Source organism: Hippocampus zosterae, chromosome 2 (genome assembly GCF_025434085.1).
Source record: "Hippocampus zosterae strain Florida chromosome 2, ASM2543408v3, whole genome shotgun sequence".
In the NCBI taxonomy this organism is placed as follows: domain Eukaryota; kingdom Metazoa; phylum Chordata; class Actinopteri; order Syngnathiformes; family Syngnathidae; genus Hippocampus; species Hippocampus zosterae.
This window is the reverse complement of record NC_067452.1, coordinates 17213478-17285105: the sequence shown is the minus strand read 5'-3', so window position 1 is coordinate 17285105 and position 71628 is coordinate 17213478. Positions and strand designations below refer to the sequence as shown.

Below are 71628 nucleotides of genomic sequence, written 5' to 3'. Positions count from 1 at the left end.
GGCTTGTGTTGGTGGCGTAGAAGGCAGCTCTCACTTGATTCATAGGCTTTAGGTTCACTCAAAGATTCTTCTACTTGACGTGCCGATGGTGTCGATGAGGTTTTTTGAATTGGAGAAAACCATGGTGATCGGTAGCGCTATGATGTTCATCTTGTCTTCCTATTAGTTGATATAGGTTTAAGGTTTGTTTTTTATTAGACAATGGTATTTTTTATTGAAAGAAACAACTCTTTCAGAGCTGACAGTTTCGGCTGTCATTTCAGCCTTCATCTGAGCTGTCACTGCTTCCTTGTGATGTGTCTAAAAAACAGTTGACACCTCAAAACGTGTCGTACCGTTGAAGGAAACCTTCAACAGTTTCCAAGCTGCGAACCAACCCCCAACTGCTGCCGTTGAAGCAGTGTACCGCTTCTTTTGTGAACATTTCCATGGGGGGGGATAAGCTTTCCCACAGCCAAGACGTGTGGCCCAATGGTCCAGTGGAAAGCACTCCGGCCTATGTGGAGTTTGCTTGTTCTCCCCGGGCCTGCGTGGGTTTTCTCCAGGGTTCAGCGGTCTTCTCCCACATTCCAAAAACATGCATGGCAGGCTGATTGAATTGTCTAGGTGTGAACCTAAGGCCTGTGAATTACGGTAAGTGAGAGGTGCCTTCTACGCCACCAACACAAACCTCTGCCTCTCTGAGAAGGGAATGATGATGAATGTTAAATACTGCATAATGTTTGACAATCAAAGATTTAAGTAAATGTATGCACTGTTGTAATTCTTGTCTCAAATATGTAAAGTAGAAATACTGTTTATACAGTATATTTTAAACATGGTGGTACCCACAAACACATACACAAAACCTCTTGGTGGTTGGGGGGTGGGGGGGAATGCTACCTCGTGGTTTTCACCTCCCGTTCTGTTACCCATTAACGGTGAAAAACGAGTGATTACTGTTTATCGTTATTGGGATATTCATTCATTCATTCATTCATCTTCCGAGCCGCTTGATCCTCACTAGGGTCACGGTGGGTGCTGGACCCTATCCCAGCTGTCTTCGGGCAGTAGGCGGGGGACATCCTAAATCGGTTGCCAGCCAATCGCAGGGCACACAGAAACGAACAACCATTCGCACTCACACTCCCACCTAGGGACAATTTAGAGCGTCCAATCAGCCTGCCACGCATGTTTTTGGAATGTGGGAGGAAACCGGAGCACCCGGAGAAAACCCACGCAGGCCCGGGGAGAACATGCAAACTCCACACAGGGAGGCCGGAGCTGGAATCGAACCCGGTACCTCTGCACTGTGAAGCCGACGTGCTAACCACTGGACTACCGGGCCGCCCGTTATTGGGATATAAAATTGCTTATATTGTAACTGAGGATTTTTTTTTCCATATCGCTCACCACTACTACGATGTATTCATTTCCTAATTCCAAGCTAAAAGTGAGAACTTCCGCTAAAATATACAGCAGCACAGAGCAAGAAAATCAAGTGAGTCAATCTCTGCAGAACTAACCGGAGAAACAGCAGTACAATATCTGCAACAGTTTAGAGAACAATGGCTCACAAGTGTCGAATCAAAATGCATGTTTTAAGGTGGATAGAACATTCAGCAACAGCAAATCTGAGAGTACTTCAGGATTATTGAAATGTTCCACATCGGGTTATTTGTCACTTCATCAAAATGTGTCGTACTGTAGAATTTTGTATTCTACTACAACTGTTTGGAGCCCATCTCATTCTGATGCAGCAGAGAAGCAAACTTGTGTCAATCAGAATAGCCAGCGTATAATGTATAATTAGAATGCATAAAGCCTGCAAGAAGACCAAGAGGGGAGGGAGCGTTTAAAGAGTCACTGATCATCTCATTCCTGCCTTGATTGTCAGGGCAGGCTGTGTGCATAAATGCGCAGGAGCCTGCACAAGTGGCTTTGCCACTTTCGAGGAAAAAATGTATATTTTCTTTCCTGTTACCTCGCGAGAGATTCACTACAACGAAGTTTAATCCAACAGCGACCTCTCCTGCTTCGTTCGGAAATGGCAAACGCAACAACCACACTGGTTTAAACAGTTCCGAGTTTCCTGAACGCAACATACTCATAGTTGCTTTTGCCATTGGCTTACCGAGCATCATCCTGGCCTCCGATTGGCCAAGAGGGACCTCACTATCTCTGTGTGTAGATACTGTAGCTAGATCCGTGGAAGATAGAGTGGAATGCATCCGATTAGCTGCTCACAGTAAATTGCTTGTGGCTCGACGGACAGTCAAATAAATAATTGTTTCCTGGAATGCTTTACTTGTTATCATGCTAAAAAGCTTATGCTAACTGGAGCGCTAATTAGAGACAAGGCGAGTTTCATCGCGCTAACTATGGCCATCGAGGACTACGAAGCGTCCCGTGGCTGGCTTTAAAAGTTCATTGCATGACATCAGCTGAGCAACGCTGTCTTGGGTGGCGATCGAGGGGAAGTTGAGTTAGAGACAGTGAGATAGTGGAAAGAAAAGCCACCGCATCCAGGAGGTGTTTGTTTTTGTTAGATTCAGACGCAGCGTAAATGTTGCATTGCTAAAATGTCTACAAAACGGACATTTGGACGTCAAGCAGCTAAGACAAGAAGCGCTCTGATGCTGGAAGAGAGGGTAAAAGTGATCAAAATTAAAGACGGAGGAAGCAAAATAAAATACATTATCCAAAAAATTGATGTAAGTGAAAGTGAATGCTGATCGTAAATTTTGCAGTTTCCCCTTTTTTTTCTTACTACACTCAATTCAACTGGATTTATAGAGCACTTTCAAACAGCCATCGCTGCATACAAAGTGCTGTACATGGAGCAACTAACATATACAACAGTACACTGACTATATGAAGTGTCAAATAAGTGTGTGCTCATACCTATGCACGATTGGAATAAAAATAAAGAGTACACATACGTTTTTGTTTGTGTGTGTGTGTGTGTGTGTGTGTGTAGCGATCAAATTTGCTACAGTGAAAACCCCCCTGTTGTGAAAAATCTCTTGCGGCAAACATGATTTCGTTGTAGAGGAGTTTCACTGTAGTCAAGACTCAATAGGTCTAAATTATGTTTTAAGACTCACGTCGAGGCGAAGATAAGCTGCAATTGTGATCTTTGCACTGAGGTGAACGTTGCCATGGGTGTAGCTGACCAAGAGCGTAGTATAGCCTGGGGTCAGGGCTTTGGCCATCACCCCACTGCAGTGGCCTTCGCCGGGAGACAGACGACCTGCAAGGCAGAAACAGAGGTTTTTGGGGGAGGGAGGAATGCAAATATCCGTCAGTGTTCACCAAAAAACAAAAGAAAACAACAAAAAAATATTACTTTTTTTTCCGAATGTGCTTTTTCAATGAGCAATTGGAGATTTAATTAAATCTGAAGTGGAAATTTGAAGAGATTCATTGTTTCAATGTTCAACAAGCCCCATAAATGGGTCCCACCCAAAACATTGACGTAGAATTAATGTATCGCTGGCCTTACTGCTTCAACCGACAAATGAATGTAAGAAGAAGCAAAATAGACGGCACATTTATCCTCAAACACATGAAATACTTAAGTGGTCTGTTCCAGTAAAATAGCTTGTGACCAGTAGTAGATTGCACTGACAAACTATCTAAAACAGGATGATCAACGAATGAGCATCTACAGTATTAGTGAGTGACCTTCTCTTGATGGCAATTCTCAGAAGAGTCAGGAAACTGACAACATGAGAAGGAATTTATATTTTAAGCACTTAAGCAGCTGCTACACATCAGAATCCAGACTCACCTTCAAGCTGCTGAAAGACGCCTGGGTTTTCCTCATCAGCCTGCAGTTCAAAGTGGGAGCAGTCACTCAACATGACAAGCTCCATCCCCTCTTCCTCCAATACGCCAAAAATTCTGAGCGGTAGTTCGAGAATCGTGCTCACTCGGGCCTCCACCCGGCAGGGAGCAAAGTCCATTGCCACAGGTTCAACGACGTATACCTACGGGAATGCATTGATCAAAAATTATCACTGTCAAAGTTGGGGATCAAGTTTGTGTGAATGAATCTCTCACGTCAAGAAGTAATTGTTCTGACAACCTCGAGAACCCCCAAAATGGATATGGCTTGTCTTTTCTTTAAGATAAAGAAAAAAATCCTGGACATTTTTAATGAATGTGAAACTGGACATGTCAGATTAATACATAAAAAATTGCTGTCGGCAAAAACGCAGAGTCCAGTGAAGTGAGTTAGTGCATTGTTAAAACTGGATGTTAACCTCCAAACTTTTGCTTTCAACTGTAATAAAAATAAACAATCCGAATAATATCTGCATGAAGATGACTCTTTTGCATTTGTTTTTAAAACGCAGTTACTTTAAAACGCAGTTACTTTGCATATACTTCATATTGCTTGGGTCATTTTTGGATCTTGAAAAGGATTTTTCATTCCCATTAAATTTCAGTGTTAAATACATTGACAAAATCCTAAAAACTTAGAAACTGTCACTTGATTCATTGGAATTGGATTGATTTGGGATGTAATCTCAGTGCTCGAATGTGTGCCAAATCAAGTGATTTTTTTGCGAAAAGAAGGCAGCATCACAATCCGTCGTTTCAAACTACCGGTAAGTGTTATACAGACCTGACCCAGATTGAACGGTCTGCAGCTGGATCGATATAAGGCTTGAGGAGCCAACGATGAGAAGAAAGGAGGGTTAGCGCGGAGCGCCGTGGCGCCGCGAGAGTGGCTGCCTTTCCAGCAGCTCCTATATTTTGTTGTTCTACTTCTTTCCCTTTTGTAACTTTGCTGCTGTGAATTGGGAATTTCTCCATTGCGAGACTAATAAAGGTTTTCTTATCTTATCTTTTCTTATGCATTGAGATACATTCACTGTTTGGCATCATATCCAATGGTACTGAGCAGCAAACAACAAACATATTGCACATCAATGCACGCTTGCCATTTTCATATTTTTTGTGCATACTCAATTGTTCTTGTTTGTCTTGTTCCAGTGCCTGCCTCCCTGCCCAGACTGGCTCCACATCCTCCTCCCTGGACCCACTTGACTCTGCACCCATCCTTCCCCATCTCCTTCGCTTTTGGATCCTCTGCTGCCATTACCCTTGCTACCCATAACGTATCAAGTTGATAACAGGCTGGAGGCTGGCCCTTTTCATGAAGACAGCTGATGCAAACAATAGTAGAAAATGCGAATGAAAAAGGACCGGTTCAAGACAAAGCAGAAAAGGGCACTCTGATTCCCACTGCACTATGTTCTTAAACAATAATTTAAATATTCAAGATGGAGAACAGCTTTTGAGTTGTAATATTGTTAACTTGCTGTACTGCATTACATTATATTAGCATTTTATACAAGTTGCCCCAACGCCCCGCCAAAAAATGCATGTGATAACTGCTGCAAAAAATTTGCAAAAATAAGTCGTTGAGAGCTGATCTACGCCAAGGTTGTGTGTGGCAAAAAAACAAAAAAACTATTTGAAAAGGTAATGAATCACCTGCCTCATATTGTTTGATCATTTCACAACTATATATTGATAATTCTGAATTAAATTTGCTGAGGAGTAAATGACAGGCATTATCAATGATGCTGTCAGAGTCACCATACCTTCATCTTTCCGAAGTGGCGTGGTTTGTGCATATCGTGTGCAAACACGACGCTGACACCAATGTCACTGACGGTCGTCATCACGCCTTTGACAGTCACTGTGGCCACATTTGGGTTGGACGAGGACCATCTGAAATTTCCACTGCCACCTGTTGCCTATCCAAAGCAAAGAGCAAAAAAAACATTGAATGGAACAGTATGAGAGATGATTGCAAAAAAAAATATAATAAAAATACCTTGCTAACAACTCAGTCATCGTCTTGCTCATCCTAATGAATTATACCTTAATTGTGTACTGATGAGGGCCGACGTTGGGTTGCCATGGGAGTATGAGAATACTTGGACTGAGAACAATCGGTTGATAGATTTCTACCTTCTGTTCATTGTGGACTGGGTTCGCGAGTGGATGGACCCCATCCTACGAGAAGCAGAACAGAGGGCACAGTCACTGATCAACTTGCCGACATTTTTTTAGGGATAAACTAAAGATTATTGTCATTTTGAAATGTGAACAAGTATAAATCAAACTTACTTCATCCTCAACAGCTGTCAAAGTAGCATCAAAGACACCAAGGCCATCTTTGATCGCTTTGACCCGATGGTAAGATCCATTCAGAGAAGAGTGCAAAATGACAAAGAATTCCAGAGGGAAAACAGGCTCGATTCGGATATTCTGCCAAAAGAGGAGGTAGAAAAGCAACATCAATAACTTTGCCTGATGTAGCATTGTATGAAAGGTGGTCACAGTAGAGCTGTGAGTTTAAATAGAAGGTGTGTCCATGTATGAGCCAAAACAATCGCTATAACATAGCTGGCATCCCGGTGTGAAATATGGCAATCAGTTTCGTGACGTACTTCCGATCTCGTTTGTGAATTTAAAATGTTGAGTTTCCGCATTCACTTTTTGCCCCTTCGTAACAAAGGGAAGATGAACATATGGAAGAAAAACGAGCCCTTGGATGATAAGATAACCTTTATTTGTCCCCCAGTGTGGGATAAATAAAGGTTATCTTATCATTATGTTATTCATTCCTTTGTTGTGTGTTCACAAACGCCCCCATAGAATTTATTTTGTGATTTCCTCACTTGATTTTCTGTTTTGATGCAATTTTTTCACTTTTTAGTGTCATTGAAGTGATCATTAATTTCCGTTTTTCAGAGGCTGTCTTTGAACACCTCTCCAGTCGAACGAGAGGAGAGAACTGACTTGTTGGCGGGGAGCGTAGGATCGGTTCCGACTCGGTGACAGTGTGCGTGTGGGTGTGAATAGTCGCTTCATGTGCCCTGCGACTGACTGGCGACCACTTCAGAGTGCAGTCTGCTTTCCGCCCGAAGTCAGTTCGGAGAGATTCCAGCAAGTCCCGGCGAAACCGTTCAGGATAAGCAGTGTTGAAAATGGATGGATGGATCGCAATTTACTCTTTTTTTCAGTCCATTATTTTTCCCGCTGTTGCGGATGGAGCCGGAAGTTATGGACGGAAATAGTTCTTCATAACTTCATTCAACATATTTACACAGAGATAAAGAACTTAGCGCCAGGGTCAAGGCAGATTCAAGGCAAGTCAATTACACATTTGACTTTCGCTCAGCCCCCCCGCCCCTCCTGCAAAACCAAAATGTGGATTCTTCCAAAATTAACCAAAGGTTTTTTTTCAATAAAACTTGTCATAAAAATACATAGGTCACACCAGAAAGATTTTACTGACGTACAATGCCAGAATAGAATACCGCTGCCCCACCAGTGTCTTTCGTGAATCTTTTTTGCATATATGATCAGGTGAAAGGACATTTCTTTACTCCTATTCGTAATTAACGAACGATTGTGGAAAAGCCAGCCTTTCTTCCAAGCAGCAGGATGTCGCCCATAGAGACAGGTCAAATTGTAACCATGTGAGATGGTGAGGTAATCTCTTTCTGAAAAATCACTAGTTTTGTTCTTTCAATAAGATTTGACATTGGGAACAAATTTTCCAATCACTCAACTCAACTCAACTGTATTTATAGAGCACTTTCAAACAGCCATCGCTGCATACAAAGTGCTGTACATGGAGCAATTTAACATATACAATTAACATTAAAACAAATCGATAATAAAGACGGTAGAAAGCACCAAACAGTGAAACCAAGAACAAATCTAAGTCATGCTGAGTCGAATGCCAAAGAATACAAGTGAGATCACGGCCCTGTCATCAACAGCATTCATTTTACATATCGATAACGTAAAAAGAAAAATACCCAAAACCGCGGGTATCCTCTACAAAACCAAGGAAATGCTAAATTAGAGATCTTAGTACACATTATATTCTTCATTATTATTACCATATATGACCTACTGTGTCGAAATATTTGGAAATGCCTGTCCCTATTCTAAAACTATAAAAAAAAGTATTTCGAATTATTAATCGATCAAAATATACGGAACCCACAAATCCACTATTTATCAAATTATATACGATGAAATTTTACGACCCGGTTGACTTTAAAATCGCCCAATTAATGTACAAAGCACACAATAACCTGCTCTGCCAAAATATTCTGAACTTTTTCGAAATTCGACAAAGCAGCTATGATTTAAGAGGCACCAACTTGTTCAAAAAACTCAAAACAAGAACAAACATCAAGCAAAGAAGTGAATCTATCAAAGGTGTTAATCTGTGGAATAATTTCGAAACGGACATGCGTGCCCATCTCACAGCAGCGGTGAAAAACCAAGTCAAGCAAATGAACTCTGAGCTTGCCATCATTCCCGGAGGCTTGACTAAAGAACTCCAACCGCCGGCATCAAGTGGGCGTTCAAAGTAAAGTTGCGAGCGGCATGGGAACAATGGATGATCGATGGCAAAAACAACTTTACAAAGAGTGAGAGGCAGTGCCGGGCGAGTTACGCCACAATTTGCGAATGGATTGTGGCTGCTTGGACAAACGTGTTTGCTTGCACTGTTTTTCGAGCTTTTGGCAAAGCCGGCATAATTTCTGTGGAGCCACATGGCAATGAGAGTGACTCTGACAAGAGGGAACCCGGCGTTTTTGATGGATTATCGGTACTTGCACAATTGTTCAATTCTGATACAGAAGATGAGGACTTTGATGGATTTCTGGGTGATGGTTGATCGAAAAACGTGAGTTTTTGATCAACTCAGTTTTGCTTCCGTTGCTTTTTTGAAAACATGTTTTTAGCGTGTATCCGTATGTCTTGGCATGCTACCGTATGCTTCATGCTAACGTGTTTTTAGCGTGCGCGCATGCATGCCGTATGTTTAAGCCGGCGTATGTTTTACCACTGTAAAACTGCGCCCAATAATACAGTGCGTTTTGTCTATGTGTCAAATACAGAAATAGTACCCGTTAATGAGACTGCGCCCAACAATACGGTGCGCCGAATGGTCGTGAAAATACGGTAATCTCAATACAAACCAAAAAATTGTAAAAATATCACGGTTAAGGGTAAATTTAGTATGAGCTTTAATGGAGACTCCTTTCTTCTTACTTTCTTTCTTTTCTGATTGATATAAAAATGATTTATTAGATATAAACACATAACACGGGGTAGGACGAGATAAGTTTTTTACTTCATCCTACTCCCTTGAACATAATAACTGTGTTGAATGATGACTGATTTCTCTTTCCTTTATACTATTTTATTTACTTTATTTTCTGTCAAATTATTACTGTATATGTTTTATGTTCAATAAACAAACAAACAAACAATACTGTGACAGTGTCATCGACGGGTGCTCTTTGACTGAGCTTTACTTATATCAGACAAGTAGAGCTTGTTGCCAGATTTATCGAGTACTTCAATCAGGATATCATAGTCTCGACCCATTTCCAGAACCCAATTGCTTCCAGGATGAATTTTAAAGCCTAAATCAAACACACAGGTTTGAAAAAGACTTTTTGCACTCACCTTTCTCTTTCAAAACAAAAGTAAGCAGCAGTGACTGAACTAACCTAAGGAGGCCGGTTGCACCACAAACAAAGTGCTGTCGGTAAGATGAAACACATCTTGCATCCGAAGACCTAAACAATATTTGTAAGGAAAATTGAACCAAACCGTGTACAGCTGGGAAATGCAGAACCTTTGGAGGGGCGGGCCACTCAAAATTAAAAGGGGTCACACGGAAGAAGATGCCAAACAGAAACATATTTTATAATGAAACTCACTGTACTATATTTTTGTGTAGAATGGAACTGAAATGGCTCGGTTACTGCCCTGACATGACGAAAAATAAACACTGGTCACAATGTAAATATAACGTGCAAAATATTTGTGGCCAACAAATGCAAATTTGTAGCCAAGAAGGAGCCCTTGCTCCATACTGGATGCTAGTTAGGTCAAAAAATTGAGAGGTCCTCTTGTGTAAAAATTAGTTACTCATCAATGACAACACAATTGCTGACCTAATCCAATTGACTTCTTGAAGATATTATGATCAAACCATAAAAATGAGACTTCTTGATGAAACATTAGCAATGCTATACACCCCTCTTCCTCAACTGGCGGACCGCGATCCACGACCGGACCGCCGACCTCCTCTGTCCGACCTCCTCTGTCCGGTCCCTCTGCAAATTGTATAAAATAATTTATAAATTGATTTTTACGTTATACATTTTATATTTGTGGACTATAATCTGCGCATTACCGCGATCGCTTGTTAAAATTATCCGTTGTATTCTTTGCTAACAGATGTAATTCGGAGGACCGCGGCAGCGCGACTTTGTGTGTATAATGTTTGACTCACTCGAGACCCTGCCAGAGCAGGGCATGTCGGCGATAACGATGCGCTGATTCGCTCCTCTGAACTTAAGGTGTGTCCATACATAAGCGTAAGCATATACGATGCGCTGATTGGTTCCTCTGAACTTAAGGTGTGTCCATACATAAGCGTCAGCACGCATTCAAAATGGATGATAGTGTCAGGAAACAGACGCATGCGCGACGCCACAGTGTGCTCACAGCTTCAGCCCAGGAGAGCCGCACACAGAGAATTAGACAAAACGAATCGCGGGAGGTTTCGATTGTGTGCAGTTCTGCTGCCGTCTACTTTGCAGCTGTTTAATAGCAGAACACCGCAACATGGTAAATGAACATCTCAATGGCGTCCTCAAATAATATTTGCATGGCTCAGACATGGCATTCACCTATTGTGGAAGAAAAGCACTCCACATTCCTGTGCTCCCTTGTGTCAGTATTTAAAATGGTTCTTAACTCCTCTTCTGATATATTTTTTAAGTGATTTCAGAAGGGATGTGAAAAGGGGAATTGTACAAATGAAAATGATATTTTTGTTTTTATGTTTAGTATTTATTTTGGTAAAATTAGTATTTTGTTTTGTTTTTGTTAAATTCATGGGAAAATTACAACTACTGTTTAACAAAGTTAAAATAAAAATGTCTTATTTCCCAAAAAGGGCTATTTCTATTATTATTATTTCTATTATTTTTGACTGACATGACTGGAGTGATGTATTTAAAAACATGGCACTACTCTGCAAGCAGCTTACTCGAGCTATGAGCGTAAAACCCAAACAGGTCCATCAATCAGTGCAGCCTAAAAATACTGTCCATGTGCAATGGGTTGTCATGGTCCAACACAGCGCAACAACGCCTTGTGAAGTCTCCCAACAGAGTGGCAGGTGAAAATGTTTCAGAAGGATACTTTTCTGGTAGAGCACAACATTGATGTGTCCCAGTTGAATGGCTGTCACTGTGGAGGTTCTTTGATCCAGACGTGCGACAGCAACATCTGGATTCCCATTTGTGTTGACCACGCTGTTCTCAAGGTGCAGTTCATATTCATCACATGGCATTGAAAGCTCTTGAGAAACGGTTTGGGAAACGGCAACATTCTATCTCAGACGTACTCAAGACACTCAAATACGAGCTCCACGAATTAGTCTTACCGGTTGTCAAGCCCTTCAGGACTTGGTATCGGATTGATGTTCCAACCATCAGGTAGATGTTATGCGCAGGGCTCAGCAAGATGTGCTCTAAAATCTGTATTTCCACCTCAACTGCATCCAGACCCTGCAGGACAGATATCACAGCAACATAGGAAGAGCTTCATCTTCATGACCAGTGATTTGAAAACAAGCGACACAAGGGAGTTTGTCTGAAAAGGGAACACGGAGTCGAGGTGACTTGTTGAATCGACTGTATGCAAATATTTGGGTCTCTGGACTGGAAACAACTTTAGCTACTGTACCTCTCTATTGGTGAAAATGCATTTTTTTACAAGCATTACCACTCCACTGTAACAGAAACAGTGAGGCTTCAAACATATCTATCTGGGCGCCAACAACGAGTCATGAAGCATTATTTGTTTGTCACAGTTTGTTAGGCCACATGCAACTTCTTGATGCAATATATCCATATTTAGTCTCTTGGTCGGAAAAGGTGACAAATAGTATAGCAGTCGGTCCTCATGGCAATCAAAGCTATGCTCTGCTTTTATTGCCTCCTCTACCCCAAAACCAAGTGAAAAAAAATTGTCACATGTGGATGTCACGTGTCCTGTAACTTACTATCATTTGTGTACTTTGACACAAGTATACAAAAGGCCTTTTACTCAGACACTTAAGAAATTGAAAAAAGAACTGGTTGCCAGCCAATTTCAGGGCACACACTGATCAACAATCTCACACCTAGGGGCAATTTAGTGTGTTCTCTTAACCTGCCATGCATGTTTTGGAAATGTGGCAGAAAACCGAAGTACCCAGAGAAAACCCACGCAGGCACGGGGAGAACATGCAAACTTCAAACAGAAAGGCCGATCTCATGACTTTCTTGATTGTGTTCTAGCTCTAGTTGGAGTGGAGGGTGTTCCCTCTTGCAGGTGCACCTTTGCCTCGGTACCCCATCAAGCTTGGGTGGACTCCGACTTCTACTTCTCCTTGTCAGATTATTGACCTCGCTGGATGTTACGTTTCAGTATTATTTTCATGGCCGCTCTCACTCGTTCTCATATTCTCATTTATATACTGTATATACAGTATATATATATATATATATATATATATATATATATATAATTTTTTTTAATCCTCGTCTAACCCCCCCTTGGGTGGTGTCCATCCCTCATTCAGCTCGGGTCCTCTACCAGAGGCCAGGAAGCTTGAGGGTTCTGTGCAGTATCCTTGCTGTTCCCAGCACTGCACATTTCTGGACTGAGATGTCCGATGTTGTTCCCCAGATCTGTTGCAACCACTCATCTAGTTTGGGGGTCACTGCCCCAAGTGCTCCGACCACCACAATCACGACTGTCACCTTTACCTTCCAGGCTCTCTCCGGCTCCTCTCTGAGCCCTTGGTATTTCTCGAGTTTCTCGTGTTCCTTCTTTCTGATGTTTCCATCATTTGGGGCCGCTACATCCACTACCACGGCTTTCCTCTGCCCTTTATCTATGATCACGATATCTGGTTGGTTCGCCATTACCATTAAGAATACATTAAGAATACCTTTATTAGTCTCGCAATGGAGAAATTCCAGATTCACAGCAGCAAAGTTATGAAAGGAAGAAGTAGAACAACAAAAAAATAGGAGCTGCTGGAAAGGCAGCCACTCTCGCGGCGCCATTTTGAAGTCAAAATAACAAAAAATAACACAAGACAACACATAGGACAGAGACAGTCGCGCAATCTTCACCACTTTTCTGCATACACTTTGTTGTCTGAAGCAGTTATAGATGAAAGAGGAGAGGATCAAAGTGTCCTTTCACCAGTGGATCAGAGACATCATGCTGAAAAATGTGCACACGTCTGCTACAAGCAAAGTCAAGTCAAGTCAACAGTATTTATAGAGCACTTTCAAACAGCCATCGCTGCATACAAAGTGCTGTACATGGAGCGATTTAACATATACAATAAACAGTAAGACGAATCAGTAATAAGTAATAAGTAATAAGGCGGTAGAAAGCACCAAGCAGTAAAATCAAGAGCAAATCTAAGTCATGCTGAGTCAAACGCCAAAGAATACAAGTGAGTTTTGAGGAGGGCTTTAAAGATGGGCAGCGAGGAGGCTTGCCGAATGTTCAGTGGGAGGTCATTCCAGAGAGATGGACCAGCAACAGAAAAGGCTCGATCCCCTCTGAGCCTCAGTTTAGTTCTTGGTACGCCTAGCAAAGACTGGTCCACAGACCTGAGGCGCCGGGCAGGGGTGTAGGGGCGTATGAGCTCAGAGAGGTAAGGTGGCGCGAGATTATTCAGAGATTTGAAAACAAAGAGGAGGATCTTAAAAATAATTCTAAAATGAATGGGGAGCCAGTGAAGGGATGCCAAAGTAGGAGTTATATGCTCCCTCTTACGAGTACCAGTCAAGAGGCGAGCAGCGGCATTCTGTACCAGCTGAAGGCGCTTGATGGAGGACTGGCTGACTCCAAAGTACAGGGCGTTGCAGTAATCGAGCCGGGATGTGACAAAGGCATGAATTACTGTCTCAAAGTGTTCATGTGAGAGGAAAGGTTTTATTTTGGCCAGCTGTCTAAGGTGAAAGAAGCTGGATTTAACAACGGCACCAATTTGCCGATCGAGTTTGAAATCACTGTCCAGTTTAAGTCCCAAGTTTGAGACCGTTGATTTCAGATAAGGAGATAGGGGGCCCAAGTCTACAGGATGGAATGTACAAGGTCCACTGGGGCCAAACAATATCACCTCTGTCTTCTTTTCGTTGAACTTCAAGAAATTTTGTGCCATCCAGGTTTTGATTTCTTCCAGACAGGATAGGAGTGGCCTTAATGAGAAGGTGTCTTTCTTGCTCAGTGGGACATAGATCTGGCAGTCATCTGCATAGCAGTGGAAAGGAATACCATGTTTCCTTAAGATGGAACCCAATGGGAGCAGATACAGCGAGAACAGCAGAGGCCCCAGAATTGAGCCCTGTGGAACACCACATGACAGGGGAGCAGTGTGTGATTCAGAGCAGCCAAGGCTGACACAAAAGGTCCTGTCAGCTAGATAGGACCTAAACCAATCAAGAGCACTCCCGCCAATGCCCACCAAGTGCTGCAAACGAGTCAGCAGAATACTGTGATCCACTGTATCAAATGCTGCAGTTAAGTCCAATAAAACCAGACACACGTGGTCTCCAGAGTCATTTGCCAGGAGGATGTCATTAGAAACGCGTAACAGGGCTGACTCCGTGCTATGCATCGTCTTGAAACCTGACTGGAAGACCTCCAAGATGTTATGTTCATCCAAGAAAAGATTCAACTGCATGTGCACCACTTTTTCCAGAATTTTGGAAATGAAAGGCAGTTTGGAAATGGGTCTGTAACTTGACAGCTCATCTGGATCAAGACCAGGTTTCTTGATCAAGGGTTGGACCACAGCATGTTTAAACTGTTGGGGAACTACACCAGAAGAAAGGCTGCTGTTGATGATATCCAAGACCGATGCACCAACACTCGGGAGAACCTCCTGAAAGAAGCGTGGGGGAAGAGAGTCGCAAGGGGAGCCAGATGGCTTCGTCTGGCGAACTACATCCTCCAAAAGCGCCAAGGACACAGTATCAAAAGAATTTAGGACAGCTGAACATGGAACATGGACAGAGGGGTCAGATGCGGTATTTGGGACCGGAATCCTAGCTGTAGAGACCTTATCAATAAAGAACTGAAGGAATCTGTTGCACATCTCGGCTGAAGAATCCGAGCAAGTAGGCAGAGGGGGTTTGAGTACAGAATCTATCGTTTTAAATAGTGCACGAGGGTTGTGACGGTTGGCTAGAATAAGGTCCGACAGATATTCTCTTTTGGCCTCTTTTACTGTGAGCTGGTAGTTACGCCAGCTGTCTTTCCAAATTTGAGAAGAGACATGCAATTTGTCTCTTTTCCACTTGCGTTCAGCTTTGCGACACTCCTGTCTAGCTGCGCGGGTAATGTCGTTAAACCATGGCTCGGGTTTAGGCTTTGGCAGCACAATTTTTGAAGGAGCCACCAAATCCAGGATGGCCCGGCATGACGAGTCGAACCAAGAGGTGAGTTCCTCTGTGTTAGACGAGGGTACGCAAAGGTTATTAAAGGCATCAGAGAAACGACTAGCAGTGTGAGGGTTAAAAATTCGGCGTTTACAACTAGGAGCGCCAGATTTCACAGCAGCATGCGATAAGACTACGTCAAATAAAACTGCCATGTGATCAGAAATTCCATTTTCAAGGACTTCCAGATTTGACACCGTTATACCATGAGCAAGGACAAGGTCTAAAATATGTCCTTGTTCGTGTGTCGGGCTGGTCACATACTGCACAAAATTAAAAGAGTCGATAAGTCTTAAGAAGTCTTTTGCTAGCGTTTTTTCCGGACAACATACATGGATATTAAAATTCCCCATTAGGAGAATACGATCATATCTCAGCCTGATTTCCGCAAGAAAAGTCAAGCTTGAAAAGTCGCTTAAAAAGTCTTTGTTGTATTTAGGAGGACGGTAAATGACAGCACAAAGCACCGGGAAAACACGACCAACTTCAAAGAAGGTTGCTTCTTGCTTGGCAGATGTGGTGAATGTGCACCGTTTACATTTGAAATTGTTCTTAAAAATGCTTACCGTACCTCCACCACGTCCTGATGTCCTCGGGGTATCGAGGAAATCACAGTCAGGTGGTAACAATTCAATCAAAGCTTTGTACTCACCGGTACCTGCCCAAGTCTCCATCAGACACAGAAAATCCAAGTCATTGGAAAGAAAATACTCCCTCAGAATATGGGTCTTGTTCGTCAGCGACCGGGCGTTTAACAACGCGATCCTTGTGGAAGTAGCAATGGGAGGGCTTCCCTCTGTCAATCGCCGAGCCCGGGGGAATTCCCTCAAAAGGTTTCGCTGAATTCCTCCCCGAGAAATGCGCGCAGGGTAGAAATGCCGTGGCACGATGGGAGAGCCAACGACTGTTAGCAAGCACGAGGCGACGGGGTCGAGGGCACACCACGCCGGAGCGATCGAAGTGTGTCTCAGATCCCGTTTCAGTTTCACGAGCTGACCACTGCGTTTGCCACGGCGGCGGCGGCGCTTTCGTGAAGGGAGCGAGCGAACGCGGAAGAGATCAGCCGGCAGGTTAGCCAAGAACGGAGGTAGCGTCTTTCCACCACAATCTTGCCAAAACGCGGCCGAATCTCCGACGTGTTGTTGAATCAATAACAACGATCGGCGATCATAAACCAACCGAGACGCTGTTAGGGAGGTAACAAGCATTGCGAAAAGTAAAAAAACCCGAAATGGCAGGAGCGTCGCCGAACACACTGGCGCACAAGCGGCCATCTTGGAAGTTTTGAAAGCAAACACGAAGCTGTAGCATCCATTGACGAAAAGAGATTAGTTCACTTCTCCTGTCCCACATAATCCGCTTCAAACTCCAAGCCGCGACTCCCAGCTCCAAATCCGCATCGGCACTCCGCGCCAACGCTCCTTTCTTCTCATCGTCGGCTCCTCAAGACCTCCATCCAGCCGCACACCGTTCAACAGCACCGATCTCTCAGCTGAACAAAGCGGGGCTGTGAAAAATGCTGCCCATTACAGGCGCAAGACACAAGCGCCCCGGGACTGTCCAGCAACGACATTCAAATGGCGCCGACATTCCTCCAGTCAAAAACAGTGCTGGTATACCCATGCTGCCGAGAAGGCGCAACCACCAAGCACAGAGTCTCCTCCTTGATGAATGTCGTGGCCAAAAATGCTGAAAAAGGTCCACATCAAGTCCACACGACGTAACAACAAACACAAAGTGACAAAAGAAACACAAGAACAACAAAAAAAAAGCAAGGCTCATGAGAGCACTTGCTGACGGCTGCCTACTCGGGCGCATTCTTGACTTCAAAGTCCATCTTGTCAGTCTGGATCTGGAAGTCCCACAGGATCTTCGCTCTGTCATTCTCCGCCACCTTCGGAGGTGTTTCCGTTTTTGACCTTGGGGTTTCCACTCCATACTCCGCACAGATGTTTCGGTTGACTATGCCAGACACCTGGTTATGCCGTTCCATGTAGGCTTTCCCTCTTCCAGCGCCTCATCTTCTGTTCCCCATTGTCTGAGACATTCTCTGAGTATGTCATCCCTTGGAGCCTTCTCCTTGATGTATTCATGGAGCTTGGATGTTTCATCCTGGACAGTGGCTCTCACACTCACTAGTCCCCGGCCTCCTTCCTTTCGGCTTGCGTACAGTCTCAGAGTGCTGGATTTGGGATGGAACTCCCCATGCATGGTTAGGAGCTTTCGGGTCTTAACATCCATGGTCTGAATCTCTTCCTTTGGCCACCTTATTATTCCTGCAGAGTATCTGATCACTGGCAGGGCATAGCTGTTTATTGCCCGGGTCTTATTTTCGCCATTGAGCTGGCTTCTTAGGACTTGCCTCACTCGCTGGAGGTATTTGGCCGTAGCCGCTTTCCTTGTTGCCAGTTTGAGTTTGCTATTGGCTTGTGGTATACCGAGGTACTTGAAACTGTCCTCAATGTCTGCTATTGTTCCTTCAGGGAGTGAGAGCCCTTCAGTGCGGACTACTTTTCCTCTCTTAGTCACTATCCGACTACATTTCTCAAGCCCGAAAGACATCCCGATGTCGCTGCTGTAGATCCAGTTGTGTGGATCAGGGAGTCTATGTCCTTGTCGCTCTTAGCATACAGCTTTATGTCATCCATGTAGAGGAGGTGACTGATTGTAGCTCCATTTCTGAGGCGGTATACATAGCCTGTCTTGGTGATTACTTGGCCTTAGGGGGTTCAGTCCTATGCAGAACAGCAGTGGGGAGAGTGCATCACCTTGGTATATGCCACATTTGATGGACACTTGGGTAAGTGGCTTGCCATTGGCTTCAAGTGTGGTTTTCCTCATCGAGTTCGCAACGAAGACTCTTAGGGTCCTGTTCACCTTATACAACTCCAAGCATTCAGTGATCCATGTATGTGGCATCGAGTCATAGGCTTTCTTGTAATCAATCCAGGCTGTGCACAGGTTGGTACGTAGGGACCTGCAGTCTTGTGCGACTGTTCTATCAACCAGGAGCTGATGTTTGGCTCCTCTGGTATCTCTACCAATGCCTTTCTGTGCTTCGCTCATGTATTGATCCATGCGTCCACTTATCTTAGCCGCAATGATGCCTGACATGAGCTTCCATGTTGTGCAGAGACAGGTTATTGGCCGATAGTTGGATGGGACCGCACAACTTTGAGGGATCCTTCATGATCAGGATCGTTCGCCCTTCGGTTAGCCATCCTGGGTGAGTCCCATCCCTCAGCAGCTGGTTCATTTGTGCTGCTTGGCGCTCATGGATTTTTAAACTTACCGTATTTTCACGACTATAAGGCGCCATTAAAAGTCTTAAATTTTCTCCAAAATGGACAGGACGCCTTATGGTGCGGAGCGTCCTTTATATGCGCTGAGTTCCAAAATCTGACTGACAGCCGACACGCTGTTTATATAGAGAAAAGGCGGAAGTGACTGTGGCCAGGCATGCGGGAAGAAGTTGGCCAATCAGGGAAGGGTGGGCGTGTATATATACATATATGGAGAGGGAGAGAGAGAAAGAGAGGGAGAGAGAGGACAGCCAAGCTAGTCCGCCAATGGTGAAGGGTGGGCGTGTTGGACGCTAAAGGGACGCCTCAAGCCAGGACCAACACTTGTATAGAGTGTGGCAATGTGCATTGTTGCAAAACAACTCCGGTTTTGGTTTCGAAGAACCCCTGAAAATAAATTCGACAAAAAGACACGCCTACGAAGCTCAGTTCAAACTTAAAGCCACCGGTTATGCTTTTGGCATGCGTGCCCATCTCACAGCAGCGGTGAAAAAAACAAGTCAAGCAAATGAACTCTGAGCTTGCCGTTATTCCCGGAGGCTTGACTAAAGAACTCCAACCGCTGGACATTGGCATCAACCGGGCGTTCAAAGTAAACTTGCAAACGGCATGGGAACAATGGATGATCGGTGGCAAACACAACTTTACAAAGAGTGAGAGGCAGCGCTTGGCGAGTTACGCCACAATACGCAACAACGAGAGGGAACGCAGCGTTTTTGATGGATTACGGTACTTGCACAATTGTTCAATTCTTTCTACACACACGCGCGCTGCCACCATGTTTCGCTCTCTTCTTTACTTTCAAATGTGGGAAAGCTTCACACGAGAGAAATGTTGACTTTGCTGTTGCTACTCCTTCTTTCCGCTCGGCAATGCGTAGCAACTCACACTAGCATGTGATGCATTCATTGACAACTGAGATGTGCAGTCCTCTGCTTCTGATACAGAGGATGAGGGCTTTGATGGATTTCTGGGTGATGATTGATCGATAAACGTGAGAACATTGTACGATGGCTAAATAAAATACACCCGAACTCAGTTCTGCTTTCGTTGCCTTTTTAAAAACGTGTTTTTAGCTTATCTGTATATCTTGGCATGCTACCGTATGCTTCAAGTGTTAGAGTGCGCGCATGCATGCCGTATGTTTAAGCTGGCGTATGTTTTACCACTGTAAAACTGCGGCTATTCGTACGATGCGTCCTGTGTATGTGTAAAATACAGAAATGTCACGCATTAATGAGACTGCGGCCATTAGTACGATGCGTCGAATAGTCGTGAAAATACGGTACTCTTAATTACTCTTGATTGTTTTTGTGTTATTGGGCTTTTGACATTTTATTTTTTTCATTTACTCTGTGTTCTATTTAACCTTGCCTTTGCAAGCGCTTTTGGTTTCATGCTTTTTTTTATGCCTGTCTCCTTGTGACCAGTGATTTCAGTTTATACTTTGTGCATTATTAAGTTTGGTGTGAACCTAACAGTCGGAATTGAACCCTGCACCTCTACACTGTGAGGCAGAGGTGCTGACCAGTCATCCACGGTGGCGCCCTTTTTTAGGCCACAGCTATTTTTTTCATTTTAAAGCATGCAAAAAAATAATAATAATTTAAAACATTTAAAAAAAATGAATAGAATTGACAAATTTCAAAAAGAATCAATTCTCATACCATCACTCCCTCCATTTTCACCTTCATCTTTAATGGTGTCTTTTCCCATTCGTACAGAAAGGGGGAGTCATTAATGATGTTAACTTTTATTTTACGATTGCCGCATAGAGGCCATAAACCTGTGAAATTACAACACAGGTTGGGACCAATGATTATCCCATCTTGCTATTTTTAGATCGAAACATCAGTGGAGGTTTGTGGTCACACAGAGGCCACAATTTAAATTCTTCTCATTTTCAAACACCAGGAAATCCTGGAGGCTGTCGAACACTCAGGCAAACCATTTGGATAGTTGTGCCAGAAAAGTATTTTTATCTTACTTGATACATGGAGTCTTGAATTCTGGCCTTCACTTTTGCATGCCCTGTTTTCAGGCGTGACACCAAAATGAAATCGCCTTGTTTTCCGACACGCTCCATTTCAGAGATGTTTTCAGGAGTTTTGTTTGTAAACTCGGAGAACTTCGGAAACCTTGAGAAGGGACAGAGAGAGCAATGTTAACTTTGTGACACTTTGGACTTTACCCAAAACAACATATTCGTCGAATATCAGGTGGAGTTTTGTGGTGCCCAGCATTAAAACCTAAATTTGTTTCATGACTAGACTCATATCTCAACCAACTTTGCTCTTTGAGTTAAATGTAAACACAGTTAATCCTTTCCAGCCCCCCAAAACACTCAAAATGCAACTTTAACTGTCTTTCATTCTAAGATTTAAACATGGAATCTGTGAGCGCACAACATTGGGGTCTACTGGCAGCTTTATGGCATCTTAATTACTGCTACCGACTGGTGAACCGGTGGTGGCCGGATGTCGAGAAGTTGGCCACCGTCATCTAGTGGAGGAAGACTGAAGGGCACGTTCATCTCAAATTTGGATTGTCTATGAAAAAAAAAACTGGTCGAGTGACAACTAGAATCTCAAAAATTCACACAGTGAATCGGGACACTTGTATCTCAAGGCACCACTGTATTTATTCGCCATATTCTTACTCAAAATTAATTTAAAAAATTTAATGTGTAATTTTGTTGCCTCTAAATAATGCAGATAAGGGAAGACTTGCCGTAATACGTCATCAGAATCGGTTAATCCATTCACATCCACATCCTTCACGATACTCCAGTCAAAGACCAGACCTGCAAGAGTGCTGAAGGGGTTTCCTGTAAGGAAAATGAAAAGCACAAGAGTCATGCTCGACTTTTCCTTATACTTAAACAAGTGAGTGAAGATGAAGCAAGTGCGTATGAAACAGGTGGCATTGAGGGTATTTGCATGGACGGCGGGAAATAATGGATGTTGAGCGCACCGATCTGGCAGCTCCCGACGGCTGAATTGGCCAGTATGAAACTAATAACCATTTGATGACAGAATCCTCAACATTCTTCTATTCGCTACTTCAAATAATGACTGTAAAGGCCAAAGACAATGAATTAAATCATAAAACCTAATACCCTATGACAGAGGTCACCAACTGTTTTGAAATTGAGAGCGACTTCTGGGGTAGTGATGTAAGTTTGAGAAACCTCTGACACAACAAATGTGATCAAATGAAGCGTTAATTTTATTCATGTATGTGAAGACATGTTCATGATATAACTCAGCAGCCAAATTATCAACTGTGATTTCTCAAGGTTTTGTGTTGTGTTTATTATTTTACTTTATGCTAACTGTTTTGTACAACGCTGTGTTACAGCTGCAGCTGTTGTAAAAGCGCTTCATAAATCAAGATGTATTGTATTGTATTGTATTGTAAGGTACGAAACCAATAAATATCCACAGGTAACACTTCCTTTGTAAACATTTCTACAAGTGTGTTTATATTTTCACAACAGACCAGCGGGCTCTTCATGTGGTCAATCATGCACGGTGGCACCATGTTGGTGACCCCACTGGCCTAGAGCCTCGAGCAGAAAACATCAGACTGCAGCCACAGTTCATTTAGTTTCATGACTTTGTGTTTAAGACAACTAGGGGATAAAAACAAACACGACCAAGTCATCGGCCCAGCCCGAGGGGATCCAACATTGTCATTGATCAAGATATTGAAGTTGGTTAATCTTTACAGCAGCAACAAACGAGTGATGTGACGGCAGAGATGCAAATGGTCAATAAATACTTTACAGCAGGGGTGCCCATTACGTCGATCCTTATCTACCGGTAGATCTAAAACAGGTCCCAAGTAGATCCGAAATGTGTCGAGGAGGGGAAAGAAAAAAAAAAAAAACAACCATTTGTGTGTCTTTGTACATGTTAGTAATATATATTTTTGTGTTAATGTACGCTGCATCATAATCATCCCATCAGTCTCCTTTTCACAAAATAAATATTTAGAAAATAAAATAAAGTTGTTTGCGCTCAGCAGTCTGCAATTGCAGCTTGTGATCAGAGATGTTGCGCTCTATCCGTTATCGACATTATTCTCATTCAGTTTGCTTCGTGTACAATTCACCGAGGGCACGGGCAAAGAATAGGAACCTAGGAGGGCCCAGGGAAGCACTTTAAAACGGTACGTGTGAGCTACGATAGTTAACAGGCTGCAAAAGTGCATCGCATGCCTCAGTTTCAGGCTGTTTCTCATCATGGCGTGTGTGTGTGTGTGCGCGCGCACGCGCGTGCTGGTAAGGGTAGATCCCGTGAGGTTAGTTGATCGAAAAGTAGATCTTTGGTCCAAAAGGTTTGGGCACCCCTGCTTTACAGTGATCAAGACCAGCCTGGAAGTGCCAATTAGCTTGGTTAAGGGAGTACTGAGCAGAGCAGCAGCAGGCTATAATGAGAGGAAGTTTATCTCATAGGCACCTTTATAGTCCAGCGCTTCAATTTTGAGTGGAATTGGGCTACTGCCCAGGCGAAGCTCTCTGGTGGTGGTAACAATGGTCAAACTGAAGATCACGTCAAGGATTACATCGCACTTCATTGTCTCTCCTGTCCCTGTGAATGAAAGAGGGTAATCCACTTTACACACAGTGGGAAAAACTACTAAGTAAGCGCAAATGGGTTTGTGCTGATGAAAGGCATTGAAATGTGCTTGCATCATGTACTGTGTATACAGTAATTCCTCGTTGTCATGCGGTTCACCGGCTTTGATGTTTCACGATTTTTTTATCGCAGTTTTTTAAATGCTTTTATTTAAACAGTGAATTGTGTTCTGCATCCTTATTGGCTAAGGGACTGACCAACGTGAACAGTCTCCGAATCTCGTCTCTGTCCGGCTTGCCATATTTACCTTTGCAAATTTTTGGTCTTTGGTTTCATTGTACCAGCAGCGGATGCTGGTCTGTCAAGGAGCGGAAGCTCAGTTTCGGCCTACATCATAAAATGTGTCTGTATATTTATCCGTGAATTCTACTCTCCGTTCCTTTTCAAAAAAAAATGAAAAGGATGCCTTCATCATAAGATCGGTGATTGGCTCATTTCGCCGGCAATTTTTAAAAATTTTTACTTACCTTCACTTTTGTCATTTTTTATTGTATTGTATGTTTTATATGTTCAACAAACAAACAATCAAAAAGAGATTCAGCCTCATACAGATCATCCAATCATCATGCAGAAAAGATGAGCATCCGGGCCAGCCTCGAAACGCCTCCTGTCCATAGACTCCCAGACGCTGAGCGTCCAATGGGCGGGACAAAACCAGCATTTATCCAATCACTCGTCTCGTTTCAATGCATTGGGACAACCTACACTGAACTCTCGAGATGGCAGCGTCCGCGCGGTCGACGCTCAGCGTCCACACAGTTAAAAACACAGTGAAGCTGCGGGAATGAATGAGTAGAGAGTCACGTCGCAACCAGTAATAAGAAGCTGATTCGGAACAAAAGTCGAGCGCGTTGTAGCACATATTTAGTCAATGACATGTCCACACAATTGTACGTACACACATGGATTTGATCACTTACTTTTTGACATTTTAGGGCAGGGGTGTCAAACTTGTTTTTGTCGCGGGCCACATTGTAGTTACGGTTTCCCTTGGAGGGCCGTTGTGAATTTTGGGAAACCATATAAATATTTAATCCCCTCCACATATCGCATACACAGCGCACAACAAATTGATCAAAAACTATTTTTACAATCAGAAGTCAAGAATAATGACTGTTATTGTGGATTACATATGACAATTTGAAAAGTTCACTCTCGCATGCATCATAGAACTTGTCATGCTTGATTTGCTTTCGTGGGGCACATAAAATGTTGTGGTGGGCCAGATCTGGCTCGTGGGCCTTGAGTTTGGCACCTGTGTTTTAGGGGAAGCTGTGCTTCCCTTGCAGTCTTAGAGCAATCACCTCTGCATTGTGTACATAGTTCAGGATTGTATAATAGCTAAAAAATAAAGCTGACTATCAAGTGTTAAATACAACTTTATGTACAAATTTCCTCCCTCTCACATTTTTTTGCTTTTTTTTTTTTTTAATAAATCCTACTTCACGGATTTCACTTATCACAGATTCTTTTTGGAATGTAACCCCTGTGATAAACGAGGGTTTGCTGTACTGTCGCTATGATTTGGTCAAGGGCAGGAGAAGCAGGTTTCGGGAAAAATATTTGCCGTTTTTCTTCGCAATGCACATTTCATGATGTCATAACAGCATAACAACTTTTGTGGGTGAACAAAATAAATGTAAAAACGATTGCACAATCATAAAGAGTGATGGAAAGGTTATGAAATATATGAATAATTTGATGATTGTGCAGATTTTCTCCACTAGGTACAGCACAATGGACTTGTCGTTTCCAATTGATAATTACCAACATCTTCAGCTAGAATGGTGCTGGTCAATCTGGAGGGCTGCGTGGATCGAGCTTGAAGAATCGCTTTCCTGGAGCAGCCTCTGCCTGTCCCTTCGTCAATGGGCTGGATGCTCGCAACTTCTGGTTGAGTTGATGTCCTGGAAAAATATTGCCAGAGGCATTGGAACGCATCACCCGCAAAAAGTGAGGTAACCCTGTACTCATAAGTAAATTTCAACAAAATCGAGGTTGGATTAGTTTTGCTTGTTATTAATTTTATTTAGGAGGGGAGTGGAGGGGTTACTCCTCTTTTGAGCAATCACACACACACACACACGATTCTGTAACGTTTGCAAGCAGTAAATGTGAACGGGATTTCACGTCTGTTCCACGGTGCGTTAGCACCCACTTCTGGTGAACGTGTGAGACAACATGCAGTTGACACCTCTCGAGAAACGTTTACGTAACGTGTAACGTGCGGGTGTCAACTGGATAAAAAAAGAGGCGCTGTCCTCGTCTGTCTGATCATCGACGGTATTGCAAGCAAGAAACTCACGAACTCCTACCGTCCTAAACCCTGAAATGTAACTTTTAAATGCTACATGTAGAATGAATACAGTGCCAAACCGGACGAGCTATCTAATTTTCATGGTCTCTGGTTTAGGAAAACAAATGATCCCTACCCCCCTCAAAAAAAAGAAGTATTGTTTTACTGCACTGACTTAAAAGGAAGTGAAATCTGCCAAAAAGTTAGATAAATCGAATACATTAAGTTATAGTCACAAATGAAAATCCGAAATCGACTGAATCCGCCATGACCAAACGGCGCAGTAGCGAGGGAACACTTTTCACTGAATGTATTGGTCAAGCACAGTAAGGTTAAGTAACTATGTTCAAGCTACCCATTCACTCACTCACTCAATTACAGATGTGTCCACGATGTAATGACATCTTTTGACCATCTTTTTCTCTGCACTCACCATCTATAGCAGCCCCCAGTGGCTTCCAGTGTGAAGTTAATTCGTGTATCTCCGGCAAGGGGGAGCAGCAGAGAGAAATCATCTAGGTTGGAGAAAGACGCCACGTTTTGAAAGACGCCTATTAACGACAGCAAAAGAAACGCCAACTGCATTTTCGCTCAATGCGAATTGTCGGTAGCGAAATATTTTCTGCTTCTCATTTGGCCCCATCCGGGAAAATAATTGCCCACCCCTGCCCTAGAGCCTAGGGTGTCCCTTTGAATCAGTTAGCGAAATGTGGGAGGTAGAGTGAGGGGGGGTGCGAAAAATGCTGACTCCTGATGATCAATGGAAGATACCAACAACGCACTGAGTGGTTCATTTAGTAGACTGCCTCACCCTGAACGTGTAACTGAAAGGGACTGAAGGTCCTTCTTTCCTGCTCCTGTCCTACTTTTCAACCAAGAAGTGACTGCTTGGGACATGTGTTATTTTTTCTTTTTAATAAATGCTAAAATGAATGAATGAATCTCATCCATGTATGTCATTAAACCATGCGTAGTTGTAGTAAAAAGTTAGACATAGACTGACATTTGGAATGAGTACAGCATAATATTTTTAGAGGATAAGCGGATCACAAAATGAAATGGATGGATGGATGATTTGAACTGTTGTTTTTCCACCGTTGGACGATAATGCAACTTACAGTTTAGACTTATTTTTTTGTTGAGCCATTCATGGAAAATTAAATGAAAATAACATATTCATTAAAGACAGAATATCACTTTTTACTGCTGAAAGTTACAAAATAAGTTTACGATCCCTCGGATGGGATTCTGTTGTCCTCAATAAACTTTACCCATTTTACCATTTACCAAAGAGATTTATTCTTCCTTGATATATGTGCTTCACTGTAAACTTTGCTGCTGAATTTCTATTCACACCCTTGTGCTTGAACAGTACTATGATCAGTTAATCTTGACACATTTTACACAGTCTAGAACAGGCATGTCCAAAGTCCGGCCCGCGGGCCAAATCCGGCCCGCGGTCGAATTTCATCCGGCCCTCGGCCCCCTGTCATAAAATCAGTGCCGTCTGGCCCGCAGGTTGGGCGCAATGGAACACGTGTTGCATTGACTGAGGTCTCGTCGACTGGTGAGTGATGTTTCATAGAGTACTGCTTCCCTCTAGTGGCTAAATGAGTAATAGCATTCACTAAATGAGTAATAGCATTTAGACACTAGAGGGCATCACTCACGAGTTAACAAGACATCACTCCGTGTTTATATTGACTGATATGTCATATTTCAAATTCCTGTTTCAAATGAACCAAAAGAAATTCTTAAGATTGTTGAAATTAAAATAAAAATGGAAATGTGAAACAGACTGGCTTACTAAAATTTGTTGAACAATATTGTTGTTCAATGTAAAGAATGTCAGCCAAGGTCGGCCCCCCGACATTTTACCACATAAAATCTGGCCCCCTTGGCAAAAAGTTTGGACACCCCTGCTCTAAGGCAAAGCAGTATTGTACAAAATCTGTCAAGACAGTCATTTGTTGAGGTGAGCATGGAATTGTCGGTGAACAAAATTCAAATGAAGCGTATCACTCCAGATGACCTCACACAAACCAATCTTAAGACGGAGCGATACACCTGTTCAACCAAAGACAAACGTTCAATTCCAATGTACCTAACAATGGATGGATAACATCCGCCGCGCCCGCTAATGGGAGAGGACTGGTGGAGGATGGGTCGTGCGGGGTTGCGCCCCCCCCACACACACACACACACACAAACACAATTCCTCACTTCCCAAGTGGTCAGTGATCATCAATGGTAACGAAAACCTTGCAGACTTTCAAAACTTTGCTGTTGTCAGAAGATGTGAACGAGAACAAAAATAAATCCTTTTTTTTGTTTTGTTTTTAAACGTACCATTTAAATTCAATATCCAAAGCAGAAACAGAGGCCGTTAGGGGGATTCTTCCGAGGACGAGTATCTCAATGAGAAGTGGCGCAAGTCACCATTCAAGTATGCATGAATGAGAAATGACAAGAGTGCGGGGGTGAAATTCCGTCTCCCAAATCAGTGTGTCAGATGATGTTATCTCACAGGCTGAGAGCCACCACAGCACTAGGCCTTTCTTCTTCTTCCAAAGAGGGGAGGTTAATTACGGTGGGAGGACAATTAATCTGGTTGCTACCTGTATAGCACAGACATCCCGCAGATGTTCTTTCTTAACCCTGACGTCAAACTTTCAGTCACTGGCTTTTCACAATACAGTTTCACTTTTAACGTGCCTGTGGATACCCGAGTGTGTCGCAACATACCGTAGGTGGCCTTAGCTGATAGGCGTAATGTCATTGTTGTCAGTTGTGATATATTTGTGCAACATCCCCTCATGCGGGTATGCTGATGATTTAATTTGATTTGATTTGATTTCTGAGGTCTGCTATTGAATACTGTAGCTACATTTCACAACGAAAACAGCTTCCCCGGTGATTAGCCTGCTCCAGAGCGACTTAGGTCTTATTACCAATAATTGTATGAGTCTGTAGAACTTAAGCTCAGCAGACCTACAGTGTATCATACATCAGCTGGGAGAGGAAAGTGCTACGGTACAGAAAATAGATGGATGATTTATTTGCAAATCCTTGCAATAACTGCATCAAGCCTGGGAACGATTATCATCGCCATCCCTTTTTTTCTCTTCCTTTTTCAGGCTTTTATAGGAGCCTCTGTCAATTGTTGTCTCTTTTGGTGGCTTAGTCCCTCCGGTGTCCTCTTAAGCAGGTAAAATGGACTACAGCTTGTGTCGTGACCAGATCCTTTCTTTCTCTCAGACATCACTTTGGTAAAAGTTCATCTTTCAGTCCACATTAATCAAAAATGTCCCAGTATTTGCACAAATTCCAACCAGGCCATTCCATTTTTCTTGCTAGTGATTGGTTTGCACCTACAGGTGTACCACCTGTACTTTTGGTCATGATCAATGATTTTCTCCACCGGTTGTTTCCGGGTCTTTCTTCAAAACCTGTCTCGTCCACAACAGCTGTTGTTTGCTTGATGTGTGTTCCTGGAGAGCACCACTGATTTTTATTGCTTGTTTAGGGCATCCCAAATGGTTGCATTGCCAATGCTTGTGCAATTAGGTCTGACAGATTTTCCATCTTCTCTCAGTTTAACACTTGCTCGTTTTGCCACCCACAGACAGCGGTCCACTTTTTATGTTGGCTACACTTACGTTGAAAGAAGTTTTTGTTGAATTGACTCAGATTTACTGAATCAACTGACTGCACAAAATTTTATCATCTGGATCCAGACACATTCTTTAACTTGACATATCGTCTTACTAGATGTGACTTAAAAAATATGTCTGGATCCAGATGATTTCCTTTTGTGCACGCAGCCACTTGATCAAATAAAATTGGGAAAATTCAACACCCCACATTTTTGAGTGTATAACAAGTATAAATGTAGTCTTCCGAAGGAAAAACTTAAAATTGAAACTGAAATTATTACTTTTTGAATAAACCTGCATAGCCAACAAACAGACCCGTCAGTGAGTCGGTCACACGGTATGTTTACGGTGCTTTTGCTCACTTCAAATATGGCTATGTTAAAAAAAAAGGTGCTATTCTCAAAGGTTGACCATGATTCCGCAGCAAACATCTAGGAATGAAAGCTGAAATGTTTTCCGCTTCCAGCAACATTCAAGGAATTGGCCTCACAGTTCCATTTGGAGAGAGGTGTACCGTCTTGGCATACATCAAACCGCACAATAATTTCAGTCTCCAAACCCAATAAAATCTATTCATATTCTAGTCTCGCCAATTTGTAGCAGAGGACCCTGTGACCCCACACAGCAGAGAACACACTGGGAGAAGGAGCACAGTGAGACGATTATGTTATGGACACACACTATGAAAAAAAACAAGAAGCGTTGTGAGGATTAGCTAACCTAGTCCTACATGGACATAAAACACTTTTTTTCAGTTGAGTTAGTCTATGAACTAACTCAACTGTGAACTAGTCTATCTATGAACACAGTGCCATCTTCTGTAGTTTGCCACCTTCCCACCATGACAGCAAAAATCAATAACTGATAATACCATCATCATATTCCTCCATTTTAAGCTCCACTTATGCTCACATGAGTCGCAGGGCGTGCTGAAACATAACCCAGCCGTCTTCGGGCATTAGGCGGGGTACACCCTAAACAGGTTGACAGCCAATTGCAGGGCACTCAGATAGACAAACAACCATGCGCGCTCACTCTCACACTTTGGGGCAATTTCAAGTGTTCCATTAATTTGCCATTCATTTTTTTTGGAATGTGGGAGGAAATGGCATGCGAACTCCACACCGGAAGGTCACATTCAGAAAAAGGACACAGACTGGTGAGCCCGTTGGCCTCTCAGTGCAGAGGTGCGGGGTTCGATTACAGCTCCTACATTCATCTGTGGAGTTTACATGTTCTCCCCGTGACTGTGTGGGTTTTCTCCGGATACTCTGTTTCGTCCCACATTCCCCCCCCCCCCCCAAAAAAAAAACATGTGTGGTCAGTCAATTTGAACACTCTAAATTTTCTCTAGCTGTGAGTGTGAGCATGAATGTTTTTTTTCTCTATGTGTGCCGTGTGATTGGCTGGCAACCAATTCAGGGTGTCCCCTTACTAGGACAAGTGGACGAGAAAATGTGTATGTTTGTGTATGGGGGGGGGGGGGGGAGGGGTACGTGTTCTGAGGTTAACGTTATAAGTACAGTACCGGTATATTGAAGATTTGACTCAGTTGACTTTTGAAATGTATTTGTTCCATATGAGCGACCTGTACCGAATGTGAAATACTGGGAGATGCGATTGTACTGAACCCTTCTTCTCACCTGAGATTGTCGCTGTGCAGGGTACTTTTGATGACAGAGAAATATCTCGTCTATTTGCGACATGCATTTAAAGGAAAGCCTTGTGTGTGTGTTTAATCACAAAGAACAAAGAACACTGTCTCGAGGGGCCAGGGGCCACAGTGATTTGTGTGGGCCCTCTCTTGCCCTCAAGCCTGACCGTTTATCCACTGAGGAGGCTGTTGTCTTAAGTCACTTGAATTACCCTGAAGACAAAAGCATAAAGCAACATAGAGGCGCGTGAAGGGTTCGGTTTCGTAGGTCTACTTCCAATCACATTTTAGAATGCAGGTAAAATACCGAATTTGGCATCTATTTAATCATCGTCAATAAATATAGTTCGATTGAGAGTGAGCTTGCAATTTTGTTTTTCTTCGAATTCCTGCATCTTAATCCGGGTCTTTAAATTGTCCGCTATTTTGAGTTGCAGACACTCGTGGCAGAAATCAGTGCAAAGCGTTGCCAGGAGAAGACTTGTTGCTCAGCCGTGTCCCTCCCTCCCTCCCTCCTCGCCTCTCTCCCCCCTCGACTCCCCTCCCTTAATAAAAGAAGAAAAAAAAGAAAAAAGGCGAGGGCGCTCCCTGTCTCGGAAGTTGAGGTCGCTCACATTTTTACGCGCAAGTTTCTTCCAGCACGGCAGCTCTGCAGTTATCGGGATCAAGGTAGGCGGAAACAGCCCCCGTGCACCGCGAGTTATGTCGCCTTTTGCGACGGGATTCGAACAGCAATGCGGGGAATTCCTGTACTGATATTTAGCACCCTGTTAAGTTCCATGTCGTTATTGCATGCTTGCTTGCGAAGTTGTTATTCGCGCTCAATTTTCTCTGCATCACAGCCTGCACAGTATGTAACATTTTCTTACCATAGAGTTTCCTTCCCTATATGTATTTAAATGATCTTATTAGCCGTCGTGTAAAATTCCCTGTCTGCATTTTCAAAAATGAACATCGTGCGATGCATGTTTGGGCATATGAAAAGTCAAAACAAGGTTTGCACGTGAGGTTGTGAGCGTGTCCCCACGTGCACGCGCACTGGATCTACCGCGGGGTTAAGGTTCAGTTTTTGGTCCCGTAGGACGGCAGAGAAAAACACGCTACCCACAATTTGACGTTCATTTCACCTGATAATCCCCCCCCCCCCCAAAAAAAAAATTAAGAGCTTTGAATACGCAATGCAGCGGGTGTTTTTTTTCTTTCTCGATCGTCTTTCACCACAGTAAAGGGCCACGTGCCTTTTGAAGGCAGGAGATCTGCTAAAATAATCTTGTACCCGCTGCGCACAAAGACATCATTGATTCCCTAAATGGTCCTGCAGCAGGGCACTTTGTATGTTCCACAGTGGCTGAACGTAGTGAAACAGATGTTGCATATTGACACGGAAATCCTTTTACATGGATACATACTGCTGTCACGAGAGGTTCGGATTTTTGAGCGTTTGTTAAATTCGCCACATTCACAATTGTTGTCTGAAAAAACAAAACACTGCACTGTATATCGTGTGCGCCGTGGCGTTTAAAAACTTCTTCCAGGATCTCCATGCTTCCAAGATCAAAGGACATGGCTGTTTCGGACATTTGTCACAACTATCTGTTACGTCTTATACGGCCACCAGGAACTTGTGAAATGAGACCGTTGAAAACATTTGCGGTAGGAATATCGACAGCTATGACCAAATGTGTATTTTATGATCCACATCTCTTCAAATGAGATGTCACAGGTGTCTTGTGTAGCCCACGCAACGACCAGCAGCCGGTCTTCAAAAGGCACTCGGATTTTTAGTCACAACACCTTGGCTCGCTTTCGAAACGTTGTGCTCCTTGCCTACCTGTAGAGCAGTGGTCCCCAACCTTTTTGTGTCACGGACCAGTTGAGACACATGCTCTTTGCGAACCGCTAAATTTTTTTTTTTCTTTGTTTTTCAATTGCCAGTTTTAAAGCACACATTTTAAAGTTATAATTCAACATATGGCTTTAGCATCATTGCTACTTGCAAATGTGACTGCTCAAAAAAGCACACCATCGATTGCTGCTTTTATCCAGCGGTTGCCGGCTACTTATTTGCGAGCAAACTGTTTACGTGGGCAGGCTGTGCAAACTCTGCTCGTATTTTCATGTTTTTCCCTTGATCACTTGGGTGCTACTTGTTCAAATGATTTGACAGGTTTTTCTCGTATTGCCTTGTTTTTGTCGACATACCATGCTCAACAGCTTCCTCCTCCATGTCGCTCTCGAAATACCGCTAGTGGAAGAACTTCTCTTGTCAAAATAGCTTCGGCTTCGGAAATCATGGCTAGCCAGCAGCTGCGCGTCTAGGTGTACGTTTGTTCAATTTGTTGCGATTATTTTCTGTTTACTGCTTTTTCTTTCATTTACTGTATTGGCGGATTCCGATTATTTCAATTTGCAAACGAATATTAGAAGGGGGGCTCGGCTCGGCAAGAGTCGCATACATTTCCGTCACATCTGAGGGCGTAAATTTGCTCACAACTCGCAGGTGGCCCAGTCCCAAATGGGTCTTGTCCCGTTACCGGTCCGCGGACCGGTGGTTGGGCTGTCGACAATCCACGTGTGAAGGAAACATCTCAGATAGCAAATGCAAGTATATACTGCTAAGAGAGTTTCAGGACTTAGAACGTGTCTTGATGTGTGTGTGCTGGGCTATTTCGCTGAACGTTTATTGAAGCAATTTAAGAGCTGAGCTGTTCCAGGGAGAAGCCGGCCCAATGATTTGTTGCGCCCTAAATGTTGATGTTTTTCTTCTGTTTTACAAGCGGCGATGAGTTTTGCTGTGTTATTGTCGTACATATATCCCCTTGAGGCGTACCTTTGGTCCGAATTTCACCTGCGTTTGAATATAAATGACGACTTGTAGTTTCCACGTTACAAAAATGTAGGCTCAAAGAAAATATTTGACAGGCTCTTAAAGTACATGGTTGTGCCAAAATAATGTTTTGGGAGGGGGGCTATTAATACATCCCAATTTTTCACTTCTACAGGCCAATCGAAACACGTTGGGTTTTGTCTGGAATCCACCTGGAAAACCAAGCCTGACTTCTACCACTACACACAATATGAATGCACAGAGATTTGTTTTGTGTTTGTGTTGGGTGCTGCTGTGCACGCACACATGCCTTAGCCAGAAGGACTGCACAGCTGTGGACTGCCCACTTCTGCAGAACTGCATTGAAACCGTCCTAGACGCAGATGCCTGCTGTCCCACCTGCAGACAAAGAGGCTGTTCCTGTGAAGGTTACCAATACTACGACTGCGTCCAAGCGGGCTTCCGCAAAGGGAAAGTCCCAGAAGGGGAATCTTACTTGGTGGATTTCGGAAGCACCGAATGTGCTTGTCCTCAGGGAGGAGGAGCGATAAGTTGCCATTTTATGGAGTGCCCCGAAATTTCCCCTAACTGCATTGATATTTTACAACCTGCAGATGGATGCCCGCAGTGTAATCAAATTGGTTGTACCCATGGCAATAAGAAGTTTGAAGCGGGACACACCTTTCAGATAGACCAGTGTCAGGTTTGCCACTGTCCAGATGAGGGGGGTAAGCTCATGTGCTCGCATGTTCCCGGTTGTGACCTCCAAAGTGTGAATAAGCCCACACAGGTTGCAACCCCTGAGAACAGCAAAGCTTTGAAAGACACTTACAGCCGTGCCTCTGGAACCAAGTTAGTGCTGGGAAAAGCTCTCCCACTGTATAAGCCAGATCCACCCAGTTTTGGCACCGAAGACTATGACGACTCACAGACTGAGCCGACATCTTCCCCGAGCCAAAATCTGGCGCAACCAACGACAGTTCCACTCGCTTACCCTGCGTCGAGCTCCACCTCAAATGATGACACAAGTGGCGTTCTGAGGGATCCACAAAAAATATTGCACCCGGAAAAAAGCCTTGAGGAGGTTAACCAGCATCCAACCTTCAGGACGACTCTCAAATCAACATCAGCGACAACACAGAAAGTGAGATCGCAGCAAGAGAGTGAAGGAAACACCAGTACAAGACTGGTGGCAAATAACACGGATCAGAGGCATTTTAGCCTCCACAAAGAGAGTCAAGTTAGCCTTGACAGGAATGATGACATAGTGCGTTCTGGAAGCCTTGCTAAACAAGAACGAGCCTCAATGGAGCACAGGCAAAGTCCTGATGAGGAGGATCGGGCCTTGCAGACCACATTCCAGCTCCAGCCCACCAGAATGATTCCTGTTAGGATGAGGGAGGATGGAGAGCAGCCCCAAAGACAAACTCAAAACCTCTCCAACTACCAACACCAGCATGTAAACAGAGAGATAGAAGGTAAGTGTTTTTTCCCCTTTTTTCTTTGTCTGTTAAAGAATATGACATGTCGATAAATGTGCCAAATACAATGTGGCCATTTTCAGCACCAGCAAGGACAATGTAGGGTTGCAACTATTGTGACATATTCATGTAGCGCATGCGCTGTCTCACATCCTGTCTTTTAAGGGGGAATTCATAATCACTCTATTCAAACTGGTCGTGATCCAAGAAAAGCCAAACAATTGTGCATGGAAAGTGTGTTTACCTCAGATAGCGTTTATCTCCTGATGGCTGAAGTGGAAAAAGATTTGCGATGGCGATTGAAGATTAATTACAGTCATGGGTAGGGACGGGAATCAAAAATGGGTTCTTTTTGTCAACCAGTTCTCAGCACAGTGGCCCCTGCTATTTGTTGGGGATCGGGACTGTGCCGAATAGCAAAGGTCCACGTGTCATAGACAAGTGGTCCCCAACATGTTTTTCTTCACGGACCGGTTGAGACCAGTAAATGCTATTCGTGGACCGGCAACTTTTTTTTTTAATTGACGGGTTAAAACACTGCTACTGACGACAAAGATGGTGATAGACTAACTTGACAATTTTCATTTCATTCGTTTCAAACACTGTTATTGTGTCAACAAATGTAGGATAAAATAAAATAACACATCGAACAAGAATAAGAAATGGACCAATCAGGAATCATAATTATGCCTTATAATGTATACATAATTATTTTTAAGTTACAATCCTACATGCGGCGTTAGCATCATTGCAACTTACAAAAGATGACACGATGGATTGCTGTTTTCATCCGGGGGCTGCCATCCAGTTACGAGCGATTAAACTGCTAATGTTTATGTGGGCAGCCTGTGCAAAAATTCTGCTTGCATTTTTCATGCTTTCCACTTGATCACTTGATGCTACACACCAGCTTCCTCCTCCACGTCACTCTGGAGATAACGCCAGGGGAGGAACTTCACTTGTCAAAATAGCTTCATCTTCGGAAAACACGGCTGCCCAGCAGCTGCGGCTTTAGGTGTTGTTGTTACGACTACTTTCTGTTTACTGCTTCTTGTTTCATTTATTGGCGGATTCAAATAATTCTAACTTTCAAATCAATGTTAGAAAGGGGACTCCGACTGGCTTGAGTCGCGCACATTTCCGGCATGTCTGATGGCTTAAATATGCTCACGGTTCGCAGGTCATTCTCCGTGCGGCCCGGTCCCAAATGCCACTTTTTCATTGATGCGTAGTCATTTGAAATGTGAGTTAAATCGATTGTTGTTCTGGGAGTTTTGCTGCTTAAAAATGATATTTAAACTGCAGTAAGTTGAAGTAAAGAAAAAACTTGGACTTCAAATCGATGGCAGCTATGGCTCCACTATTTGCACGATCTGCGGCACCTTTGCAGAATGTTGCCAACTACGACATCCACACTTAGACAATATGTAGGTGACTTCTAAAGATGTAAAACATGTTGATTGAGTCCATATTTACACTTGAAATGCCTTTTTTAGTCAAAGGCACAGCAATTCCACCAAATGTCGCCAGTTTCCCACGATCCATCCAGCCGTCCAACCATCCACCCATCCATCCTTCAATTTTCTAATCTGTTTATTCGAATAAGCGTTGCAGGTGTGCTGGAGCCTCTCCCAGGAGTACACCCTGAACTGGCTGTCAGCTAATTGCAGGGCACTAACAGACGAACAAGCATTCGCGCTCACAGTCGCACTAAGGGACAATTTTGAGTGTTTCATGAACATCCCATGCATGATTTTTGAATGTGGGAGTAACCAGGACTACCCAGAGAAAACCCACGCAGACACAGTGAGACCATGCAGACTCCACACAGGAAGGCTGAGGCCTGCAATCGCCTGTTGGTGGCAACTTTTCATCGCATGCGCATGGTCTGGGTTTGTGTAAAACAATTTATTTCCACAAATGAAACTTACTTTGCGTCTCAACTTTTTTTTTCTTCCTCACAAGACATTTTTTTAACTGGTGCGATTTATACTCCAGAACAACTTAAAGTCTGAAAAATCAATTTTTTTATTGGGTAATTGCTTAATATTTCTAGGGAGTATTTTCTATTTTCGACTTTCAAAGGGTCTGAATTTTGCCTGATCCTGTCAGAACTACTTCTTTCAGCACCTGGCCTTCACAAGTATGTATACATACAGTGTGTCAAATGCATCTCTGAGGTGGTGAACTTGCACAGCTGTGTCAAGGTAGTTGTGAGGTGGTAAGTTGATGATTGAAAGTCAGAAATGTTCATTTTTATTGGCATTCTCTTAGGGAATGCTACAGGCCATGTCACGACATGCCTGACTCAAGTGTGAGATTTCCATATTACACAAGTGCATGAGGATGGATTTAGCTTTTCACAAGGATATAGATAAAAAAGACTGATAAAGACGTAGTTGTTTTCATCATCATCAGGCATTTCAAGGTATTTTCAATTCATGTCTGCCCTAAGAGAGTCACATTGTCTGTGTTTGTATCATCATCCAATGTACAGTTCATCTTGGCATCATATCAATACGTGATGAAATGTGGAGCAGAGGACAGCTCAGGGAGGAAGCAAATCTCAAATTTGGGTATTCAGATGACCTTTTTTTTTTTACTATCCTACCCTTGCTGTTCCCAAATAAATGTGTTGTACTCCCAGCTAAGTGACTCCAGCTCATTTGTTCTCTCTGTCCAAAGAGATGCAGAATGTGCTCAGGAGGAGAGGGGGTTGGGATTGTCCATACCTTCTGATGCTGGGCTGGATTTAGTGTAGGATTTCTTGGGGGTTGTATCTGCAAGTGGCATAAGACTGGAGTGATGAATGAGGCCACTGTAGTGACATGATTGCCAGACGCAACTCACGCTCCCTACAGAGCTGGTGTGATTACTGTGAGGCTGCTACTTTCTCAATCGTAGCAGCAATCAACTTATCTTAAATTTACCACCTCCACATATGTTCACTTCCTTCTTACCTTTTCACTTGGATCCCCACCAGCACTTAAACCCGACCAGATCATTATTTGACTCTGCTATGAAGCACCCCTTGGCTGAGACTTCAATCTCAGTGGTGAGGGAAAAAAAATCGTTTGTTAGCATTGTGAGGACCAACAGATGTATTTTCTGAAATGCAAGGTGAATTCCAGAGTTGACCTTTGCCATTGTGTCGGTGACAGGAATATGAATGAGGTCGATCTCAGGTTGAACCTGTGTGTCTTGCACATCATTTACAAGATTTCCAGTGAAACTGCCATCCACAGATTTTTGTCATGTACTGCATGGTACTGCTCAGAAACATTGGCCCAGACGCAGAAAACCTTTCATTGAATGGAGTCACAATGAAAAGGCAGCTGAATGCAAATGTTAGCAGTTTCAAAATACTCAAATATTGTTTTTTACTTGAATAAAAATCAATGACACATTTCCGTTGGGCTCCACGCATACCAAAATCAAGACATCTGGTTCTTTAAATGAGCCTTTCCTGATTTCTGGTTTGTATTCAGACCTTGGCATAGATCAGGCACAAAGAGGAAATGAGAAGCAAGGTTAAATAACAGGAATATTTCGTTTTTAGTGGAACATACTAAACCAGTTGAATATTTGTTTTCTAAGCAGATGTTTTAAAACAATGAATTCAACCTGTGTTTTTTGAGAAATAACCAAGCGCATGCTCCAAGAATTCAATGCACCATTAGTCTTGACAGCAAGTAACAGGTTTTCATCCAGCCTTAAGAGTTGCTTGTGGCAGAGTGTTGGCTTCTGGCAATTTTAGCCTCCCTCCTGGAGCAATGCAGAAGCATCTGTTTGCAGTTTGTTCGCCCTTTTGACTGAAATGTGGCGATGCGATTAACAACACTGTGCCATTGTTATGTCATTAAACAATAGTTAGAATTGTGCAAGTGTGAGTGCTTTAGCATTTTTTTGTGTTGAGATTGAGTTTAACAGTGTGCGAGTATTTGTTAACGTACAAAATAATTTAGTTGTGTGGCAGACTCTGCGAGCACTTTGTTTGCCTTCATTCTCACAACTTTAGCAACTGTTAATAGGCAAGTATGCCATCTTAATAGCTTGTAGCTAGCAGAAATGCGTTAACCATTGTTATCAGTGTTAGCATTGCCCCGTCCACTAAACCATGGATTTTTCTGCTTTTTTAATTTATTTTTTTTATTTATTGCATGCAGTTTGTTGTTTTAGCAGCTGTGTCTGTTGATAGCACAATTTTCCATGCCCTAACAGAAAAGACCTGTGTGGTTTGTGTGTTTGGGAGTTTTTGCAATGCGTTATCGCAAACAATGATGGGCATTTTAGCCTTGCCATTTTCGTCAGGCTGCCTATGGGTGAAGGGTATCATACCCAAAGAGACGAAATTGGATTGGGGGTTACGGTGTAAAAACATTAGACCCTAAAGGCAACTCCAAATAGCTTGCATCAACTTACTTTAACCCTGTCATTAAACAAAACAAACAAACGAAAAGAAGATGAATGACATGATTGTTGGCTAAGCGTTTCAAGAAATTAAAAAGATGTCAATTAAAAAAACATAAAGTGGTGGTGGAGGAAATGAAATCAATCTGACAGCGCAGGAGTCCTCACTGTTATGTCATAGCCACTCGTTGTGGGATAGTGGTTATGTATTTCAGAAGGCACAATACTGTACCCCTACAAATAGAGATGTTGAAGGTGATTTTTTGGTCACCCTCAACTGTTTAGCTTACAGAACAAACTAGACTAGATTAAAAAAAAAAGAAGTAAAAATATTTTTTGGCTTTCACACCCCCCATCTGAGAGGAAACAATGTTGGATTTGCTCCAACCACTCCAACTGTATGGTAAATCATCGCGAACGCTGAGTCCACAAAACACAAGCCTTGATGAGTGGCAGGATGTGACTGACTTTACGACTCTCCAGGCATGTTGAGAGCTGTACATGTTGGTTGTTATTTTACCTACATATTTTCCAAAAGACTGATGTCACTGGTTTGGATTTGGGCAAGAGGCAAGTATGTGGTGTACTTTTCACTAAATACGATGTCAAATATGATGGCAGGTTTGGAGAAGAATGATGCTGCTCATTCTCTGCTCAGGGGCAAAATTGTTGCACCCTTTTCATAAAGAAGAAAGCACTCGCACTCATCATCGAAATAAGTTCAAACTGATGACAGCCCGAATGTAGAATAAGCCACAAGGCCTCTAAGAAAAACTTGTGGAGAACCCGCAATAATCACAAGTGCTCTTGGTTTTCCGTTGCTGCTATTTAATGTTTTATTTGTTTATATTTATAGATGGATGCCCTTATGTATTTTTATGCAGTTCAGGTTGCTGCCGTTATTTTTAGCTGTGTGTGTTTCAATGCACTACATGCTTGCATTGTGTTTGAGAGAGGAAAGTAACTTCATCTGAGCTGTATGTTGCACATAGAGCATATTGGACAATAAAACTGACTTGACTTGGTACCAACAATTCGGCCAGTGCCATGTGTACAAGCTCAGTTGAGGGTTTGCTTCACGTAAGCTGGCACAGGGTGTCTGGAACCTGTGCTGTGCAGAAGCCACCTCTTATGATGAGTGCAAAGGAATCTCACAATGTTATGTACAATTTTATAGACCACAATACAATTTAAAGGAGAGTTGGGGGTGCAAAATATTTCCTTCTTCCTTGGCACGGGCACAACAAAAAATTATTTAGAAGCACTGCTCTAAGTGGATAAGTGTGCTGTGGTCTGATGAGTCCACATTTGAAACTGTTATTTGGAGATCATGGACAATATGTGACTTCCGGGGCAAAGATGAAAAGGACCATTCGGATTGTTCAGAGCACAAAGCTCAAAACCCAGTATCTGTGATGGCATGGGCGAATTTACGTATCCTCACATCTGTGAAGCCACGAATAATGCTGAAAGGAACAGACAGGTTTTGGAGCAACGTATGCTGCCATCCAAGCAAGGATGTCATTTTTCAAGGACTTTCCTGCTCATTTCAGCAAGTCAATGCCACTTTTAGCATGCTTTTGTAATAAATGAGTGTGAGTACAAGACTGGAATGCCAGCAGTCCAGACCTGTCACCTTTTGAAAGGTGCATTTGGCCAAATATTTAAAACGGAGGTCCCGGATTGTTGTGCAACAGAATTTGTACATCAAGCAAGAATGGAAAGTAATTCCACCCACAAAGCTGTAACAATTAATGTCCTAATTTCCACATCCTTATTGAGTGCTGTTAAAAGTAAAGGTGACAGTTAGAAATATGCCCCCGCCTTGTCCCAGTTTTTTAGGAATGTGTTGTAGGTCTCAAATTAAAAATGAGTAAATGTTTGCAAATAAACAATAAGGTTTAGCAGTTTGAATATTAAATATCTCACCTTCATAGTGTATTCATTTCAATATAAGTTGTAGACGATTTGCAAATCATATTTTTAGTCATGTTTTATACATTTATATCTCAACTGCAGTGGTATTGGGGTTTGTTCTAAAACTGTCTTTGGCTGAAACTGAAGGAGAAATTGAAGCACATCACAAAGTCGATTAAATCTGGAGAAAACAAATGGAGGCAACATAATTAATAATAATCATTCTTGTTTGGGCCGAAAATTTAGATTGATCTATTCTATCTCTTTAAATTTTGTGTACTTCAGCAGTCACTTTAGTCACAGAAATTGTGAGTGCCTAACTGGCAAACGTGGGTGTAGATCATAAACAGCACAATCGGAGAACCAAATTTTCTTTTATTGTTATTTGCATATTTTGGTTCATTTAGTAGGCTCTTGGCATAGTTGATGTGTGCTCAATTTCCACTCCCACATTCACAAACGCACTGTGATTGACTGGCAATCAGTCCAAGGCATACGCTGTGCAAATTCACATCGTTTCGAGACCAATTCATAGTCAGTCAAATCATTTGGCTGATTCAAGTCAGGTTGGTCATCAGTGGATGTGGAGTCTGTTTGGTTGGAGGCCAGCGGGTATTGTAGCCACAAACGTAGTTGGATAACCATTCAACAAATTCAAGCAGACTTCATAATATGTTTTCCAAAGTGTGTCTTTTCCCCTGCGGCCGCGGAATAAAGTACACGTACGAATCACATTATAGGAAGTGTTTTGTTGCATGTGCGTTTCTGAGTGCTTGGTACATATCAAGGCACACATCAAAGGGTAAGCCTGTTGTTTTTTCGTCGATGTTATTTTTAACTTCAACAGTCCACACACGCGGTAAAAAGGCCTGCCTCATCTTGATTTGTTTTGACAGTTGACAATAGTTTGTCGAACAGCATCAACCTAAACGTAGAGTGGAAGAAGTTAGTTTGTGGCTCACCGTCGCTCTGTTACGTTTGAGCACTTCAATAGTTGGCTTTGATTTTGTAGATCAGGGGTGCCCAAACTTTTTGGACCGAAGATCAACTAACCGCCCAGGATCTAGCCTTACCGGCGCGCGTGCACACACTCACACACGCGCACGCACGCACGCCATGATACAAAACAGCTGAAACTGAGGCATGCGATGCACTTTTGCAGCCTGTTAACTATCGTAGCTCACACGTACCATTTTAAAGTGCTTCCCTGGGCCCTCCGCGATTCCTATTCTTTGCCCATGCCCTCGGTGAATTGTACACGAAGCAAACTCTGAATGAGAAGAATGACGATAAAAGATAGAGCGCAACAGCTCTGATCACAAGCTGCAATTGCAGACTGCTGAGCGCTAACAACTTCCGGTGATGTAATCACACGCGACCGTAAATTCAAGATTTACCTGCTTTATTTTATTTTTTAAATATATTTTTTTGTGAAAATGAGAGTGATAGAATGATTAGGGTGCAGCGTACATTAACTTAAAAATATATTACTAACATGTACAAAGACACACAAATGGTTTTGTTTTTTTTCTCCCCGACAGTCCTCGGATCTACTTGGGACCTGCCTTAGATCTACCGGTTGATCAGGATCGACGTAATGGGCAGCCCTGTTGTAGATGCTTAACACGTACAGTGCAAGATGAAGTTGAAAAACAACATCTCAATGTTCAGCATATACCCGGTTTAAGGCAGGCCCCGACCCCTTACAGGGCCCCGAACAGGATAATTGCTACATAAAATGGATGTATGGTTTTGAAACTTGATCACCAGTTTGGTCAAGCAGCGACTGAGCTGCTAACACACCATGGGCCATGTATATTTCTGTGAATTGTCGTGCTTTTTATTGCAACTGGGAGCAAAATGGTGTCAAAAATTGGATGTCAGAAATTTACTGCCAAGCATGGCATGACTTTGAAGAAAAAATGTTGATAGAACGCATACCTCCACCAAAGCCTAACAACCATAAGTTCTAAACATAACATTTTTGGTGCAGTTGCTAGGGGAGACTTCCATCCATTTTATATGACTGATTGTTGTTACGAGGCCCACGGGTGAGGTACGCCCTAAACTGGTTGGCAGTCAGTTTCAGGTATCAGTCAGCATAGCACATGTGTAGTGGCTTAGGCTTTGCAGCCAAAGGACCAAGGTTCAAGTCACACTGAGGATGAAAATGTCAAGTATGGAGATAACACTCATACTCCACTTAGGAGGCTCCCTGCTGAGGTTGAAGATGTGCTAACCACTACTTAACAGAGCTACCCTAAAAAATAGTGTGTTGAATTTACTCAGTGGTTTCATGAAATAAAATAATCTCCATCCAGATATTTTTTTTTGTTAGACTATACATTCATTCATTCATCTTCCGAGCCGCTTGATCCTCACTAGGGTCGCGGGGGGTGCTGGACCCTATCCCAGCTGTCTTCGGGCAGTAGGCGGGGGACACCCTAAATCGGTTGCCAGCCAGTCGCAGGGCACACAGAATCGAACAACCATTCGCAACCACACTCAGACCTAGGGACAATTTAGAGCGTCCAATCAGCCTGCCACGCATGTTTTTGGAATGTGGGAGGAAACCGGAGCACCCGGAGAAAACCCACGCAGGCCCGGGGAGAACATGCAAACTCCACACAGGGAGGCCGGAGCTGGAATCGAGAGAGAGAGATAAAAAAAAAAAAATCCTCATCTCACCCCTCGGGTGGTGTCCGTCCCTCATTCAGCTCGGGTCCTCTACCAGAGGCCAGGAAGCTTGAGGGTTCTGCGCAGTATCCTTGCTGTTCCCAGCACTGCACATTTCTGGACTGAGATGTCCGATGTTGTTCCCGGGATCTGTTGCAACCACTCATCTAGTTTGGGGGTCACTGCCCCGAGTGCTCCGACCACCACAGGCACGACTGTCACCTTTACCTTCCAGGCTCTCTCCTGCTCCTCTCTGAGCCCTTGGTATTTCTCGAGTTTCTCATGTTCCTTCTTCCTGATGTTTCCATCACTTGGGACCGCTACATCCACTACAACGGCTTTCCTCTGCCCTTTATCTATGATCACGATATCTGGTTGGTTCGCCATTACCATCTTGTCAGTCTGGATCTGGAAGTCCCACAGGATCTTCGCTCTGTCATTCTCCACCACCTTCGGAGGTGTTTCCCATTTTGACCTTGGGGTTTCCAGTCCATACTCCGCACAGATGTTTCGGTAGACTATGCCAGCCACCTGGTTATGGCGTTCCATGTAGGCTTTCCCTGCCAGCATCTTACACCCTGCAGTTATGTGTTGGATCGTCTCAGGTGCCTCTTTGCACAACCTACACCTTGGGTCTTGTCTGGTGTGGTATATCTGGGCCTCGATGGCTCTGGTGCTCAAGGCCTGCTCCTGAGCAGCCAGGATGAGTGCCTCTGTGCTGTCCTTCAGGCCAGCCCTCTCTAGCCACTGATAGGACTTCTTGAGATCAGCCACTTCAGTTATGGTCCGGTGGTACATCCCGTGTAGGGGCTTGTCCTCCCATGATGGTCCCTCTTCCAGCGCCTCATCTTCTGTTCCCCATTGTCTGAGACATTCTCTGAGTACGTCATCCGTTGGAGCCTTCTCCTTGATGTATTCATGGAGCTTGGATGTTTCATCCTGGACAGTGGCTCTCACACTCACTAGTCCCCGGCCTCCATCCTTTCGGCTTGCGTACAGTCTCAGGGTGCTGGATTTGGGATGGAACCCTCCATGCATGGTTAGGAGCTTTCGAGTCTTAACATCCGTGGTCTGAATCTCTTCCTTTGGCCACCTTATTATTCCTGCAGGGTATCTGATCACTGGCAGGGCATAGCTGTTTATTGCCCGGGTCTTATTCTTGCCATTGAGCTGGCTTCTTAGGACTTGCCTCACTCGCTGGAGGTATTTGGCCGTAGCCGCTTTCCTTGTTGCCAGTTCGAGGTTGCCATTGGCTTGTGGTATACCAAGGTACTTGTAGCTGTCCTCAATGTCTGCTATTGTTCCTTCAGGGAGTGAGACCCCTTCAGTGCGGACTACCTTTCCTCTCTTAGTCACCATCCGACTACATTTCTCAAGCCCGAATGACATCCCGATGTCGCTGCTGTAGATCCTGGTTGTGTGGATCAGGGAATCTATGTCCCTTTCGCTCTTAGCATACAGCTTTATGTCATCCATGTAGAGGAGGTGACTGATTGTAGCTCCATTTCTGAGGCGGTATCCATAGCCTGTCTTGGTGATTACTTGGCTTAGGGGGTTCAGTCCTATGCAGAACAGCAGTGGGGATAGTGCATCACCTTGGTATATGCCACATTTGATGGACACTTGGGTAAGTGGCTTTCCATTGGCTTCAAGTGTGGTTTTCCACATCCTCATCGAGTTCGCAACGAAGGCTCTTAGGGTCCTGTTCACCTTATACAACTCCAAGCATTCAGTGATCCATGTATGTGGCATCGAGTCATGGGCTTTCCTGTAATCAATCCAAGCTGTGCACAGGTTGGTACGTCGGGACCTGCAGTCTTGTGCGACTGTTCTGTCAACCAGGAGCTGATGTTTTGGCTTTGGTATCTCTACCAATGCCCTTCTGTGCTTCGTTCATGTATTGATCCACTTATCTTAGCCGCAATGATGCCTGACATGAGCTTCCATGTTGTGGATAGACAGGTTATTGGCCGATAGTTGGATGGGGCTGCACCCTTTGAGGGATCCTTCATGATCAGGATGGTTCGCCCTTCGGTTAGCCATTCTGGGTGAGTCCCATCCCTCAGCAGCTGGTTCATTTGTACTGCTAGGCGCTCATGGAGTGCTGTGAGTTTCTTTAGCCAGTAGGTGTGGACCATGTCCGGGCCTGGTGCTGTCCAGTTCTTCATATCTGAGACTCTTTCCTGTATGTCTGCCACTGTTATGGTAACCGGGTTCTGTTCAGGGAGGTTGCTGTGCTCCTCTCTCAGGGTCACCAGCCATTGTGCACTGCTGTTATGTGCAACCTCCTTCTCCCATATGCCTTTCCAGTACCTTTCAGTTTCCAGTCTTGGTGGGTCAGCTCTGTTGTTAGGACCCTGCCACTGAGCGTACACTTTCGCAGGTTGTGTTGCGAACAGCCTGTTTATTCGTCTGGCCTCATTCTCTTTCGTGTACCGCTTTAGGCGACTGGACAAGGCTTGGAGCCTTTGTTTGGCAGTTTCGAGTGCTTCAGGTATGGTCATCTGGATGTACCTCTCGGGTATTGGCCTTTTCATCACACCTCTCTGGGCCTCCGTTAATTGACTCACATCTTTCCGGGCCGCCTTGATCTTAGCCTCCAACTGTCTTTTCCATGGTGGGTAACGTATCTCATGGCTACCATGGTTGCTCTTATAGCCCAGAGTCTCCAGGATCACTGATGCTGAAGCGTATATCAGCTCATTGGTTTCTGTGATCGTTACGGTAGGGATCGCCCTCAGTGCTGCATTCACACTTTCTATGAGACTTTCAGATGGTACTTCACATAGCCGTTGTAATCGGTTTCTAGGTTGCCCCGCTTTCATTCTCGCCATGATCTTAGCTTTCAGGTCAGTTGCTGCCTCGCTCAGCATTTCATTCATTGGGGCTGGCCACCCAATCTCATCTTCTGCATTCATTGGGGGTTGCCTCCCAATCTCTTGTATGACCTCCTCCTATGATCTGGCAGCCTGGGGCCCTTCACCATGGAACCTGCGTTGTACCTCATCAATCTCAAGTTGTGACAGCAGTTGCCGTTTGTGGATGTTGGAACACTGAGCTACTAGTTGTTTCGCGGTCAACCGTGACTGTGGGTTTCGAAGTAACCATTTAGCCCACATTCTCTGCATGTAACCCCTCTGACTAGGGTTGCTTGAGTAGTAGCATTCCAACAGAGCCATGTTATCGTATCTCGCCCATCTCCGCTTTGTTCCAGTAGCCCATTTTTCATCAAGGTGCTCTGGTTCCCCAGCACCTGACGCAGACCTTGTTTGGCCGGGCGACGTCTGAGCCGGCATGTCATTCGTTTTATTGTCTCTCATCATTGTATGAGGTAGGCATTAGCGTGAAGGATCTTGCCCAAGGACCCACACTGGATGGTGTTATGTGCTCATTTTTGCCCCAAGCGGGATTCGAACCACCGTCTCCCGTATGCCAAACCGATGCCTTACCAACTGAGCTGTCCAGCCGCTAATATATATCACATATAAATATAATATATAATATAATATATATATGAGAAGATATATAAAATTGAGTAAATTCAACACACAATTTTTTTCAGTGATAGAGAGTTAAATGTATCAAAACGTCCTATTTGCATTTGGAAGTTTCATGATTTATTTTTGTGTTGCCTCAGAAAAACAGCAAGGCATCTTAGCTCAAAGCTGGAATCCACCGCCAGTTCCCCGCTAAACTGGATAATGTGTTTTTGCTTCGTCTGCTCCTTGACCCAGTTTGAAAGGAAGTGCTAATGTGTTACCCTTTCCTCTGCTCCTGCGCTGATTAGCCCAGATGTTGCAAATAAGTCCAATTTTGCTCTGAATGTAATTTCAGCATTATTCATGCTTCTCCTTGCCAAGTGAATGTGAGGGTTAGGAAATCTGAGAACAAAATGCGCCTGCTTGTCCCAGTGTGCCATCGCCGAATACAGTACTAACTCTTTGTATCTGTCTGCAAGCATGACATTTGCTGCTTTATCGGATGGATTTTACTTCAGCCAGTGAAATGTATCGGGCACCTTGTGCCACCTCAACTCTCATTTGTATCCGACATTTCAAGAATGTAAAACACAGAGTCAGAAAAAAAAATGCTGAAGTGTGTGTGTGTTTCAGTGTCAGTGGTGGAACTGGTGGAAGCCTGTTGTGAGACGGGGGCAAAATGGGCTTCAGTTAATGGTCACTGCAACAACATGGATCCACCCACTCAAGACAGACAGTCCATCTGCTGGTGAGACGATCTTGGCACTTCTTTTGAACATTTGAAACCCGTATCACTTTAGATACTTGACAGCTCAAAGTTTAGTTTGAGGGATTACTATATGTCTTTATATGTGATACTATGAATACACTGTAAAAAAAAAAAAAAACCACACACGTGTATTTTTTTTTGGCCTAAAACAGTAATTTTTGTTTGGAAAAACATGACAACTGACTTTTATGGCAGCAATTTGAGTTAGCGCAACAAATTGCGGTTCAATAGAAGGAACAGCCATTCAATAGATTCTTCTTTCTTTGTTGGGAAATGCAGAAAGTCAATTTAACAGCAAAAATGTTGTTGAATTGCACAACTTCAAGAATTTGTTGCCTTGGAATTTTGAGTAGCCACATCCTATCACGTGGCAAATTAGTGACTTAATTTTCATTTGTGTTTTTCAAATCCAAGCACAGCCCCAATTTACAGTTAAATCCATTTTAAATGATCAATCGTGGTAATAAAATAGATTTTTGTTTGTTTGGTGTAACAAACTCCCTAACTGAGAAATTAAAGTTGGCAGAGATTTGGTATTTCAAATTAATACACTCTTAAAACAACAACAAAACTTGAGTGAACTTTCAAGGCAACAAACTTTGATAAAATTATGAGTTGGGCAATTCATACAGTGCCGCTAATTTTGAAACATAGTGTTTTTGACCAAATTTGGTGTGTAAGTTATAACCCAAGAGTGAAGTGGTTTCTTTTGATCCGGATTGTGATCTGCATCCCCTCAGTATTGTAATTTCAATCCACTGCAGCCACACTTTGCTCAAAAAGATCTTCTTAAGGTCTTCAGTAAACTATTTTTGAGCCGTGCCTGTGGAACAAATAAGCTGCCCGCTCGTTGCTGCAAATCCTCCGTCTCACTTTGTCTGTCTCAACTGTCCTATTCTCTGATGTGCTTTTTTTTCTGTCTGCCAGGACGTCTCAGCAACAGTGCTGCCTCAGCTCCCTGAGAGAAAGCCGATGTCTGGCTGGAACCAGTGCAGCCAGAGACGGAGATGTGTGTGTAGAGGATGCCAGTGATACATGTGGGCTTTCTTCCTACAAGGCAAGTCGCTGAGGGCAAACGCAGTTCACTGGCTTCAAAGTCAACATTTAAATTTACACGCTAGGCTCAAAGCCATCCAAATTAGCAATTTACAATTGCATTAGTCACAGAAGACTTGAGGCTACAGTCAGTGTCTTAATGTCGGGCCTCTTCGCAGAGGATTTCAGCAATAGTTGAAGTCCTTGGTCAATTGCCTTATTTAATTTAGACAAATGACCGAGAGTCAATTACAGCTGAAGATTCCCGCTGCCTCACGAGCGTTGCTATCTTCATACGAGATCTCCGGAACATTCGTTTGACCTTTTTGTAATTGTAGAAACATGTTCAGGAAATGGATGGAATCATTTGGTGTGGTAATGTCGTCGGAGACTTTGAAATTGTATACATTGAAATTACATTCCTATTCCCTCATTCAATAGCATACCAGCAGAGTAGCGTCAACTCTCTCAAGGGCTGCTTTCAAATTACCATTTGCAGCCTTCATCAGAATTCTGTCAATGCACTGCAGCACTTTCAATGTGTCAATGAAGACATGGGTGTGTTTGACTGCAATGTTTTCCTGATCAAGTAATTTTTAGGTATCTCCAATTTTCCCGAAAGTTTTTATCAGCTCATTCCCAGATGGATTCATGAAACAAACTCTTGATCGAACAAACCAATTTCTTCATTTCCCAACTTGATTGTTGAACAGGCTGAATTTACGCACACATTTTGCGACTGATCACATGAATGACAATAATCACATGGGGGGAAAAACAGTTTTCCATCAGAGAGGCTAAGAGAGAGATTTGGAAGATTGTTTCTGAAGCAAATACAATACAATACATGTATACAAATAGCAAGATATCTTTCTTTTAGGAAGGCCTACTCACAAGACTGGAAGTCCATATGATCTCATACTGGCACAGAAGCTCTCTTAGTCATTGAAGTACAGTGAAACTCCTCTACAACAGAATCATATTTGCAGCAAGACATTTTTCACAACAGGGGACTTTTTGACTGTAGCAAATTTGATATCAGATGTAAACACAAACACACACAAAAAATGTATATGTGTACTGTACTTTTTATTTTTATTCCAATAGTGCATATGTATGAGCATACACTTATTTGACACTTCATATAGCCAGCGTAGAAAGAAAAAAAATGGAAAGAAATTGCAAAATGTACGATCAGCATTTACTTTCACTTACATCAATTTCTTGCATAATGTATTTTATTTTGTTTCCTCCATCTCTCATTTGTATTACCTTTATCCTGTCTTCAAGCGGTATTTTCTTTTCTTAACTCCTTGGTATGCAAACATCTGTTTTGTCGCCATTTTAGCAATGTAACAATCGTGCAGCGTTTGAAACTAACAATAACAAATACTTCCTGTACTACCGCGCATGTTTAAACCAGTGTGGTGGTTGTAGTTGCTGTTTCCGAACGAAGCAGTAGAGGTCGCTGTGGCATGTTGAGGTTGGATTAGACTTTTGCGGAAGGCTTGTTTTCGTTGTAGTGAATCTCTTTGCGAGGCAAGAGGAGAGAGAGATTTTGTACAACGGAACAGGGGGACTTTTCGTGGTAGGGGGAGCAGAAAAATGGGAATGGCTTTCATGCATGAACTTTTTTTCACACAAGGGGGATTTTCGCCTATGTAGGTTTCGTTGTAGAGGAGTTTCACTGTATCATCCTCTTCAACAAAATACATATCAATACATATCAAACACATCCAGTACATACAGTAAACATACTGCACACGTCATGAATTATTATGACCTCCAGGAATGCTGTGACTGCTGTTCTCTGGGGATGAAGTTCCGCAGTGAGGGTCATGAGTGCAAAGCCCACCGACACATGGGCCTCCCCTGCAGACACGTTTTCTTCTTATGCTGTGAGGGGGTGGTGGAGACACGGGAGCACGGTCATGGCATCTGGCATGCTGTCAAAGAGAAGCCTGCTCTTGGTGCCACTTCACCACCGAAAAAAGGTATGGACAGAAAATGCAGACACCCCCACAAACCCAACCCCCACCCCACGAACAACATTTCCAAGGCATCGTATGCTTCATGCCAAGAGGTGAAAGCATTGCATCGATGCACGGCTGGCAAAATACGGTTTCAGAGCAAAGGTGAACTGTTTTCTTGGCATTTAAAAGAAGCAGGTCACCCAGCACGGCTGAAAAATGGCCCCCAAGAACAAAGTGCAATTACACCCTGTTCAGCCTACTTGCTTAATTCTAAGCGATGGAGTACTGTACCTGCTTTAGTTTTCCGCTTTGCTCTTCCAAGTTTTGTCTTCCAAGTTTTGTTTATTGCTGCAAGTTTGGAAACTCACTTCAGTTGAAAAAGGATTATTTTGCGTGAATGATGGCCTCAAGTCTGCAGATCAAAGATGCAGTATTCGATTGAATAGAAATGGATGGCAAGATACCATTTTCTAGTTTTTTTTTTATGATCATTTTCTTATATTCAAGGGACTGTGCAGATGGATCAATTATGTGACCTCATAAAGGCACCCTTTTTTTGGACATACTGCTTGTTTTTTTTAAGCTAGATAACGCTTTGTCAATAGCACCGTACGTTTGCAACGTACCTTAATATTTTCTTTAGCTGTAAAGAACAACTTCAAACTCAAGTTTAAACTTTAACAACTCAAAATGGTAACTGTATTTCCAGCAGGGAAACACACACTGCTCTGCTTCCTCCAATGTCCTTTTTCATGTGGTCTAAACGTGTTATGGCGCATACCTGGCGTCGCTCCCCCAGACGGTTATGCCAATTGTGAAGTGACAGAATGCTTCACTTCTAGTTGAGTTTCCCTTTCTAAAGTGTTCTATAATCTACAGCTGTTTGCTGTGTTTCTTTTTCCAGGAATTGGGTCTCCTGTATTCTATTGTTTGTTCATTATTATTTTTGTTCCATAAGCATGCACAAGAGTAAACTGTGATTGACAAATATATGAATCCTCTGTAATTGCTCTCAAAGGTCACTCACTTATTGCACTTCGAGAGCAGTTCACGGCATGGCCACTTAATCATGAACGCCAGATAACGTAACTCCAATAGAGTTAGATCGGTTGTTACTGTAAAAAAATGGATCAATTATTCATCAAATGCAGTGCACATCAATGGTTAGCAGGGCTTTTACCGTCAATTCTCAATGGACATGTGTTCTTCTGCTCTCTGTGTAAGGTATGATGCTGCCATTTGTATGTAAAAACTGTGTGCTACAGTGTCCGACAGCCTTTATGCGAATGAGGCCTTCTCCATTGGAGAAGAGAGACACGGGGAGAATGTGGTGGAGGGGCCGATTGAGGTGGAGGACATGGACGAGTGCCTGATCTATCAGAGCAACATCTGCCACCACAGATGTGTAAACACAGCAGGCTCTTTCCGCTGCGAGTGCTTCCCAGGATACGTGCTGCAAGAGGATGCCTTCAGTTGTGCCCAAGGTAAAACTTTATGGGGTGCTAGCAGACATTTCCAGTGGAGCAGATGAGCAGGAAAAGTGTCTGTCCGCTCAAACGTGATTGATAGTCAGCAAAGACAACATGATGTCATTTGTCTCCGTGCTCGCAGCGTGTTATTTTCTCCGTCTCTTGCGAGTCTCGTCATCGCCATTCAAATTGCATGCTACCATCCCTTTCCTGGACTGACAGCCCTTCTCGGCAAATCACGGCTCGCAGGCTGACAAAACCCATTGCGGTCTTTGATGAGAACGACACCGGTTGGAAAAACTCACACAAACTGAAAACAGGAGGTCTGCTCACATGTCCAGTTATGAGAGGTATTTGCAGATAACGTCGGATGGCTCGACTTCAGCGTTCCAGACTTGATCAACAACACTTTGGCCAACACAAACCTGCCTCAACAGGATGCAAAATTACAGACAGGGATGGAGCTCGCCAGTAACGGCAAATGTTTGTCTGTAGGCAATGCTTTTTCCTGCCGCACCTTCGCTGCTCTTACATATTTTCCTATGGCTGCCAGCATCATGTCCTCAAATGAAAAAGCCGAAATCGGCGTAAGCCTTTAACTAAGGCGCTGCTAGCCAAGGCAGACTTCTTGATTACAGTGTAATCCCTTGTGCCTGTGATGAGATTATTCATGTTTCCGCAGAGACAGTGGATAAGGAGAACACACTGAAGGAGGATGAAATGCAGGGGGTGGAGCCTACCACTTCTTTTACGCCACCCACCCAGCCTTTGGTGACACTCAACCCCTGTGAAGGTTAGACAGCTTCGTGAAAGCCAAGACGCAGCATTTCGGTCGCACTTATGTTCTAATTCAGCACAAGCGTGCATCATGCGGGATGTCATTTAAAATGACAGGAAGAAATGCTGGTAGTGATGACATGCTTTTTTGATTGCATAAGTCAAGGTTTGGACACCTCTGGCCGAGAACACGCTAATCAGTTGAGGATTTTTCCAAGTTTTTGGGGTGGCCAACAGCCGTCCATCTCACGGAGTAGATCCAGCTCTGTACTTGACAGCAGCTGAATCCCATCCCCACATTCAGAACCCATTTTTCAAACAGTTACTTGAGGATCACTAATGTGATGTCTTCATAAAACCGCCATCGACTCGTGATTTCCGTTTCACGGCTCAAATGTTTTCCCCCACGTCCTGCTGTCTGTCAAGGTCTAATTTGTGAACATATCCATCCATCCATCTTCCGATCCGCTTTATCCTCACAAGGGCCGCGGGGGGGTGCCGGAGCCTATCCCAGCAGTCTTTGGGCAGTCGGCGGGGGACACCCTGAACCGGTTGCCAGCCAATCGCAGCGCACACAGAGACGAACAACCATCTGCACTCACACCGTGGGACGATTTACAGTGTTCAATTAGCCTGCTATGATGTTTTTGGAATGTCACATTAATAATTAATATTCTGAAAAATCCCAAACAGTTTGCCTTATCACCTTCACATAAAAATAACGCAAACCCAGCTAAAATAATTCATATACTGTACATCATTGATCATACATGATTGATTTTTGCGTGTTTCAGTGTCAAAGCAACCCTTGCAACTTCCAATTTTTCCAAAGTTTGAAAACTGCTGTTGTAGGTTCTCGATTGTTGCCATTTATTACATTTTGTTCCTCTGGAATATGTCAATGGCGTAAAGGTCACGCTGTCTGTGGGTTTAATGCAATGCAATAGGATTTCCATGAAAAAAGAACAACATAGGAATGGAAATGGAATACATATTTCTGTCTGCTGCACAGGCGCGGCGCGCAATGGTGTCCCATGTTCCCTGGTCCATTTTATGTGATCTCGTTGTGATATTTGCAGGAAACGGTCCTTGTGACCAACACTGCACCCCAGAGAGCGGAAGGCCACGCTGCTCTTGTTTTCCAGGCTTCTCCCTCATGGCTGATGAACAATCATGTGAAGGCAAGGCACAGATAACACTGGAAGAAAAAATGATTTGGACAGCGTGGATGTTGGATACAATTACAGTACAATGTGGTGTGCAGTTTCACCTCTCAGTTTAGCAACAGTTTGGCTCCAGTTGAGATTTTTGCTGGTTTATCTCCATCAGCATCTCAGGATGTGCAGAGGAGATTCGGCTTGAATCTCTTTGACTCCTGGCAACATACCGATTCCAATACTTTGTGTACTCGCTAAAATTAATTTCCATCAGACGGAGCTGACATTGTATACATCTGATCAACTGCTTTTACGGCATCCTCAGAATCAGAATCAGAATCATCTTTATTGGCCAAGTATGTAGAACACACAAGGAATTTGTCTCCGGTATAACACGCTGCACTCGTATCATCGTAAACAACAAAATCATTGAACCTTAAATGAACCATTTTAGAGTAACCAGTAGTTTTGTAGTTCCCACACACAGACACCTCCTTATGCTGAAGTTGGGCGTTTCCACGAATGGCCCATAGCATCTCAAAGTCCCTCAACAGCGCAAAGACCAGGACTGAGTTCATAATAATATTTGCAAGCACCTGCCGACCACCCTTGACGTCTTTTTGCGCACCCAGATTCGTGCAGTAGCCTTCCTCACAGTGATACCTTTCTCCTCTGTTGTTCTTCTTCTCCTGCAGATATTAATGAGTGTCTGTCAGCGCATGCCTGCCAGTTGAATGAACGCTGCATCAATACCGCAGGGAGCTACGTCTGCCAAAGACGTATTGCCTGTCCGCCGGGATACCAAATCAACGGAGACATTTGTAAAGGTGTGTCACAATTTGACTACCGCCAAGCACTATTGAGCGAATTCACAAAATGAACAAAACGCATTGAAGAGAACATTTTAAAAACGAATTGTGTGACTATAGGCCCAAAAGGAAATGCGCTAAACCACAGCATCATCTCATCATGAAGAGCTGCTGTGCAATACCCATGTAGGGGAGGTGCCCAGTGTGGAGGAGCAGTTATATGTCTCATTGGTTTCATGCACTGTAAATGTGTCCTGTGCAGAGGTCTCATTCATAAAGCAGCAGCAGCGCTTTAGTCGATGACTATGAGACATGTCAGAACTGCTGCTTGCCTCTGCAGGTGCTCTATGGAGTAAATCAAGGAGACTCCTCTCATCTCCTTGTAAATGTAAAGGATATTCAATCAAGCACGAAGAGCATTCATTAAAAAATCTAGATAGATAGATGGATAGAGTGCAGCTCAACCCATCATCTTTTTAGGCCATTAACTCTTTGTTTTCTCGACCCGTTGGTAGCTCACTAAGACAATGTACCTGTAATTGAATTCCTCCTTTGTCCCTTGTCACAGTTGAAGCAAACTGACAACGGGATGAGCTTAATTCTGTTGCGCTCTCAGAAGAAAACACGCTGGTGTGGTTAAGGCTGCTAATCAATTGTTGCCAACCTTGCGGTAATCATCATCTTGCTAACCTGACGCTTTAGAGAAAGCGCTATATACAAATGAAGGAATATGTTACATTTACTTGCTGTCGATAATGTTTGTTTGCAAAATTTTTCAAAACACATTATGATGTTTCCACAAGGGCTGTAAATTCCCCACACTAACAGCAATTCACGTAGCGCACCCATCCCGCCTGCCTAAAAAAAAATGTTTCCCTGTGGCGTACAGACAAAAATGTCTTACCTTCGTGAGTGCGAAATTAGCCAGAATGAGTTTATATTCAGTCTGTCAGTTATCGAGGAGAAATTTTAGAAGGAATGTCTACCATTGGGACACTTACAAAAAAAATGCAGAGCAATATTATCCCTTTCTCCCCTGTTTGCTTTAATTAGGCCTTACCGCCTGTGCCAATTCATTTCTGGATCGTCAGATAGAAGCTCATTCTCTCACCAGCACTGTTGGATATCCAACTCAGCGAGCTACACATGGTGCACATGTTGTCTGCATTTTAATGAAAAGCCCAGGGTTCAAAGGGACACAGACATTCCCTGATGTCGTCATTGTTCATTCACTAGGTCACCGCCAGTCTCACATTTTTTTGATTCTGCTTCTGTTTTCTTTCCTACCACATCTCAGTCATCACCACATTCCCAGGTTTGTGTGTATTCCGCAGCGAACTTCATACTCTATATGCACATGGCGGACCACCATACACCACGCTGGTGCAAACGCAGGAGCAAACTCCACCTGGCATTACTTGAAACTATTCCACATCTATGCATTATTCACTCGTGCACATATGCAGCATGATTTGTCATTCTTTGAGGTAGCGATTCCCCTCGAGGGTTGGCTCTTACTGTGGCAACAGATGCCGTTTGATTGACGTGGGGTAAATCCAGTAAAAGATGGCAGGTGTTGAGAAGACTCTTGAGGAATAATATACCACCGGGTTTAGCCAGAGCAGACAGATGTGCATTGAAAAATTTGCACAAAGCATGTGATTTCTGGGTAATTTTCGATCGCCAAAATGAGCATTGCATCATTTTGTCAATTATGGGTGAGAGCACAAGATTCCTTTATGTTACTCACTACAATGACCTTGCAGCTATAAGACGTTCACACGCATGAAGAACCTGCCGTTCATGAGAGCTTCACCCCACTAATCAATACTACCATCTAGTGGTGCCGGATGGTGTTACATGCATTTCAGCACCTTACACAGCATTATATCTATCGCACGAGTTGGATCTATTTCCCCACCTTTATTGAGCCAAGACAGAAAAATTGAAAAAATCATCGCATACCACCAAATAAAATCATATTCTTTATACTTAAATCAGGATGGATACACAGTTGTGCCTTGTTGTCAACTAGTGGAAGAGCATTTTGTTCTGGCTGTCACTGTAACGTGTCTGTTATAGAAATATGAACAAATGATTTGTCCTAATAATCATTTTAAAACCAATGAATAGAGGTTGGATAATTTTCCACGGCACACCTGATTATCTCTCCCGGCACACTAATTACCACGGCGCTATGGTTGGGATTCAATACATCAGATGGCTTGACTGTATATTTGATGTGTCGTCCTTTTGCAGTTAATCATGGACACGCTTTGATCAGCCCTTGTGTTTTACTGTCACAGATATCAACGAGTGCATGGAAGGGAGTCATGACTGCATGCCCGAATATGAGTGTGTAAATACTGAAGGTTCATTCAGATGCAACCTCAAACCTCGTTGCGCTGCTGGATTTGAACGGGACGCACAAGGCAACTGTATAGGTAGGTGGAATCATTCTTATTGATCAACCCGTTGAGCCTTGTGCAGTCAAACCCAAGGTAGGAACTCCAAATATAACACTGTTTTCCAGACCGATCCTGAAAAGTCATTTGTTGAAAAATTGCAATTTGTTTCCTTTCTACTCGGCATTCAAGAATGACACACCAAGGCCAGGAAATATTCCAATTGAATCGCTGTAAATGTCCCTCCTGCCATTTTCTCAGAGAATCGCTTTGCTTTTACCTTCCTCGTGGACAAAGTAAATAAAATAGATTCTTCTTGCATCTGAGAAACAAAAACACACACCACATCTGACCTAGACACCTTTAATAAGAATCAGAATCATCCTTATTGGCCAAGTATGTAGAACACACAAGGAAGTTGCCTCCATTTGTACAGGCTACACTGGTATCATCAATAACAAGCAACAACGATAAACAAGGACATGACAAAGAAGTATGGAAACACATTCCGTAATGTAAGGGAACCTTTGTGCGGTAGTACCACCCAATGACAGCTGTGAGAGAATGTGCAAAGTATCAAGCAGAGCTAAAGTCATCAGTGGTAGAATACAACACTATAACAATTGTGCACTTGGTGCAGATCATCATTGCACCATTTTAAAGTGACCAGTAGCAGAATTTGTAGAACAAGTTTAAGTGTGCAATTGTCCTTGAGCGCTTTAAAGATTCTGATGCTGTGGAATAGAGATCAGTGACTACAATAGCTTGTTGTTCTGCACATAAAAAGGTGTATGCAATACTACATGCAAGAGTAATGCAAACACATATTTTGCACTTTAGCACGTACTGATTGGAAAACAGCGGAGAGATGCTCCACAGAAGATGTGACAAGGTCAATGAACAATTCTTGAAAATCTTTTTGAGATTGTTTGGGATTGCGTTTCCACCGCTGCTGACAACTTGCAACCCAACATGGCTGTTGGTGGCTACACGGCAAGTTAGTGGCATTGTTTGTCCATCAAGACTTGTGTGATGGTCTTTAACTGAGACCTTCCGGCCGAAGGGCTCAGTTAAACTCAAGGCCCAGGGATCCAGATCAAGCCCCCCACATAATTTTATGTGTCCCGCAAAAACAAATCACGTGTGTCAACTTGCATGATCCACCCATCCATCCATCCATTTTCTGATCTGCTTTATCCTCACAAGGGTTGCGAGAGCCTAACCCAGCTGTCTTCAGGCACTCGGCCGGAGACTCCCTAAACCGGTTGCCAGCCAATCGCAGGGCACACTGATGAACAACCAACCACACTCACCTACGGTCAATGTCGAGTGTTCTGTTAACCTGCCATGCATGTTTTTGTAAAGAGTGGGGAAACGGGAGTACCCGAAGAAAACCCACGCAGACACGGGGAGAACATATGCACCCTCCACACTAGGAGGGCCAGAGTCGGGATCAAACCCACAACCTCTGCACTATGAGGTCAACGCGCTAACCATTTGACCACTAGGCCGCCCAACTTGCATGATCCTTGTTAAAATCTTTACCGAAATGTCAAATTGAGATGTTGTTACCTTGTTCACACTCACTTGAACAATAATCGAAGAAACAAGAAAGAGTTGACTTGAGTGCTCTTTACCGTAGTAAAGATACGATGAGATGATTTGTTTGGTTTCACTGCCATAACAGTCCTCCAAGGGAAGACGTAACTCCAAAGTGACCCGTGACAAAAATTAGATTGACACCCGTGCCTTCGGCACTTGTGATGTCATTTTTGGTCAACAGTAATTGCCAAAATGGCCGCCGCCTAAGCTGAATAAAACAGGTGGATTTTTTTGCTTAATTCATATTGCAGACCGTATTATTCTCAAGTAAATTGCCATCCGCTTTAAACAGATGCTCCAATAATCAGTGTAAGCGGGAAGCGCTATGCCATTTCAGTAGAAAATAAACAGGATGGCAACTATAATATGACAAACTGATTTACCCATTTACGCATGAGTATGTGCCATTATTCATCCAGTTTGTTTCCCAATGAGTTACTGATTGTGTAGTGGTTAAACCACTTAGCTTCTGTGCAGGTAGAGTGGGTTCAATAACCACATCTGTGCCAGCGCCATGACTCATTGATGATAAGTCCAAGGTTTTTTCCCGAAGTGAGTTTCAGCTTCAACAGGATGAGCTGTGTAGAAAATGGCTGGATGTTTTTTTTTTATTTTTATTATTTATCATACCTCACCTACCTCCCCACTAAGTCATCTTGCTCTGAATTGCTCGTAAGCTAAAATTCCTTGTAAAAGTAGCTTAATTCAGTGTAGTCATGCGCGGCCTTCGCCAGCAGGTGACTCCCATGCAGTCCCTGCATGGTGTGTCCTACAGGTGAGTGAGTTGCCGGCTGCAGGGGGGTTAAATGCCACACAGGCAGGAGATCAGAGAGGCTGAGGCGGGGTTAGGGTGGGAGATAAAAGGCAATCCTCTGTCCTACCCGACTACAAACTGATGCTGTGGAATTAGCCCCCAGGGGCAGGAACTGGGGCAAGTTGAGGCAGCCGACGCCACTGTAAAAGAAATTGAAGAAATGATCTAAAATATGGCGAAAATCCGACACACGGTTGGTTCATTTCTGCAAAGCATTGCAACTGTGTGATGTGATTTGCCTTGATATGCGAATGTGGCTCAAGTGATGTCCTGCCGCCTCTGTGGCCTTGTCTGCTCACCACGATCGCTTTGTGTCTCTGCACTAGATACTGATGAGTGTCGCAGTGAGCCATGTAGCTCCAGCTTGAGCTGCATCAACACCGTGGGCTCCTACGTGTGTCAGAGGAAGATGATATGCAGCCGTGGCTATCACACCAGTTCTGATGGAAACAGTTGTATTGGTGAGATTTGGCGTCAACTTTGGATCAACATCATTTTAAAAAAATGGGGGCGGGGGTTAGTCCTTTTTGGGCACAGAACTAGGAATTTATTGGTAATTCAAATAGACAAGAGACAAGGCAACATATACCTGATGTCTCAAAGATGTGTCTGTCTATTTCTCCATTGGCAGGATGCAGGACACACATTAGCATGAACATGTGCCTCATGCAGCTGGTTGCATCTTGCCATGTGTGAAAGCAATATGCACAGTGGGAATATGCTCTACTTTCTTATCCGCACACTAAAACACAGATTTTGTAAGTGCAAATCTATATATTTTTCAATCAGAACATGAAGTCAACATTATGATTGTAATTATTATTTTAAACCGAAAACTGTTGAAGATAACTACAGTAAAAAATATTGACACCTATAATTGATTGTGATGAGAAGTCATATTTGATAGGATTTTTTTTTTTTTTTTTTTTTTGTCAGGCGTTCTTGTTCTGACATCAAATAATATTGTCTGAATATTTGCTTCCACGTGATGCGTGCTTGCATGAAATGAAAAACGACAGCTAATACATCGGACAACCACACGCGCATACACATCCTTGTTATCACCGTCTTCATCGCTCCGATTACTTTTCCCCCGGGACGTGGTTCGATCTGCAGAGCGCACGTGTGTCCGTGCAGCTGGTCAGGACGGCCGCGTCGCAGTCACCCCCCTACTGCTCCCCCTTCCCATTCATCCTCCCCCTTTAATCCAGATTGTGTTCCTGAAATTAGCCTGTTAAAGAGGGCGGATTTGTTTCTTGCAAGTAAGTGCAGCCCTCATCCTGATCACCTCATCCAGATTTCCCGAACATGATGACGAGGGCAGAAATAGGCGTAGCTCCACTTCATTTCTAGTCCATAAAATTTAAAAAGTGAGCGCGCATGAGCCCCTGAGGGAAAGCGTCGATTTCGTTTTCCCTCATGGAGACAGGCCCAATCCAACGAATTACACTTCTCGAATACAGTGCCCACCTGCATATGTGGTGGAAATTTCACAGAGAAATCAAGCATGTGCTGCTTTTCAGAAGCGAAAACTTTTATCTTAAGCCTGTGACTCTGTTTATTGTTTGACATTATGTAGTGTCTCCGTCAGTGCAGTTGCCCAGCCAATCTAAAATGGTGCATTGAATTTCCGTAATTTTATTCCAAGTGGTTGCACATAATAAAGTCATCTGGATTCAGATCTTTTTTTTTCAAGTAGCTGTAAAGTATATCTAAAAATGTAACTCAATTCAGATGATTGTTGTGATTATTTTGTGCAACCATTTGATGAAATAGAACAGTAAATTCTACAACACCCCAAAAAAATCTGTGTATGTTAGCAACGAGCCGAGAAATCCAGCGTGGCGGTGGTTATTATGTATAATGTCAATAGTGGAGGTGAAAAAGGCTTGCTTACAGACACATTTTCAGATGGTCCGATGAGTGATTTACAAGAGGGTTGATTTCACACTTGATAGGCTCGCAAAGCATTCCTCAGCTATTCAGAAACAAACAAACAATAAAAAAGGCAATTTCCAAAATACATCCTCGTCAAAAATCGTTTTGGTTGTCAAATAGTGAGGAAGGTGGCTTTGGTATTGTAAACGCTACTCTATTTTGACCATGAATGTGTTACATTATTGCGCTCCATCTCAAGCCTCCATTTGCACATGAATACATGCGTGCAAATCCTTGACCGCTGTAATTGTCTTCTATAGGAGGAGTCACCCTTTGAACATCTCTGTGTGTCTTGTAGACGTGGATGAGTGTCAAAGCGGCGCCCATCGATGCGGAGAGGGCCAGCTGTGCCACAACCTTGCTGGGTCCTATCGTTGCGAATGTCAGACTGGCTATCAGTACGATTCCTTCAGACGCATGTGTGTTGGTATGTCAGACATTAGTTTATCGTTTTAAATCCTATCTTTACTGCTTAGCTGTTGGCTTATTGGATTCCTAAAGTTGCACACAAAGTGCCGTACATGAATTAAAAATCAGAGATATAAAGACCAAGACATTTAACACAACACATGAAAAACATAAAAACAGTAAGCACAATAAAAGATGAAAATAATACAGATACAACCAACAACCAACGGTGCCACTAGAGGAGTCAAAAATATACAACTGGTTCACGAACCAGATTTGAAGCTTCATTTTCTCATACTTTAGTTGTGCGGCAAACTCTTAATATGAGCCTCAATGGCAGCTGCCCTCTCACCCCACTATTGTGTCACCTGCTTCATCACACATAAACTGTATATCACGCAATACACCCTGACTGAGGTCTTCTTCTCAGATGTAAACGAGTGCTGGCACTACCTTGGCCGTCTGTGTGCCCAGACCTGCGAGAACACTCCGGGCTCCTATCAGTGCTCGTGCACTACTGGCTTCCGCTTATCCAGTGATGGCAATAACTGTGAAGGTGGGTGTATTAATGGGTGCTAAAATAGGGGTGCGCATCCATTTGTGCATGTTGTAGCATGTCAGTGTAATTTTTTTTAATTTTGTGTGTGTGTGTGTGGTTCGAGGGTGTGCAAACGAGTCTGTGTGTGTTTTTGGGCTGGCCCATTCATATTGCTGCTCTTAGTTCATTGAAGAGTGCCTTATTGACATTGGTTGACTGCATCAGGTTATGCCTTGAAGGATGTGCCAATAAACGCATAATTGGCCGAATAGCAACATGACTCCTTCATGTTAGCATAGAAACACTGCAAAGGCTTTGATCAGAGATTCTGACAGTAACGAGCTTCACCCTTTCATCTGCAGATGTGAACGAGTGTTTGTCGAGCCCGTGCACTCAGGAGTGTGCCAACATTTATGGCTCTTACCAATGCTACTGCAGACAGGGCTACTACCTGCGAGAGGACGGGCATAGCTGCGAAGGTGTGCCAAAGTCATCTTCATAAAGGTTCACGCCATGTCAATGTGAGGTCATCATCATTTTGACATGATTTATCCCCGCGCTGCTTGGCAGATATCGATGAGTGTTTCCAAAGTATCGGCCATCTGTGCACTTATCAGTGTGTGAACGTTGCGGGCAGCTACCAGTGCGCGTGCCCGGAATCTGGATACACTGTGTCACCAAATGGGCGCTCATGCAGAGGTGAAAACGTACTTAACATAGAGTATGCAGTCACATTTTTACCGAGATGATTCATTGAATGCTTGTTGGATTTTCTTAGCTCATGTTCTTCATCTGATGTATTTACGTCCGCGCTCATGCCAGATTTCCCTGCACGCTAAACTTTTGTCTTACAGATATTGATGAGTGCACCACAGGGGCTCATAACTGCTCTCTAGCCGAAACCTGCTACAACATCCAAGGGGGATTCCGCTGCCTTTCTCTCAGCTGCCCGCCAAACTACCGCAAAATGTCCGACACGTAAGTATCCTAAAAATCAGAGTGGAACACAATCCTCACAGCATATCGTTGATCAAAATACAGTATATTTTTTAAGTCGATGTATACGCTACATAAAAGACTTTATTTTTCCAGTGTGTCAGGTTTTGGAGATATTTTGACTACTAAAGCCTGCGCAGTGCGGATTTTACCATGTGGTGTATTTTATACCTGTGACGTTTCACAAAAACAACAAAATGTTTTGTTTTTGGGTCAATTATACGTGATATTTGGATTTTGGTGTCATCTATAGTCGCTGTGAGCGGATCAGTTGTCCCAACTACCTGGAGTGCCAAAAATCTCCCCTGAGAATCACCTACTACTACCTCAGTTTCCAGTCCAACATCATCACCCCCGCTCAGATCTTCCGAATCGGACCGTCGCCCGCCTACTCGGGAGACAACGTCATTGTGAGCATCACGGAGGGAAACGAGGAAAACTACTTCAGCACCCGCAAGCTCAATGCCTACACGGGCGCCGTCTACTTACACAGACAGGTTGAGGGTCCGAGGGACTTCCTGATTAATGTGGAGATGAAACTTTGGAGACAGGGCACCTTCACCACTTTCCACGCCAGGATTTACGTCTTCATTACGGCCAACTCACTGTAACAGTGGTAGAGTCTCCGCAGGCCACCGACGACCTGAAGATACATCAGTGTCATTTCAGAAACAAGCCCCTATCTGTGAATCGTGTTCCTTGCATCCAATCAAACACGACGTCACTGAATATCACAATAACTGAAAGATTTCGCTACCAAAGGCAAAGTAATACTTACTATTATGTCATTCAGTTTCCTACTCAAGACTGCTCACCACCTATTGTCGTAAAAATAATATCTTTGCATTTAAAGAGTTAAATATTTTGCCGTTGCTTTAATTATCCAACCCTCCATTATCCAAACCGCTTCTCCTCTTATCTTCCATCTAAAATCTCTTGATTTACTTGAATGAATGCCACACATACCGTGGCATCAATTAATCAAATACAGCAATTGTCATGTTTGATTAAATATATGAGGTGCAGCGTGGATGAGTTTGTTTTTTTTAATTCACTCAATTTTATTCCATCAAGTGGTTGCACAAAATAAAGTCATCTGGATCCAAATGACTTTTCAGCACCATTTTTATCAGTGTCAAATATTTCCGTGCCTCAATGAACACCTACGACTATTCTTTCATGCCGCACTGCTGCCTGTAATTTGTTTTTGAAGTATTTTTCGAAACCCTGCAGTGTTTTTTTTGTATCCCTGTATTATATATTCCATTGTATGTATAAGAATGGATGTATCATAATTTTATACCAAATACATAAGCTGCCAAATAGTCAAGTTAACACCAATGTAGATGGTTGAATTCTGATGAAATATATTTATTATGGTGAAGTACAGTATTTGTGGAGAGTTGTGTGCGTTTTGATTTATTATTTATTTCTCCTTTTTGCACGGCAGACATTTTTAACTCTCTTCAGCCCTTTTCTCAACCACTTATCCTCAGTGGGGTCGCATGTGAGCCGGGGCCTGACTTTGGGCAGGAGGTGGACAGTTCCAAAATAACTGCCTGATCTTCTTCAAATTTCCGTTCCCTCAGGTCCTCATCCTCCCTCCACCTCTGTGTACCCTCTGCCCGTCTCAGCACGATGGGGTGCAGAGCTTTCAACCGCTCTGCCCCCAAACTCTGGAACTCACTCCCACCCAACATCCGTGATATGAATTCTCTTCCCACATTCCAATCCCATCTCAAAACCCACCTATTCAAAATGGCATACTCAATTTAAATTCATCTATTCTTTTATTATTTATAATTTTATCTGTGCTTTTATTGTTTTTGTCCTTGATTGTAAAATGTCCTTGAGTGTTTGGAAAGGCGCTTATAAATAAAATGGATTATTATTAATAATTAATAACGATGCATTCATGCACAAGTACATATATCAGGTGTTCACTCAATCTTCTTCATCCTAGCGGGTCAACTACCATGCACCCGACACCCACCAAATCCCTGTGGTCAATTAACTCCGCAGACCTGCTGTAATCCTCGGAAAGAGCGTGTGTGTCTCAGTATTGATGCTTGTTGCGCATCTAAACAGGGCGGCTTGCCAGTTTTTGCTAGCGCGGATTAATTATAGCAGCGAAGGTCATTCACACAAAAGATACTGATTTGTGTCCTTTTGGCACTAATTTTAGTTTTGGGAAGCGCAACAGCTCCCAGGTTGCACAGCTAGCAAAGAGGCAGCCGACGCAACTCTTGACTTTGACACTTTCCCAGTGGCATAACTCACACTAATAGCTACTGTGCACTTTAGAGATCTGAGTGTAGTGTTCAGTGACTGAGATTCTATTGTTGGTATGTAGAATGTTGTATACAGCCTCACTTGTGTTGACTGACATCTCTTTCCTCTAATTAGCTTTATCTGCTCTGCAAGATTAGGTGGAGTTGTGTTCCAGGGACAGTGATTCATACATCCATGACAGGAAGATGCATACATCCATTAGGTTTTGAGGACACAGACAGGAAGTTTGGAAATGACCCACAGAGATTGATACTCTTGACCCTCTGAGTGTGTCAGAATACCAGCATCGCATCAATAATTAGACTGCGTGTGCACTACAACTAGTCGCGGCCGAGGGTGTTTTTGCCAGGGGACCAAACAAGAACGACAAGTGACTTCTTCTACATTGTACCCTCTATGTCTGTAATATGACTGAAAGTCCATAAAGCCACCATACCTGTTCTCATGTGGCCCGGAGTCCAGTTGTAAAATGTTATTAATTTCACTTCACTGAGTTGCATATCAAAAAATAGCTGCACTGTGCCCTTTGGACGTGGCAGCCATATTGGATGGGGCAAGTTCCCATCGAAGGTGGGCGCCACTTACTAGCCAGAGGTGGACCAGAAATGACGTCATCTGACACCACTCCATATTTGCATTTAAGTAGCATGCAAATAAATGGAATATTGAAAAATCATCTCATGTTAACTCCTATCACATGATAAAGACAATTAAACATGTTTACGTCATTACTGTCGTTTTAGAGCAGACTGTGTGAGGTACAGTCCAAGGGCTCAAAAGATGGAATAAAAAAAGCAAGTCTTGAGTGACCGGCGGACTGTGAAGGTCACGTTTGGGTGAAGGTTGGTGTGAAGATGGAGCGTGGTGATGAGAGTGAGGAAGAGGCGTCATCAGAGGCGCACTTGTCTTTGATAGCTCAGGTGGTCATTACCTGAGGGAGAAGGGAGCGTTAATGGGCATTCTAAGCACCAGACAAGCACGGGCTAGCGCTTCATCTGCCACAAGCGCTGGGAAGTATGCAGCACTGCAATATCATCAATCTGTGCATCTAACAGCACCGGGTCAGCCTCCATCTGGAGAAGTGTGACAGATTTCAACAAACATCTTTGCAACTGACTAAAAATCAAAAGTAACTCTTATTTTCATTCAATGACCCTTTCCACAACAGTCATTATGAAACTATGAAACATTAATATACAATAATAATAATAATAATAGATACACATTAGGTGGTATAAAAAGTCCACACACCCCAGTTCAAATGCCAGTTTAAAAAAAATCCACCATTATTGTCAGGTCATTAAAAAAAAAACTTTTCGAGAAGGGATGTAAAAATAAATAATATGTGTTTGCAAATGTTTGTACACCCTCTTGTACCTGAAGATGCGGCTCTGTTCAAAATGAAACAATTCCATTCCACCTAATGTGAACTGGGTGAAAGTGCTGCTGCTCTTGGCATTTTGAGTTTTTTGGTTTCGCTTTCGAGGAGAAGACTGAAGGTTTCGCATAAGCACTGACTGCTTTTTGGAACTGTTCACACTTGAGTAAGACCGCCGTTCCAAGTGAAGAAAACTAGCCCCAAAGCATGATGTTGCCACCACAATGCTTCACTGGAGAATTTGAGTGGTGGTAAGCAGTGTTCTGTTTTCACAAATACACTTTTTGAAATTATGGCCAAAAAGTTCAAGGTTGGTTTCGTCAAATCATAATCAAACATTCGAGTCATTCAGAGCAACTTTAAAATGTAGCACGTGTCTGTTGACTCCCATTCAACAGTATTATCCTTGTCAAAATGTTTTATGTTTTTAGTTGAGTTGAACACGGGACCTACAGTATTTATGCTGCAAAAACTTTTCTGATTGATATAAATTGGTGTCATTTTTTTTAAATCACAAATTTTAACCAAAGTGTGTAGACTTTTTATAACAACCAGAACTATTTAAGTTTTAAAGAGGCATTAAAGTCCCTCCCTAAATTATTCCTCCCTAAAAATTTATTTTTATGTTAAAATAAATCAATCATCATTATCGCCGTTCCTCGAAAAATATGTGTCAATAATGATCACTGAGTGACACTGTGACTTGGCTGGAATGGACTTGACCAGCAGAAGCGGTTATTCTTGCCTTCTTTGAAACAATGATTTCAGTCACACAGTACAAGAAATATTTATTCTCTCCTCCATTCTGAGGAGATGTAATAAAAGTTAACGGTTTGCGTTTTTGTAAAATAGTTGTAGATGGGGAGAGCGGTGACTCTTAGAAATACTGGGTGTGAAACGCGTTCACTTTGTCTTGTAGTCGAAGAGAGAAATGAGCACGATTGTCTTGAATGAAAAAAACAAAGAGAAGGTGCACCGAAAGTGAGATAGTGAGTGAGGAATTTGCCTGAGAGGAAAATGGAAAAAAAAAAAGGTATGCAAGTTTGCCTGTCACTTATCACATTTATTTATCACATTTCATCACATATTGCAACATTCTACTACTCGCCTTTTGCGAATGAAATGAATCGTGCTGTGTATACTTGGATGTCAGGGAGAATGTTTTAAAAAAAATAATTATAATAATTTTTTTTTCTTCTGGTGTGACCTGCAAGAAGGGCAAGTGGACGAGATCCAGGTCAAAGCAGGAGATTTATCCACGCGGACAGACTGGGAGGAAAGGGCACACCCCTGCAGCAGTGCACTGGCCTGAGGGGAAGCACCTCCCCAAGGCTCTATGGGTGGGAAGATTTACTGGAGTCCTAATCACATGCCCGCACTTCGCCTGCATATTCTCTGACCAATGGGAGCGCAGCCGCAGTCCACGCGTTGTCTCCTTGACTTCCATTTTGACAGTCTGTAATGTCAGACATTTTTGGCATGCGGGACCACAAACGTTGTTTTCTTCATTTGTGATCTCGAAATTAGGATTGTGTTTGCAAAGCTGTGACATGAAAAGTCTCAGCCGTACAGAGCTTACTGCACTCATTCTCTACGCTGACAAGGAAACACTTTTCATTCTAGCCTAATATAGTATATTTCTTTTGGAATAGAAATTGACGTAAAAAAAAAACATCAGAAAGTGAAAGTCTACAGTATACAGTAGGATGACCTCTATTGAGTCATTGGTTTTCTTCTTAACAAATTGAGAATGTGTGACTAAACCACGGATCGCAACAACAGGAGAAGATCAATTGTCATTGTCATTGTCACATGCACGGTGTCAAGAGGTTGCATCACAGAGGTGTTGCAAACCTCGCGACCTGTTCTCAAGTTTCTTCAAAGTTATTGATCCAGCAAAATGTTTGTTTCATCACTGTGTGGAGTCAAAACTCATGAGTCACAGATCGCTCCTCTTCCAAACTGATGAAGTGTTCTGCATCTAGACTGACTTGTTAGCAAATGTAATTTCAAACCAATCTACGTCGTGCCATGTTTGTGTGAAGGGTTTTTGCCATTCTTTTGTTGTGGAAAAGGCTTCTTACATTGATTACTTATTTACACGCTGCATCATTCATGACATTGATAAAAGTCAGAACTGCCTCGAAATAAGTAAGCTATAAGTTTAAAGTTAAAAAAGAAAATTCTTTGCCCTCTAAAAGGCTACAGCCAAAGTGACCCAAACTGAAAAATGGTAGAGGGAAAAAAATGCAACTGATTAAATAAAATACGTCCTGTCAGAACACGGCATATATTTGATGACCCACGTGGATACATTGCGATGTAGTTTGGGATGAATAAATATGAAGTGAGGAACAAATGTATGGTCAATTGATATTTGTCCCTCCAGTCTTACTCCCAGAAACACGCCGACACCTTTTCCTCATGACACAGCTCGGTAGGCTATCTTGGCAGCAGTGGAACGCTCGTTCAGATGTAAGCACCGCCTCTTTGATCCTGACTGATTGGAGATAATTGTGAGGTAACCAACTATGCCACCAAGATCTTTTGGTTCGTCGGTGTTGAACGTTATAACGGGGGTCATAAAAATTGAGTCACTTGAGTGCATGAGATGAGATGTGAACGGCTCTTTATCTCATTCACTCCCAAAGACGTTTTTAAACGTCTTTTCAGACTTGGTCCAGACTTGGCTGGTACTGAATGAGCTATTCTCCTTGGAAGGACATCAGGTGCACTGGAGTGCCCTGAATTCAATCTTCTTTGGGTCCACGTGATTGTCTGAATACCATCCAAAAACGTAATCGTTTTTTTTTTCTCATAAAAAGTAAGAAGTTCCATAGAGTGCCCAACAAACATGGATTTGCCGCAGAAGTGTTTGACGTGTCCCTTTCAAGATCCACTCCAAATTAAAATAGAACATGTTGCTTGGTTCCTTGCGCAAACATTTGCTGCAGGTCCCTGAAGCTGTGATTGAAAAAAAAGTGGCTTCCCAATTTAAGCTATGAAATTTCACAATATTCAGCAAATGAATTTGCAAGATGCTACAGGTACTGCTTTGCTTTCATGACTGTCTGCATACCATTGTGACCACAGTCTAACTATTACTCTTTTTATCTTTGCACCCTGCGGCACCAGTTTAGAACATGCTCTGTTCTCCTTCCAAAAAAAAAAATAAAAAGGGAAAAAAATCCCTACTCTGGAAAACTTTGTCAAAATATGTCCATTTGTTGGTGTTTAAACTCTACAGCCGGAGCCTTGAGTGAGTTTTTTTTTCCCCACAGAAAATCACATTCAAACACACCACAAAAGATGTTAAGGGCTTGACACAATGTGCACAGTCTGGTCTGTTGGTTGGCTTTTT

General features: G+C 43.1%; 4 protein-coding genes across 4 annotated transcripts; 1 reads left to right on the top strand and 3 right to left on the bottom strand.

Moving 5' to 3' along the window:
* Positions 1-3068: 3068 nt before the first annotated feature.
* LOC127596271 (nuclear pore membrane glycoprotein 210-like) lies at positions 3069-6348 on the bottom strand. Its single transcript, XM_052058557.1, has 5 exons — positions 6130-6348; positions 5881-6015; positions 5598-5753; positions 3773-3971; positions 3069-3232 (listed from the first exon to the last, which is right to left on the bottom strand). Exons 1-5 carry the CDS (start codon positions 6322-6324, stop codon positions 3069-3071), a joined length of 849 nt encoding a protein of 282 aa, XP_051914517.1. The 5' UTR covers positions 6325-6348.
* Positions 6349-9318: 2970 nt separating this feature from the next.
* Positions 9319-21020, bottom strand: LOC127596237 (nuclear pore membrane glycoprotein 210-like; the record flags this gene model as incomplete). The annotated part of the gene is made up of 5 exons (XM_052058490.1): positions 9319-9461; positions 9549-9617; positions 11257-11415; positions 11501-11624; positions 20856-21020. Coding segments are annotated over 5 exons (660 nt in total), but the record flags the coding sequence as incomplete, so codon positions are not given.
* Positions 21021-23251: 2231 nt separating this feature from the next.
* Positions 23252-26417, bottom strand: LOC127596263 (nuclear pore membrane glycoprotein 210-like). Its single transcript, XM_052058553.1, has 3 exons — positions 26241-26417; positions 25279-25418; positions 23252-23463 (listed from the first exon to the last, which is right to left on the bottom strand). Exons 1-3 carry the CDS (start codon positions 26390-26392, stop codon positions 23300-23302), a joined length of 456 nt encoding a protein of 151 aa, XP_051914513.1. The 5' UTR covers positions 26393-26417; the 3' UTR covers positions 23252-23299.
* A 5231-nt stretch (positions 26418-31648) lies between these two features.
* On the top strand, positions 31649-65984 carry fbln2 (fibulin 2). Its single transcript, XM_052058555.1, has 17 exons — positions 31649-31786; positions 34120-35422; positions 48541-48655; positions 49604-49733; positions 51501-51705; positions 52950-53168; positions 53836-53946; positions 55010-55111; positions 55783-55914; positions 58203-58340; positions 61044-61178; positions 62954-63082; positions 63494-63619; positions 63964-64080; positions 64172-64300; positions 64456-64579; positions 64851-65984. Exons 2-17 carry the CDS (start codon positions 34195-34197, stop codon positions 65206-65208), a joined length of 3498 nt encoding a protein of 1165 aa, XP_051914515.1. The 5' UTR covers positions 31649-31786; positions 34120-34194; the 3' UTR covers positions 65209-65984.
* The last annotated feature ends 5644 nt before the right edge of the window (positions 65985-71628 follow it).

What these genes read in the sequence shown, in the direction of transcription:
- LOC127596271 (XM_052058557.1), bottom strand. Translation starts at nt 6,324, where the DNA reads ATGCTACATCAGGCAAAGTTATTGATGTTGCTTTTCTACCTCCTCTTT. An exon ending in TGACAGCTGTTGAGGATGAA is followed by an intron (nt 6,016 to 6,129) that starts GTAAGTTTGATT and finishes TGCTTCTCGTAG; the next exon opens with GATGGGGTCCATCCACTCGC. An exon ending in CGTCTTTCAGCAGCTTGAAG is followed by an intron (nt 3,233 to 3,772) that starts GTGAGTCTGGAT and finishes TCTGCCTTGCAG; the next exon opens with GTCGTCTGTCTCCCGGCGAA.
- LOC127596263 (XM_052058553.1), bottom strand. Translation starts at nt 26,392, where the DNA reads ATGCAGTTGGCGTTTCTTTTGCTGTCGTTAATAGGCGTCTTTCAAAAC. An exon ending in ACTGGGGGCTGCTATAGATG is followed by an intron (nt 25,419 to 26,240) that starts GTGAGTGCAGAG and finishes ATATTTTTCCAG; the next exon opens with GACATCAACTCAACCAGAAG. An exon ending in CATTCTAGCTGAAGATGTTG is followed by an intron (nt 23,464 to 25,278) that starts GTAATTATCAAT and finishes TTTCATTCACAG; the next exon opens with GGACAGGAGAGACAATGAAG.
- fbln2 (XM_052058555.1), top strand. Translation starts at nt 34,195, where the DNA reads ATGAATGCACAGAGATTTGTTTTGTGTTTGTGTTGGGTGCTGCTGTGC. An exon ending in TGTAAACAGAGAGATAGAAG is followed by an intron (nt 35,423 to 48,540) that starts GTAAGTGTTTTT and finishes TGTGTGTTTCAG; the next exon opens with TGTCAGTGGTGGAACTGGTG. An exon ending in TGATGAACAATCATGTGAAG is followed by an intron (nt 55,112 to 55,782) that starts GCAAGGCACAGA and finishes CTTCTCCTGCAG; the next exon opens with ATATTAATGAGTGTCTGTCA.